Source organism: Dipteris shenzhenensis, chromosome 32 (assembly GCF_047967505.1).
Source record: "Dipteris shenzhenensis isolate YYH24624 ecotype China chromosome 32, Dip_SZ_1.0, whole genome shotgun sequence".
Lineage (NCBI taxonomy): Eukaryota > Viridiplantae > Streptophyta > Polypodiopsida > Gleicheniales > Dipteridaceae > Dipteris > Dipteris shenzhenensis.
Window position 1 is genome coordinate 27,096,317 of NC_141627.1, and position 72,089 is coordinate 27,168,405.

Consider the following 72,089-nt stretch of genomic DNA (forward strand, 5'->3'; position numbering starts at 1 on the left):
AGGAGCTTGTTAGAGTGCCTCAATAGATTTTATGTGGGGGACTGGGTACTACACAAGGGAGGCTCCACGAGCATATTAGTAGGTACCACCATGTCATATCATTCTCCGATTGTACTCTAGTTAGAGAAGCCCCACCTCAGAGGTGCAGTAGGTAATTCTTGGGATATGGAGGTAGCCAATGAGGATTAGGCATCTTGGATTGCGGATGCAATAAAGCGGAGCATCCAAAAGCCCTGTCCGATGCTCTTCATCGAAGACATGCTCTTCAATAGTGGAAGAGAGATTTGTGTGGTGGCTCCTAGCTTCCATTGAGAGACTTAGGGAGCAGGACTCTAGGCTCCCAGTGGCTTAGTGACAGGTACAAGAGTGCATGACTCGACTTGCAAGCTACATAGGCCCATGGGACCGAATTCTCATACTACTCTTCTAGAGCCAGATGGGTGCAACAAGGGGATAGGATGAGCATATAGTTTTTCCAAACCACAGGGCCACAGTCAACTGGAGCACGGCTTTGGAGCCTTCGGGACACGTAGGGGAAGATGCACACTGATCCTCAGAAGAACCTTGAGCTGAACATGGACTTCTTTCGACAATTATTTCTATTAGATGAGGAGTCATCGATGACGTTGGTAGCCTAAGAGGCGTTTTGGGCGAACGTTTTCTTCGGTAGTTCCACAGAGTTTGAGCAACCGCCTGGAGGCTACTTTTATGGATGACAAGCTCTAAGAGGCCCTCAAAGATCTCCATCAAAGTGCCCAAGGGAGGATGGCTTGACCCCGCATTTCTTTCATTGTTTTTGGGAGCACGTCTCCATGCCATTGTGCTTGCCCTACCAAGAGATTTTTGACTCAAGCTCCCTCCCACAGTCCTTGAACCAAGGCTGAATGTGCTTGATTCCAAAGGGAGGCGATAGATATGACATGAGACAGTGGAGATTGATCACTTTACTAGACTCGACGATCCTAGCCAAGATCTTGAGATTCCGATTGAGGCCCCACCTACCAGATATTATTTAGGCAATGCAGACAGGTTTTGTTCACAATCACAGTATCTTGAACAACATCTTCTCTTTTTGGGAGGCAAAGGATTGGGCCAGGGAGGAGTTAGAAACTTTAACCGTCCTCCTAGATTTCGAGAAGGCTTCGAGAAGGCAATTGATAGAGTGGAGTGGTCCTCCTTAGAGGGCACCATGTGTAGACTAGGCTTCTCGGAGAGATGGTCTCAGCCCTTTATGTAGGAATTCCAACCAAGTGATCATTGGGGGGCATATGAGCGATCCCTTCTCTCTCATGTGTTCGGTTCAATAGGGTTTCCCTCTCTCCTTTCCTCTCTCTTTTGTAGCAGAAGCGCTAATTATTCTTTGCAATCGCAAGCGATTGGCCTCACAAGGACAAGACTACCAAGGAGGAGGAGTTGTTGGACTCAAAGTTTGCAGATGACACAACCTTGTATGTGGAGGGGTCAGTTGTGATCCTAGAGGCTATTAGAGGGGCTTGTCTATTTAGTGCGAGGCCTCTTAGGCACGGATCAACTGGAGCAAATCTATTGGCTTTTTCACGAGCGCAGAGGATGTTCAAGAGGCCCATGACTCCAGATTCCTTCGGCTTTTGGTGGATGATACAACGAGGAAAGATAGCAAGATACCTTGGCTGCCAGGTGGGTATTGATATCTCAGCAAAGCAATAGATCGCCCATGTCTAGAGAGCATGCGGCACAAGCTTCAACATTGGAGCTCATTCAAACTCTCCCTAGCCAGTAGAGCACTGGTAGTCAACCAGGTCCTTCTTGCCACGACATGGTACATTGCCTCCTAATGGTGCTTCCATTGAGTGTGCATGGAGATGCTTGATGCAGAACTTCTTTTGGGTTGGATCAGAGGGCACACGAGATACCAGAGCCCGAATGGGCATGGTAGATAGTGACCAACCCAGAGGCACTAGGAGGTTTGGGTATCATTGATATAGGGATGCAAAGTTGAGCCCTCTTGGGCAAGCTATTGGTACGCGGTCTTACTCTAGGCATAGAGTTCTGGAACTCCTCCTCCCGCCAGTGGCACGAGCTTCTTAGGAACACTCTGCGCACAGGTGGACACTGGCAGCAGTCCCATAGGTGGATATTTTTAGAGGATCCTCTCACAAGAAAGGGCTCCCCCCTCATGAGGAGCCTTTTTAGGATCTGGCAGCATTTGGAGGGGCGCCTCATTTGAGCCATCCCTTCCTCACAGAAAGGATTTTGAGAGGCACCACTCATTTGGCACCCCGAGGTCGAGGATGTAGAGGGGCATATTCTAGGCTAGAGGATGCACATCTATTGGGCACAATGGGCTAGATCCTTCGGGGTTTAAAGGCAGCTCCCTAGGGATACAAAGACGAGAGTGCAAGCTCTTTCACATTTGAGGGGAGGCAAGCACACGGATGGCCAAGATAGATGTAGTGATCCGCACCTCCTGGTGGGAGGGTTTACACAGTACCTAGACCCCTCATAGCTGGTGGGTCATTCTCACGAAGGGTGCCCCTCAAGGCTCGTTTCTTTCGAGAGTCCCTTAGATACTATTGTCGCAAGTTTTATAGGGTGGGGTAAGAAGGCATGCTACAAGCAGAGTTACAGAAGGATGGTGAAGATAAGGCAACCTTGGAGATCCTATGGATCTGGATATTGGGCCGCTTGAGCAAGGGGTGGCATATTGATCTGGACACAATTCTTTCTACCACAGAGGGAGCGGTTTGGTACCTATCACTTTGGGACGAGCGACCTCTTCAAGACGTTCAATGGGACCTTGGAGAGTGGTTTTGGCTAGCTTGGGTAGGACACTAGGGTAGGGTAGAGGAGGTGCCCTTCTTCTCATACACAACTCGCATTGAGGAATGCCTTCCACTGGAGGGAGCAGCTTGGATTTCCTCGAGAGATCGCCATTGGGTTGAGCAAGAGGTCCCCCACAAGGTCATCTCTTGTTTCTGGCCTCGTCTTTGGACCAATCTGAGACCACATAAGATTTCTTATTTCTTCTCGATATTGGTGCATGGGGGATTGCTATTGGGCTCTAGTTAAAGAAGATGCAGATAGATTACAAGTGCTTCTGCTGCGCAAAGAGAGTTCTAGAGACGATCCCCCACTACCTGTGGGGTTGCCTTGTGGCTCAGAGGATATGGCTAGAGGCCTTCAAGTTTGTGGCACACACACAACGGATGCAACAGGACTTCACCTAGGGATGGTTGCATGGCTCACAAAGGGAGACACACCTTCTCGATTGGTCGAGTTTCACCAACATACAGAGATCATGGGCAACAGATCTCTCTGATAGCGATTTATGATGCTTTGCCCCCGCCTCTTGGTGTACGCCTGGCATCCCCACCAGAGGATTATTTGGGAGACAATGTCCAATATTTCGGCTCGGAACATGCGCGGTGCAACTAGGTGACATCACCTTGACTTTGTATGCCATTTGGGAGCACGGTACCCCAAGATCGAGAGCGACTACTGAAATGTCAAAGCAATTCTACAAGGCCTAGCCTATAGGAATCTTTTATACTTTTTTCGCGGGACATAACCGACTAAATGTATAGCTTCCACGTTGGTTGGTAGCCACTATTCTGAAGAATCCTTAGGTAGTGCGTTGTTTCTTCAAAACAGGTTGGATCTTCTCTAACAACCAAATTTTTTCTTTGTACTTAGCCTTAAGCTCAGCACAGCAAACTCAAGGGTTATCACTGCCTCACTGATCTTATATGCAATTTTATAAACCCATAAGGTAGCATTCAACTTGAGTCTCAAACTATTTGATTATCTTTCATAGTCGTAGTTTTCAGTGTTTCGTTATCTTTTGCAACCAAAGTCATAAGTTGTAACTACTTCTACATAATTATGAATTCCTTGAATCAAGAAAGAAAGACTATATTCATAAATTGGTAAATTGATGCAATACCTACTCATCAAGAATATGAGTTGTGCTTCAGGTCAAAGTATCCCAAAGGGCTCTGATCTCAACATATTGGTTAGCACAATATATTGCCATTATGATGTACTTATTCCAATGACTCATTTGAATGGACGCATTTAGAATACCAAGTGCCATCACCCAAACAAGATCCTTGCCATAGTTCAATTCAAAATCCTTAGGTCGTCCTAAAAGCCCTTAGTGAGTCTCTAAAGAAGTCCTTGGTGAGGCTCCTTTAGAAACAATCGTTGTTCATGTATTGAAGACTCGCTTATGTAGTAATCCATTAAACTTTTGATTGCATAGCCCAAATTACAATGCCAATTAACCTCCATGCTTAAAAGAATCAACTTAAAAAACCTATGCCCTGTCATTCAATGGGATGGATATGCTTCCCATGTGACACCTTTTTTCTAAGCGACGTTGCTTCTATCGACGGTGGAAGTCTTCTAGTGCTATCTCATCGATTCTTTGGCTAGCTTCTTACTCATGAGGAGGTGTGTATAACTTGCATGAGAAGATATTCACAAGCTAACCAATATGCCTCTTAACTTGGATAAGTGTTTGTGTACATTCAAGAAACTTGTTGGGGCATGCTTGGGTTAGGCAAGGTAGAATGATGGAGAAGTCCAAAATTGAAACCATTGAAAGATGTCTCAAACCACTACCCTTTGCTAAGTCTATTCTTGATAGGATTCAATGGAATTTATTGATGCTTCATTAAGAATTATAAGTTGATATGCAAGCAATCTATATTCGAGTTAAGGAAAAATCTTAAAGTTTTTTTTAAATCACTTACACTATGGTAACCGAGGTTGCATAATGTGTTTCATGTGCATGTAGATGCAGTAGCGGGCTCTAGATCTGATATTTGCTCAACCAAATGTAAAAGTACAGTATCCAATGTAGGAAGTCGATTGGATGCTCACACCTTCCAATAGCAATTAGAGCATAATCGAGTCGAGGCCCTCGAAATGGTCTATTAATGTGCTTGAATTCAACAACTGTCTTTTCAGTAAAGCCAATATTCATGTGGACTAGGGCACCTCATGTTACTTCATCCATAAGACCCATGGAAGACTTGTGCAACGGATGTCATTCCTTAATTTCAAGCTCATACACAAACCTAGCATGTGCCCCTGATGACCATTGAGCCGATATGTTGCCAAACGATGATCAGTTTAAGTAAAAGACTTGGAGCCTTAGTATGAGAAGCAAGTACAATATTTTGCATGTGCTACTTTTCCTGAAAAAATGACTTAAGATGAGCAAAGTTTAAAGCTTATACCGTTGTATTCAACCATGTAAGAAATCAATTTGTGATAGTCTACAACATCCAAAATGCTATCAATGAATGGTATAGGAAAGAATTTTGGGGCTATCTAGGAATTGAGCTTTGAGTAGTCCACACAGACATATTTTCCCGCATGTATTTTCCAATGCAACTTCCAATCCCATCTTCAGGACTTTATGTTGCTCCACTTTTTCCAGGGAAGGCATGATTTTAAGTGTAGAAAGTTCCAAAAAGACAACTACATGGAAACCCTCGTTTTTAAAAGAAAGGAGGAAGCCGTAGTATTAGTGCCTTTACTTTGTCAATTCCTTCATAGTGAAGTTCCAAATCTGGAGATAACTAGACCCAAATAATGTAGTACCAATGGCGTCTCAATAGTGGCTAAGCCATCCAGTGTGTTTTAAGACCTCTATAGCAATTCTTTGAAGGAACATGTGCACCACGAGGCCATTAATAGCAATTCTCCGAGTCTCCATCTGACGGCTGAAACCCTTGAACGCTGTACACCCGTGGTCCAAGTTGTTTGTATCTAAACGTCATTTTTCATTCCTCCGTGGTTTACCTCAATGGCCTCTCTTTGTTAGTGCTCAATGTTAATTAACCCCCTGTTAGAAAACAGAGGAGGTTGCTTGCTGTAGCCCACTCTCGCACAGCACAACAATGTAAAGAACATAGCCGAAGGAACACACAATGCTAAAATCAAATCTCACTCCTTTCATTTGTCAGCCAACCAATGACACTGACCCAGTCTGCTCCTCCTTTGATCAGTCGATGTGCACATATATCTATCTAAGGCCCTGCAAGAGCTTTCTAAGGACCCTGAGAAGCTAGACTAGGGGGCCGGCGAAACTCGTAAGCTCCTGCGAGCTTCCCCCTCCCCCTCCGTACCTCTACCTCCCCCTCCCTCGCCATCCCCGCTCACCTCCGCCTCACCCCCCCTCGCACCTCCGCTCACCCTCGCCACGCTCACCCCCCCCGCTCCGTCTCTCCCCCTTGTCCCTCCGCTCCACCCCTCCCCGCTTCCGCTCCACTCACACCCCCTCACCCCGCCTCACCCTCCCCGCCTCGCTCCGCCCCCCCTCGCCACGCACACCCCCCCCCCCGCTCTGTCTCTCCCCCTTGCCCCTCCGCTCCACCCCTCCCCGCTTTCGCTCCACTCACACCCCCCCGCCTCCCGCTCCGCCCACCCACCCCTCGCCCCCCGCCCTCGCCCCCTTTCGCCTCACCGCCCCCCCCCTCCATTTCACCCCCGTCTCCCCTTCCCGCTCTCCGCCCCCCGCCCCCCCCGCTCCACTTTTTTTTTTTTTTTTTAAACCCTTCCCCCCGTTCGCCTCTCGCCCCACTCCGCCTCTCCCCCGCCCCCGCTTCCGTTCCTGCCTCCTCTCCACCGCCCCCGATCCTCGCCCCCACTCCTCCACCCCGCGCCATCTCCGCTTCCTGCCCCCCCCATCCCGCTTCCTCCGCCCCTCGCCCTCCATCCTTCCCGCCACACCCAGGCTCCACCCTCCCGCATCTACTCCCCCCCCTTTTTTTGGGTGGCAGCCTTTTCCTCATCGGAATCCTCGCAGTTTGTCTTGGCGGTATGGCGGCCCCTTGCCCGGAACCGGAGGCCCAGACGGACCCTCCCTCTCCAGATGCCTACCGCGTCATCCTGACAGAGCAACAATCATCTCGGGTTCAGGAGGTTGCCAATGACTTTGCCCTTACCTCTGTTTATGGCAGAGTCATTGGACATTCCCCCTCCAGATCAGCCATCAGGGACTGGCTCCAGTCCACCCTCATGCTAGAGGACGGCCATATTGAGGAGGTGGCCCTTATGGGAAGGGGCATCTTCTGGCTCAAACTCTCCAATGCGAAAGCAGCGAGCAACCTGATTGCTGGCTCCCCCACGACTGTGGATGGAAAGATTGTCATGATAGTCCCGTGGTACCGCGGATTTAGCGCAGCGGATTTTGATGCTCGGTTCCGTATACCTCGTCATCCAGTGACGCTAGTTTTTCCAGGTCTTGCTGCTGAGCTACGGCCGATTGTCTGGGACCTGGGCTCCCACTTTGGCTGGGTTATGCACGATACTTTCGCCGATGCGGTGACTATGGCAGGAGCCCCCCGAGTCCGTGTGGCTGTGGCGGATCCTGCGACTCTCCCGACAGTGATCGAGATCGTGACAGATGCCGACAGCATCACCCAGAGCATGGTAGTCACCGGACAGCCAGGGCAGTGTTTGAGGTGTCACGGCTTCGGGCACCTGGCGGCTGTTTGTCCACGCTTCGCCAGCTCTTCTCGACCCCCCCCGCCCCCCCCCTCTCCGCCCCCTCCCCCCCCCTCCGGGCAGCCACGCCAGGAGAAGCAGAGGCAGCCGGAGCCCGGACCAGAGTTAGCTAGCAGCTGGACTGAGGTTAGAAGGAAAAGGGGAAAGAACAAGAAGATTTCTGATAAAGGCAAAGAGGCTGAGGTTACCCAACCTGCAGCTGCACCTCAGAGACCTGACAGGCAGCCGCCCCAGGGACCTGGGAGAGCATCTTCTTCAACGGTAGCCCGCCCTCCACAGACTCAGGTCCCCCTCTCCTCCTCTCCCCAGCCTCTTCCCATTCAGCCCCAGGCCATCCCCCATCTGCACCCCATTTCTCCAGACCCGCAGCTTCAGCCCCCTCCTCGTCCTCCTCAGTCTTCTCCCCCTCCTTCTCAGCCCCAGTTCCAGATGCATCCCCATCCCTCCCCCCCCCCCGCCTCTTTCAGCTCTCCCGCAGAGCTAGTTGCACCGACGGTTCCTCAGCCGAGGGCAGCCCCCGCTCCCCCTCCTCCTCCACTAGTCGCCCCTGAGGAGTCTGTGTTGCCTATTCCCCAGCCTCCTCCCCCTCCCCCTCTGCTGGCAGGACACCCTGAGTCTACACCTTCACCGGAGCAGGCTTCTCTGTCCGCTAGCCCCTCAGTAGCAGACTCCGACGGGCCTTAGCTTCAGGAGAGAGAGCTCCCCCGCGACTTTTACAGATCTGGCCCCTGGGACTACTTGGATGTAGCCGACCTCGGGACCTTCCCTGCTTGCCTCAACATCAGTATCTTCCTGCTCCGCAAAGGGGCGGATGGGAAGATAGCCGCCTTGGCCCCCAGGGATGGCCCTAGCTTTGCTTTCACGTTCCTTAGCGATGGCACCGAGACCTGGACAGACGACTCGGTATGGGAGGCTCTCAGGGAGCAGACACATGCTCAGGTTTGATCCTGGATAGGCCCGTCCGGTGGGCAGCTTCTCGAGACTCAGTGTTCCGAGGGTGACGTGCGCCTGCGGTGGCGTTGCGCCGCCAAACGCTTCAGAATGATTGTGATCCTCAAGCCCCCCCTGTCTTGGCCCCTCCCCCAAGATGTCAGAGCCTGGACCCCTCAGAAACTCCGCGCTTTCTACGGCATGACCACCTCAGAGATCTCGAGCTGGCTCGAGAAAGCTTTCGTTCATGGTACCAAAGGCCTCTCGCCTTTGCTGAAGGTGTTGAAGGACGGGCAGGATGACCCCGCCTCCCCCTCCAAACCTTCCCATAAGCGTCAGCGCCTCCACTCCGAGATGTCAGCTTCTTCTTCGACTTCGACCGCGAGCAGAACAGCTGTTCGCAGCCTCCCAGCCCTCACCATGAGCCTACACCTCGTTTACTGGAATGTGAACGGGTTTCACTCTTCTGGAACCCGTGGTCCTAGGAAGCTCATTTTGAGACAGGAACTTCAGCCAGCAGTGATAGGTCGTTTGGATGTACTTCTGCTTCAGGAGCACAAGCTTTCTGCGGCTCACTCCGCCCCCCCACCCAGCGGCCCAGCTGGTATGCACAGGGTATTTCCAGGTTCTTTTTGCAGGCATTCTGGAAGGCCTTGTGGGAGAGCTGGCGGCCGCGGAAGATCTCATACTTCCTGTGGCTTCTTGCCCACAAAGGTCTTCCAGTGGGGAGCTGGTTGCGGCAGATAGGCCAGGACGGATGCTGCCAGATTTGCCATGAGGATGAGGAGTCACCAAAACACTGCCTGTGGAGCTGCACTCGCGCCCAAGAAGTGTGGAGGTGGACTTTCGGGATTCTTACTCGCGCAGCACCAGAGCTAGGATTGATCACTTGGGGCGCGTTCTGTTGGTGCAGCACCGCACCTCGTCTTCATCACTTATTCGAGGCATGCCAGCAGGACCCCACTTTCCTTATCACACAGGGGACGTGGGGGCCGCTCGAGGGTATCCCGCAGCACCTAGCAGAGGCTGATACAGGAGTTCGGGAGAGACAGCCAGTCTGGGAGATTATTAGCAGGATTGCAGGGTGGCACATCTGGACCTCGCGCTGCGCGCAGATCCTCGGTGGCACCTCCTTATCGACTGCCCAGATCATGACGGAGATTTGGAGCGAGATTATTCATACCCTCAGAGGCCAGTGGGACCAGATTCAGGGAGATTCCCGGGCCGGTCAGGAGAAGCGGAGACGCTTCCTCCGGGCTTGGGACACACAGGGCCTCTTCTTCGAGCAGACTTCGCAGGGCCTTCGGTGGCACTACTCACCACCCAGATGGCTGTTCATTCACACTCGTCTTATCCCTCCGTGAGAGTATGATTTATTCTGTTACCTTTTAGGGCTGTGTCCAATTTGTGAACGCAGCCCGTCAGCTACAAGCTGACCTTTTGTATCTTGTTCTCGAAGTAATATAATTAGCACTGTTTTTTCGGCAAAAAAAAATCTAAGGCCCTGCAACAGGCGCCTATTGCTGGGACCAGCCCAGCCCATCTGCAGCCTTCTGGAAATGCAACAGCCCACATGGACCTTGATTCTGCTGCTGTACTTCCGACCAGTATAGTCACAGTACCCATTGCACCACATGATGCTGTAGCCCTGCTTCTTCTCCAGAGAAGTGTACCTGCCGCTGCTGACCAGGTATTGCCTCTTAATGGTCCAGTCAGTCCTATCTTTCAACCGTACAGGTTCTGTACCACTTTCTGTCCTCTGCACACCCTGCTCTAGCAGATCCACTTGCTGCCTACATGGCATCCTCTCTGATCTGCCCAACGTGACAGTCTTAGGTTCTGCCCATGTGACTTCTCTCAGACCCCAACCATGCTGGTGGTTCACCTCCCCCATGCCCTCATTTGAGAGCTCAAAGGTGGGGAGGTGACCACAATAATCCCAACACTACCAACACCTTTGGATTTCAAGTACCAAGTTATAGTTGCTTTGTATGCCTTATTTCTTAAAATTTCCTCTTATGCTTCCTTCTTATCTTTCCTAGTTACGCTCTTCTCGTGTCAAATCTTCCTCAATATCAAGGCATGACATCAGCAGACCACCAGATAGATAACTATCATAGTGGGCTCGATCCTCTTCATCAATACTAGTCTACAACCAACTTTGGGATCAATCTATCCTATTAATTGGCTGCTGCAAAGCACTCCAATTTGCTTGAGCTACAATATTGCATTTGAACTTGTATCTTCTTCCATGTGTCAAGAAAAAGCATTGTAATTTCCCTGTTTCCTTTGCTATAGGGAGACTTCCCATCTCCTTGGTCTTGCCTTCCATGCTTGAAGGTTCAAATTGACTTAGACTTCCTTCATAATCTTGTGATCTATGATTTGCGTCAACTATTTACTTGGAGATGCACCCAGAGGCATTTGAAGTTCTAAGGCACTTCTCCCAACAAAGAGCATGTGTGCAAACATGAATGCTTCACACACTGCAAACAATTTTGCAGCACTGCTTTCACAGCTTACAAATCGTACAGAATTCCTACATATCAGCCCCCATTGCAGCACAAATGCAGGGCACAGAGCAGATGAAAAGACCTTCAATAGCATGGGGGCTTGACCATCAACAGATCTAACGAGTGCCAGCAGATGCCGATGGTCACTAGAAATCATTTAGAAGTTTAACAACCATTAAAAATGTACTGCAATTGGAATATATCACACCAGGGTTCCACAAAAAAGACCATAAAGCATGAAAGACAGTTCAAACACAAAAATATATTCATAAACGTGGCCTCCACAAGAGGATACATAGTGGCAACTGGCCCTTTACTAGCACTTCTGCTACAGATCTTTGACATCCCTATTAGTATTGCAAAGGAAAGTTAAGAGTGGCACCTTTTACCACAAGAAAATGTGCAAAGAAAAGCAAAATCAATAGTCTATCACCAACAGCTTCAATCTTGAAAAGGATGTAATGACCACACAAAAATCACTCCCAACCAAGGAATACAATATGCATCTTCACCCCTGATGCTAGTCTGCAAAATCTAGACAGAGCATATGTAGATGCTCGTTAGACTGTCCATTTAAAATTCCACTAAGCGGACTTTACAAAGCAAGTGACAAAATCAATCATTTGACTTTGCCCAAACCCATGGTTTACAGGCATTGCAACTACAAGATAATTCTAAACAAGAAACACAGAGGTAAGAATTATAAATAACCTATTCAGACAAAGTATTAACAGTTGCATTGACGGGATGTGAATTCTCAATCTTAGGGATTTGGTTAAAAGATTCTGGCAAAGGTGTTGGAAGCAGTCTGGCAGGCTCATCAAGAGGAGCATCCCTCTTCTTCATCGATCGCTTGATATAAGGGTCCGCATCCACCCCCTCCTGAACTGATCCCATATTTCGGAACTTAGCTACACGTTGCTTCATAACAGTGTCTCCATCAAGATTTAATAGTTCCTGTATTTTCATCAATTTTTACATCTTAAAAAATCAACAGACTCCCAAGTTTGATAAAAATAAATGGATACCTTCCTCACTGCACCCTTTTGTACCTAAATACATTATAATAACTAAATAAGGAATACCACGCAGAAAACCACTCAGGATCAAATGAGCATGTGCCACTTGCCTGCATGTACTTCATAATAGCTGCCTTTACGTAACTTGAAGTTTCCAAAGGATCTGAATGAGCTCCACCAAGAGGTTCCTGATAGCATGTTCCATAAGATTAAATGTCTAGATATGCTGATTTAAAGACAATGCAGTAATTGATCAGACATTTGATGTTGAGTTTTATCACAACTAGTTTGGACCTTTCAATATACAAAGTTTCTAAATGGCACACTACAGACCATCTCTCAGAGAGCTAAACACCAGCTCAAAAGATTTAGCTTTCTAAGACTCAAAACATAATGAAATGTACTCTTTCTGATCACTTTATCAAATGTACACTTTCCAATCACATTATCAAATGTACTTTTTCTAGCCATTGGTCAGGTAGCAGCATCTATCAGTGTCATGTTGAAATGAGATTATACAGCAACGAACAAAGACTTTTACAAGCACCAGAAAATGGCTTCAGAAAAGCTAGAAGTTTTAAATACATCAAAGTATACCTTCATAAGACTAGAATATATCCAATCTTACAAATTGTAATAGAACAAGCTAATAAGGGAGTTTGTAAACAACTTTAGACAAAACTATGAGTAAATGAGAAAAAATAAACAAAAATAAAAATAAAAATAACTTAGCAAGCAAAGCTACGCTTATGTTCTCATCAGTACCCAAGCATAAGCTGCGATCTTTGATTTTAATACAGCAAAGTATTTTGTGTGTAAGGTAAGGATTTGTACTACGGGTCAATGACATCAACGGAGTGCTCATGAAGCTCAAGAAAAAGGCTTTAGAGGGATTCCCCTCAGAACGGCAGCTTAACAAGATTGTGTCGATCCACAAGGGAGGGGACAGCAACGTGGCAAAAACAACAGAAGAATCATCGTGAGTAGTCAGTCTAATGGTCCAAGTGTACGGCATCATTGAGCAAAAAAACAGCAAATGGACAGCAAATGGGCAGAGGCACAAGAAATTAGAGCACCATCCCATGCACAGTTCCATCCTAAGAACTCGACAATGGATCGTTTAGTGGCAATGGAGGGAGCCAAGAATAAGAAGAGGCTGTCTACAGCTGTTTTGAGGTTGAGAGCACCATCGGGGTGAAGCAGGGATGCCCTCTTTCACTGACCCTATTCGGGCTCTACATTGATGAGATCACATCCTTCAAGGAGGGGAGGGATCACTGCTGGCTGACTTGATGATACAGATATTGCTATACGAGGATGACATAGTGCTTATATCATCTTTAGCAGAGGGGCTGCAGAAGCATCTCGAGGTATTAGGGGTGTTTTGCAGGGGGAGAGACATGGCAGTCAACCTTGGGAAGACCAAGGTCATGACTCATGATCTTCAACACCTCCCGTGTTGTACTACACCAACATAGCTTCACTTACTGAGGTGAGCCAGTAAGATAGTGCAGTCCTACACATACTTGGAGGCAGTTTTCACAGGGCCAATTTACAGTATGATCCATGAGGCCAGCGCACGAGTCACACATGGACAGGGAGCTTTGGCCCAACGAGAGAGGCAATGCTTTCAGGTGCACTTTTAAGACCCACCGGCAGGGCTAGCTTTTCGACAGAATGGTGAGACCGACTCCCATGTACGCAGCAGCTTTCTAGGGGAGCGACCTTCCAGCAACAAAGTGGAAGAGATTTGAGCGGCTGCAGGTGATCACAGGTTCCAAGATGATTCGGCATAAGCCCTCAGTCCCACATCAGATTGTAGCAACCCGTAGACTCATCCAAGCCACACCCAAGCTAGAGGTCTAAACCACCTAGAGAGCCAGCCAACCTCAGGCTCCAGACTTGTGTCCCATACCGCAAGCCCTTCACCTAGCTGCTGCCCTCTGGCTAACAGGTCCTGGTCTCTGAGGAAGGCATCCTCAGGACACCATCAACTGAGCCATTGGCCTATACTTATAGGCTAGGCATCCTTTTTTATGTGGCTTTAGCCATCTATAGCCAGCAACTCCTACTTTAGGGCTACCTAGGCTATATTTGGCTCTGCCCTAGCTTGGGGATCACTCCACCCAAGTTTAGCCACAGCTGAAGCTAGCCCAGCTCTTCTAGACCTCTTCTACTAGCTAAGGTCTATCCTTAGGTTAAATTTAACCCCGGATTAGACCCCACGCTGACTCCAGATCTAATCCTAGATCCTTGCCAACTAGGCCTAGCGTTTAGTGAACCTTGTACCTACATTACGTCTAGTCGTGGACGTAGCATTCTCCTTCCCTTAAAATAAAACAAATTCTGGCTGCAACTAATTTACAGCCCTCAATTTTCAATCCGAAAGTTGTCAGTGACCCACTCGCTCACCAGCAAGTATAGGATCATCCGTTACCCAAGCTACCTCAGGGTAACAAACCGTAACACATTGGATAGGTTTGGCCACACCTTCTCATCAGTGGCTAAATGCCAAATACACCATGACATCTAGCGATCAGGAGTTTCCATCCAAAACTCCTCGGGTGATCATCACCACCAAAATATGAACCTTATGCCAACTATAGTCTTTGATGGCCCACTGGCAGTGGTTCTGAATTCCCCACCACTAAGGAGTTCTAATGCACCCAAAAGCATCTACTGCATCCCATGCTACGGCAGACCACCCATCCGGATGTTAATATCTGAGTCATTTAGAGTGCAGACCTTGGTAGGATCCAAGTTCAAGTTAAGTTCTATCAAATCCCCTAAGAGATTCCAGAAAATCATCTCCCAGATTTTCTTTTCTCTCCCTCACTTCTGAAAAGGGATCCCTGACGTGTCTTTCATAACCTTGGCCATGAGGGAGAGGTGTGGGTGGAATTCAGCCAAGTATCCAACAAGGCTGTCTGGTGTCGTTCCGACATCCCAAAAGTCTGTTCACAAGGATAACTCTGTCCCGAATTTCTCGAAATTACCAGGAGGATTCCTCCCTCCAAGGAATGTTTACGTATCAGGTAATTATGGCTTCTGATGAATTCCGGGGTTCAGCTCTCCCCGCGTTCCCATCCTCTACTTCATCCAAGCACGGGAGCCTTGATTTCTATGTGTTCATAGGAACATAGAGTCTGATTGTTATCTTGTGTTCCCATCTCGCGCTCAACCCAAGCACAAGATTAACTTATTGAGTATCTTTACCGGCTTGCCACTATCCAAGTGAATCGTCAATTTTGGATATCGAGCAATAAAAGGTTCTCATCCAGGATCCAAAGAAAGTCAAGTCATCAACTATATAGTATCCCTTCAGAACAGTAGGTTAACCAACCTTTTACTGTTCAAGAAATCTTGCCAAATCCGTGGCTTAGTTAGTCAAATCCATGACTATATGGATGGGTCCATGGACCAAAGAAAGATTTATGTCTGGGATACCAGTCGATAAGATAAGAGCATTAACTTGGAAGTTGGAACACAATATACAAAAGCAATGGAGATAGCCTATACGTTTCAGAGGAGCAAGGAGGCAGGGCGCAGTGGTTAGTTGAGCGAAAAAACAGAGAAGAGCAAGGGGCAGGACGCACAGAGTCGTTCGTGATGGTGGGAGGATAGACGACTGCAGCCTTGGTGCCATCGCTAATAGATAAACCCCTGCTTCCCTCAAAAGCAATTTGAAATCATGCCTTAAAAAGCATACGATTTCTGATTTAGCTGCCTATAAAAAGCAGTCAGACCCTCTTTAGACTCCAGGTCTAAATTTAGGTGAGCTAAATATAGCGCTTTAACCTTTAAGAAGCGCTTCAAATAAATTTAGGCGGCTGAAAAGCAAACGCCTGAAAGCTAATAAGCCTAATCTAATAGGCCTAAATAAAGCGGATAGTCGCTTATTCTAATTTGACAGGTATGTGCCTATTAATGGGTAATCCTGATTCGCAAGCCATGAAGGCTTGCCATGATTTGAAAGTTTGGCTCAGTCCCAATTAGGACTTTAGTTACATAGGGAATAGGCTGAATTATCCGAGAGGGCTGCAAATCTAGAATAGCAGTCTCTACTTCAGACCTCCTCCCCATTCGAAGTTCGAATCTAAGAGATATCAAACCGCCAAGAGCCTAATGTAGGGATTGATTCCCACTGATGTAGGGGCTGATTGCCACTATGTAGGGAAGGTATTACCTTCTCCCCCTTTCTATAAGAGAGAGTCCTCTCTCTCACAATAATAATTGAGATCTACCATCTTTCTTTCATTGTGCTCTCACACCTCTTGCAAGATGCATCTATTCTATCCTACGGGATCCTACAAGTGGTATCAGAGCTTTAGGTTCTAGATCTAGCCTAGCCTAGCATTAGATGCTTTCTCTAGCCTAAGCCCTAGTTAGGTGCCACATCATCTTCTTCCTCACCTCCATCTTCCACCTTCCCTTCCAAAATCGACTTTGGAAGTGAGAGTTCTCTTCAAGCTCGCATTCTCAGCTTCTCATCTTTCAGGAGATCTTCCCAAGGTCAGGGCGAATCTGCAGAACAAGCCATACGCGCTATCTCGCCATTTTCGGGGTGGCATTGTCTCAAGAAGCTGCGTCGACCTTCTTCCCGTTCTCACTGTGGAGAGCAACATTGTCAAATTCGTTCCAGAGGGAGCTGGGCGACATCACGACCTTGCTGCTCATCAAGTCTGAGCTCATTTGGAGCAAGATTCGGGTCGATTTCGTCAAAAAAACAGTCCACGGTTCTTCTACAATGCTGGCCAACGTGCTTATCTTTTGTGCGATTCCTCTCTGAGGGTGAAGCTCTACATGATTTCCTTCCTCTCCACTGCAAAACCCCTCTGAGTTTCGGCCTCTACATGACGAATTGGAGCAGATTTTCGAGCTGCCTCTTTGGCCATGAAAGCTTGACTATGCAAGTCTAAGTTTGACTTTGGGCAGTCAAAGTTTGACTGGTAGTTTGACCAAGATTTATTTTCAGTTTGCTATGCTCATTTTCTAGCATCTTCTTGGTCATCTTTTGCTTAGACATCTTGCATAAATGTTGTTCTGACTAATTGCCTCATGCTTTGACATTCACTTAAGTCACATAGAGAAATCCAAGTCAAAGTATTCAAGTTGTTACTCTTTGAAGGATTATTTTTATTGCTCATATTTCACTTGTAAGGCACTAGACACTGTCCTCGGGTAAGACCTTGCCATGGAAGCTAAGACCTTTTTTGAGAAGTTGGTTGGAACTAGTTTCCATACTTGGCAAACAAAAGCCAAGCTTATGCTTATGAAAAAGAAGATATGGAATGTTGTGAATGGAAAGAAGTCTACAAAAGAAAAAGCTAAAGACAAGAAGGACTACTTCAACAACAAAGCAATTATGCCTGAAGGAAGAACTCCATCAGCAAATAAAGAAAATGAAGACTATGCTTTTTAGGCACTTTGTCTTTTTTGTTTATCATCACTTGGTCAAATTTTGAGGTTCTCTGCCTGGAGTAGTACTCCAAAAAGAATATGTTATGTAAATCACCTCTGGTCACCATATGATGTAGTATGATGTAGGCCATGTGATATGTGTTTTGACTATCCCATTTCTATGAACCTCACACCCTTGGGAACCCTTGCTAGCATGAGATCCTAGCCATAGATAAATCCTTGACCACCATGAGATGGCATGAGAAACTATGAGACTAGATGTATCCTTGACACTGCAAGAGGCAACCCCTTGAGGGGGGGTTTGTTGGGGTAAGTATGATCAAGGGCTTGCTCTATGGTGCATGTGTGCATCTAGGGGAGTCACATGTGTGTTTGTGTGTGTTGTAAAGGCACATCGAGTGCTATGATGTGTCTAGTGTGTGACCTAAGTGATGATGTAAGACAAAGGCAATCCCACTGATGTAGGGATTGATTCCCACTAATGTAGGAGCTGATTGCCACTATGTAGGGAAGGTATTACCTTCTCCCCCTTTCTATAAGAGAGAGTTCTCTCTCACACAATAATAATTGAGATCTACCATCTTTCTTTGATTGTGCTCTCACACCTCTTGCAAGATGCATCTACTCTATCCTACGGGATCCTACAGCTTTAGCCATCATAGCGAGCAACTCCTACTTTAGGACTACCTAGGCTATATTTAGCTCTGCCCTAGCTTGGGGATCATTCCACCCAAGTTTAGCCACACCTTAGCTTGGGGATCACTCCACCCAAGTTTAGTTTAGCCATACCTGTCTCTGCCCTAGCTTGGGGAACACTCCACCCATGTTTAGCCACACCTGAAGCTAGGCCAGCTCTTCTAGACCTCTTCTGCTAGCTTAGGTCTATCCCTAGGTTAATCCTCACGCCGGATTAGAGCACACGCTGACTTCAGATCTAGGATTAGATCCTTGCCAACTAGGCCTAGGGCTTAGTGAACCCTATACCTGCGTTAAGTCTGGTCGTGGACGTAACACAAATAGTATAGGCAGAGTTCACCATGACACCTCTCTAGGTTGATGCCATCTTCTACACAGCAACTTTCCTCCACAAAGTATGGGCCTTACCTCACAGGAGACTACCGAGGCGGGCACTAGAGTCTTCCATACGACTAGCGAAGAGCGAGGCTGATATATGGTCACGTGTATCTACATAGTTTGCTAGTGACCGTAGCCAAATGGACCAACTACCCCCCTTCCAGTACAGCATGAACACACCACCCAAGTTGATCCGTCGAGATGAGATTAACCGTATCATATGGTTAGACCTCCTCCAGCTCTACACATCTCTGACTTTGTGGGAGGGAGACCAGGAGTTCCCCACCAAGATCCAGTTCTATCGCGATCATTTTCTGAATGTATCGGAGGATTGACTCATCATCTGACACCAATACCTTAAGGATAGAGGAGTCTCACATGCACTGCGGATTGCCACTGAACAGATGTGGGTCTCATCACATCAACTGAGGATAGAGGCAAGGAGCTACAGGCATACCTAGAGAGCAGTGGATCTGCAAGCTATGCACACTAGAGACAATTGAGAAAGTTGAGCACTTCTTATGTGTTTGCCCAACCTATTATGAGATACGGGGACGCTATCACTACCTCTTTCAAGAGGGGCAAGGCTTTGATTCACTCTCTCGACTGATCCACTTCCATGGTCAAGTTTGTATTGGGCTCTATTTGATTGAGATGCAACGACACAAAGAGACGCTACTACGATAGAACAGACAACAGCAAGCATTGAAAGCACCACAGGATGTTGAGACAGAGTGATCACAGCAACATGTCACGGACTTCTATGCATTCGAGTCGGCTCCAGGCCACATAGGGCTGGAGAAGGAGGAGTTAGCAGACATGTGGGCAGCATGAATCAGTGGAAAGAGATAGCACAGTACTATCGAGCAAGAGATGCAGAGTCCACGCACGACACGAAGAGCGGCCAGAGCACACGATCGAGGTCTGACCCATCTCCGCCCTCCTTCGAGGAGACCGCCTAAGATGAAGTGTCACTCTTGATATAGCTCTTCGGATACAAAAGTCGAGGAGACCACGCCCTCCACCACAGCAGGAGACAGCCTGACATGTGCAGATCTAGGATATCTTTGCAACCCATTGGAGAGCCACCATGGTGCCGGGCTTCGGCTACTGAGTCCCAGCTGTCTCAGCTTTTCAGCTCCAATTTTTGCTTGTATGACATTCTTTCCATTTGCTGTACTTTGGCCCACAGGCCCGTGGGGCCTCCCATGGACATTTGATACATCTCTCTCTCTCTCTCTCTCTCTCTCTCTCTCTCTCTCTCTCTCTCTCTAACCATACATACATGCATACGTGTGTGTGTGTGTGTGCGCGCGCACATGTGTGTGCGCGCGCGCGCGTGTGTGTGCGCACGCGCGCGTGTGTGCGTGTGTGTGTGTGTGCGTGTGTGTGTGTGTATACACACCTCTTCCCCTCTAGATTAGCCTCTTTATACGTTCATTTTAATGCATCCTAACCAAAGAAAGAGAAGACTTGCGAAGCAAAGCAATGCTTGATTAACAATTAAAGATCATGGGAGTCGATCTGCATGTGTTTGGTATGCAGCTTGCAGTTGATCTACCATGTAAAGATTGAATTTTGAAAAAGAAGACATGGTTGAGACAATTGACATAGCTTTGGAAACTTGAAAACAACAATCGGTACAGAGTACAACTCTAGGGAGTTTGGAAACTTGAAAACAACGGTCAGTACAGAGTACAACTCTAGGTGGGGAAATAGCCATTTAGTACGTGCAACATTCAACAGCAATCTGTATAATACAAATTCTTCTCAACAAATATATATCAGTATGCATTACCTTATCAGCACAACCAAACAGAAGAGATAAGAAACAAACCTGGATGACTTCATCTACAACTCCTAGCTTATGCAGCTCACTTGCCGTTATTTTCAATGCCTCGGTAGCCTGCATGTGTAGAAGAATCCGAGTCAGTCCACCAAAAGATGTCAGGTTCACCTATGCCCAAACATACATCGTTGTATGAAGGTCCATGTGTAAATTCCATTCCATTAAACAAAAAAGATCTATTCTTAGACAAAACATCACATTTGAGAACCTGAAATTCATGTTTTCTCTGGAAAGAGAAGACACTAACCTTTGGAGCTGCTTCAGCAGTCTTCCACAAAATAGCCGCACATGCTTCTGGACTGTACCAGCAAGAGCAGCAGGACCACACGAGTAAATATTTTCCTTTTATGTGCGCACACGTGCATGCATGTGTTTGTGTGTGTGTGTGTGCACACGCACGCACACACAATGACAATTGATAAAGACGACTGATGCCCTCATATTTCTTTAAAACATCTAATAGCAATATCAAATTTTAAGGACAAGCTATGAGTGGTTATGAAATCAGTATCAATACCTAGAGTAATTTCTCCAGGACGCAGATTTAATACATTTGCATCAACTCAGAAAGTATTCTCAATTTTTCATGGGCAATGTTGCCAGTCAAAATACTAATCCCCCCTGAAGAAAAAATTCAGTATTGTGCAATGAATAATGTCTACTGATGTGTCAGGAGTCTAAACAGGCAGCCAACCAATTTGAATTATGATCCAGCCAGAACACAGAAAGAATGCTAGCTACAGATCTCTCTCAGGCATCTCCTGTTAGTAAGACTAGCAACAACAAACTACTACTGAAATCTGCCAAGAGTCTCCTGTGAATAAGCGAGCCAACCATTTTTAATTATGATCCAACCAGGACAGAGAAAGGGTGCTAACAAGTTGATGGCAAATCCAAAACAATCAAGGAATACTTCCTCACAAATTTCTTGCAGAAAACAGATGTCTATTATTTCATTAAAGATTAGCCGATGCTACCAAATCAGAACAAACTCAACCCTAGACTTCTCCACAAAGGCCAGGGGAAGCAGTATAAAAGCTAGCAAAGAACTTATACCTAGGTGAATCTAGGAACATTCCCAAACTCATCCTCTAAAAACACAACATAGTGCAGTTTCAATCTCATGATAGTCACTCATAAGATTGAAAATCATAAGCTAGCAAAGAACTCTCCAATTTGCTAAGGAGGGCCAATGCTCCCTTTGCAGGCAGAAAGGAGACTCATGGATTAATTGTCCTCAAGCAAAGAATAATGCAAGGGAGTTAATTTGACTGAATTCAAAGGTAGTACTATCTCTTCAGTTCATACATTAGTTCTATAGACCAAAGTATTTGCAAAGAGGATTGTACCTTTAATATGCACCCTAATGACCTTATACAAATATATGGGTCAGTGTTAGGAAGACTGCACATACTTTTTGACTCAGGAAGTACTCGTAACTTCATCAATGCCAAACTTATGCAAAAGTTGAGAGTACAGACGCAGTCAAGTGACCATGTATATTGAGTTGATATGTTGACTGGAGATCAAATATGGAATTGGAGAGCAGCCTCAGTACCGATTACAATACAAAATTACACCAATAATCTAGATTTCATGTTGATGAATCTACTCAAATAGAGGCTTTTGGACTTCTAAATGCCCCAGCTAGATTTCAGCATATCTCTTCCAAGATTATTTGGAAAAATTTGTAGTGGTATTCTTAAACAATATCGTTGTTGTAATGAAGGGGGGGAAAGGGGTCAATTTAGAGAACCTTTAGAGGCCTCTTAGGTGGGAAATGTGGAGGGACTATATAAGTCCCCATCCACCCCTTATTGTACACCTTTTGATGTATCATGTGACATCTAGTCCTATCTACTCCCTTCTCCTTCCTCCTACATTCTGCCTACAAATTCTGCCTACAATCTCTCCCAATCTCTCTCTATCTCTCTTCCCCTCATCCTCCTCTCTCTCTCTTCCTCTCCCTCTTCCCCTTTCCTCACTTCACTCCTTCTCCCTCTTCCTCTCTGCTGGGCACACCTTTTGATGTGACATCTAGTACTATCTACTCCCTTCTCCTTCCTCCTACATTCTGCCTACAATCTCTCCCAATCTCTCTCTTCCCCTCATCCTCCTCTCTCTCTCTTCCTCTCCTTCTTCCCCTTTCCTCACTTCTCGCTCCTCCCTCTTCCTCTCTACTGGGCGGACCAAGTCTCTCCTATTTGATTCTTTGGTCCGCCCAGCAGGCATGTACGGTAGCCCGTGGTGGGGAGCCGACCTTTCAGTCACAGAGTGGGCTCGAGTCGAGCGCCTACAGATACTGATGTTTGCTCGGATGATCCGCAGCAAACCATCGGTACCACACCAGATCATTCTAGCAGAGTTCGGCGCCTCACCCCTCCAGCTCGATGTGGCTTTCCAGGCTATCACTTATCTACACAGAGTCAGGGATTTCAGCTCCTCCTCCGACGGTCGCCTCCGCCTACCTTGGCTAGCCCTATCCTCCTCTATGGCCTTATCCGTTGATGGGGACCAGCGATGCTGGTATAGTCGTCTTTCCAGTTGGTTCACCCGACTGGGCCTTGACTTAGACCGGTTGCCTCCTTTTCAGTACAGCCTCGACGCTCCACCATCTCCCCTCTCCCCCACTGACCAGGAGGTCAACCGGCTCATTCGAGCGGATCTGCTCCAGCTCCACACCTGGCGGACATGGTTTCTTCACCCCGAGCTTCCTGTGAAGCTCGACTTCTACCGCCGACACTGCCTCCAGATCTCACAGGAGGGCTTCATCACACCTCCGGGTTACACACAGCTTCATCTACCACATGCACTCCGGATCTCCCTCGGTCAGTTTAGGGTTTCGTCACACCGATTACGGATCGAGAGCGGACGCGCAGAGGGTATCCCACGAGAGGGCCGCCTTTGCCCACTTTGCGACTTGCAGGAGATCGAGTCAGAGGAGCACTTTGCTTTCAGATGTCCTATCTATTATGCCATTCGAGGCCGATACCACTGCCTCTTCCGCGACGGATTCGGCCCCCTCCCACACATGCTGCAGTTCCCGGATCAGCAATGCCTAGCCGCTTTCTTACATGAGATGACTCGCCACCGAGATACCTCTCTCCGAGCACGGCGACACGCGCAGCACACACAGCGTGAGGACAGTCACAGGATACCTCTCCTCAGTCTAGCCGACGACGCGGACGTGAGTGAGAGCCAGAGCCACGACGGCTGCACCGGCAGACACACTCACACATCCGGGTCCATGACATCTCGTCTCTGCTCTCTGCCCGCCCCACCGGGGTTACCGTTGCCCTCATCCACAGGGCCACCCGCCGCCCCCGACAATCGAGCTCAACTAGGCCGCGTGACGTCAGAGGCCAATCATCTATCGCAGGGTTTTTTCTGGCCTCCCATTTGACGGCCCCTCTATGATTGGTCTCTGACGATCATCACCTGCACATATATATTGTATCTCCCCCCTCTGCCCCATTTTTGGTGCCCCCCCCCTTCTTTTTTGTATCATCTGGAGGTAGACACATATTTTTTTGTATCAGGACTAGACACACAGTCCTTCATAACCTCTTTTTTTGTAGAAACGGTTGGCTGGCCCGTTTTGAGACCGCCACCGTTATGCTCATTGTATCAGTTATCTTTAGTCTCATAGACCTTCACGGTCTCCCGAAGACTTTAATAAACTTTCTTTCTTTCTTTCTTTCTTTCTGCCAATTCTATCCCCTTCTCCAATCTGCCCTGCATGCTTCATTGCATTGGTATCAGAGCTCCAACCCTGGCCTTTGCTTTCCCCACTTTCACCTTTCATCTGACCCATCATCCGGACCACGCCTATCTTGAGAAAGCATCTTGCCACAACGTGCTGCCATCCAAGCCCACACAATGTCACTTAGAGAAGCAACGAGCTATGCACAAAGTCCCAGCAAAAACAAGCAGCAAGCAACAGAGGACTCAAGCGACTGCAGCCATAATGGCCAACACAATGACCAACTTGGTGACAGATAGAGGAGCTAAAGCTACAAGTGATGGGTAACTATGCCAGAAATCGTTTCAATCCGTAAAAGGCCATGAAGTCTCAAACGCCTACATTCGGATGCTCATAAGCTAAATGAGACCTGCCTCTTTCGCTATTTAGTTACGAAAGGCAAGGGTGCCAAGCGACGACTTGCCAACAACACAACTATCTCGACGGATTGACTTGCCTACCCAGAGTGCATTAGAAAAAACCCACATGAGGCCTTCACTCGTGACTCTTGTGATTCCCATCATTCCCAGCTACTCGTCAGAGTCATCAGCCCCTACTTGCAACTGACCTCTCCCGCAACACCATGACTTGTGACTCCTGCGATGCCATGATGCCCGTGACTCCGTGAGCCACCCGCCATGCTTGTTTCGTCGACGCCACGCCTATGCGCCGCCGTCTACACCAAATACGCAACGCCCGTGTACCCTCATCCATCGCCGTCCGTTGTGCCGCCACCCCCATCCGTCCATCCGTCGCTATTATCATCACTTGGTCAATTTTTGAGGTTCTCTACCTGGAATAGTACTCCAAAAAGAATGTGATGTGTTTGGTGTTTGGTGTTTTGTCTTTTGTAAATCACCTCTGGTCACCATATGATGTAGGCCATGTGATATGTGTTTGCCTCCATGGTACCTCTTGAAGACATGAGAAACTAGGTCCACACAAAGGCCTAAGATTAATTCTTGTACTTGCAAGGGAGATAACCATTTGGGGGGTCTATCCCATTTTGTAAACCCTGACCCTTGGGCACCTCTGCTAACATGAGATCCTAGCCATAGATTTATCCTTGACCACCATGAGATGGCTTGTGAAACTATGGAACTAGATGTATCCTTGACATAGCAAGAGGCAAACCTTTGGGGATCATCGCCTTCCTGCATGCAAACCTTAGACTTAGGTCTTGATTAATTCCTAGGTTAGTTTTACCTTGGGTTTGTTAGAAATGGGGAGGGAATGAATCACTCAATCCTCCACCCAAGATCTCTCCAACTCTTACACACTCAACTCAGATAGATGATCACAGATGCAACAAACACACACTCAGAAATAACAGCAAGTATAGATGGAGAGAGAGAGAGTATATTCATCCACCGGATGGTGGGCAGAATATGGCTCCAAGGGAGCAATACAAATCACAACAGGGTGCTGGAGAAAACTAATGAACTCTCTCACAAAACTGTCCCAGATCTGAGTGCTGAACACTGCCTTGGAGAAGGGCTTTCTGTAATGCACTGGATGCTGGGATGAATGCAAAAGTGGGCCTTTTATAGGCTATGCCCAACAAGCCCCTTCAAACTGACCAAGGTTGGCCCTGGTCGGTGGCCCTGGTTGGGCCGACTTGGCCAGCCACAAGCCCCTATATCAGGGTGCCCTGGGTGGCCAGTCTGTGCTGCTGCTGATGCCTCCATGTGAGGCCTAGAGCCCCCTCATACCTGCTGTTGCACGCTGCAACCAACCCTCTGATGCCTGCCTAGGTCTCTCCCCGGCCCCACTACCTCTCATTGCCCCTTGTCCCCTCAAATCGGGGGCTCACAGGTGGGCACAGTGAGATTCTAACACCCCCCCTCAATGTCACAACTGTGGGCCAATCCCCATACGTCTGATGAGGTGCTCCATCTGTTCTCGAGGAAGTGCCTTCGTGAAGAGGTCGGACAAGTTGTCAGCGGTCGGGCAGTACATGAGCTCGATCACGTCGTCGATGATGAGCTCTCGAACAAAGTGGTAATGAGCTTCAATGTGCTTGGTCCGCGCATGGAACACTGGATTCTTGGCAATGGCTATGCAACTCGGATTGTCGCACGTCAGCACTGTTGCGTCGTCTTGACTCACGTCCATGTCCTCCAGAATCCACCTGAACCACAATGTCTCACAAGCTGCTGTACATGCGGCTCTGTACTCTGCCAACTGGATATGAGGGATCACAGCATCTGCTGTCGTGCCGATTAGCATTGCTAAGGCTTGAGCATCCCTCTCCTCCCATAAACTGAGTTCATCCGCATCTACTTCAAATAGAACATCACCTCTTTTGTCCACAATGTCCTCCGGCTTCACCTCGGTCCCAATCACTATCTTCCACAGCTTCCATGCCACCAGATGGCTTCGGATCTTGACTTTCCAGATTGGATAGTTCGTCCCATCGAGCTTTCCAGCTTCACCAAAATTGGGAATGAATGAAGAAGGAATTTTGGAGGAGGAGGAAGGAGGAGCAGTGGGTGTAGAGGCTTCTGAACGCTGATCCATCTCGGTGAATATCAAACTGAAAAACTGAAGCAAAAAAGATGTACTGACCTCCCATTGCTAGCCTGAGCTGAAAACGGAATCGCCTTTCTGCCAAGGGACTCCTTCCTTCAGAGAGTGCTTTGATGAAGAAGAGTTGAGAGCCTAGTGCTCTGATACCATGTTAGAAATGAGGAGGGAATGAATCACTCAATCCTCCACCCAAGATCTCTCCAACTCTTACACACTCAACTCAGATAGATGATCACAGATGCAACAAACACACACTCAAAAATAACAGCAAGTATAGACGGAGAGAGAGAGTATATTCATCCACCGGATGGTGGGCAGAAAATGGCTCCAAGGGAGCAATACAAATCACAGCAGGGTGCTGGAGACAACTGATGAACTCTCTCTCACAAAACTGTCCCAGATCTGAGTGCTGAACACTGCCTTGGAGAAGGGTTTTCTGTAATGCACTGGATGCTGGGCTGAATGCAGAAGTGGGCCTTTTATAGGCTCTGCCCAGGCCCCTTCAAATGACCGACCAGCAGGGTCGGTTACCCTGTCTGGTGGCCGACCATAGGGGCCCTATAAACCGACCAGGGTTGGCCCTGGTTGGGCCGACTTGGCCAGCCACAGGCCCCTATATAAGGGTGCCCTGGGCGGCCAGTCTGTGCTGCTGCTGGTGCCTCCATGTGAGGCCTAGAGCCCCCTCATACCTGCTGTTGCAGGCTGCGACCAGCCCTCTGATGCCTGCCTAGGTCTCTCTCCCGGCCCCACTACCTCTCACTGCCCCTTGTCCCCTCAAATCGGGGGCTCACAGGTGGGCACAGTGAGATTCTAACAAGGTTAGTAGGTTGGGTTAGGTTTGGCTAGCTTAGGTTAGGTTAGCTCATGTTAGTTTCAGAGGGTTAGTTAGTAGGTTGGGTCAAGTTAGTTGGTTGAGGTAACCATGGTTAGGCTGAGTCATAGGTTGGATTGAGTCACACTAGCCAGAGGTGACTTAATAGACCCAACTGTCTTAGCTGTCCTAGGTTAGGAGTCCTAAGTGTCTTAGGTGACTTAGGACCCCACCCCCATAGTTACCATGGAATGGGAATGTTCCAAAAAAATTCAGGTGTCGGAACGGGAACGTTCCGAGAAGGGGGAACGCGGAAACGGGAATCAAAATGCCACATCATAAACAACAAGTCATCATATGACATAAAACTATGCTGGAAAAGGAAAGAAACTAACATTTACAGCTTTAAACTTTCTATATAAGCTCTAAAATACCCATTTAAAACTTTCAAAGAGCAAAAAAAAGGGGGGGGGGGGGGGGAACGTTCCAGGGCTGTTCTGATTCCTGGAACAGCGTTCCAAACGTTCCAGATGTCGGAATGCCATTCCCTAGTAACTATGCCCCTCCTTCCAATATATATCCAAACTCTTTTTAGGGGCCTTTCACAACCCCGTTTGGAGCCATTTCGACTCCATTTTGAAGCCTCTTCATCAATTGTCCTCTCGAGCTTCACCATCGGCCTTTTAGTGGTTCTACACACTCTATCAGATACTCATTACAGCAGGGTTTTGATGTCTACTTCTCTCAGTCCGCTTCATTCCCTTGCTTGCACTCGAGCTTCTCTCTCCCGTGGTAGTCACCATGGCACCCAAGTGTGCCCCTCAGGATACATTGCATGATAGTGATGAGGCTGCTCAGCATGAGCAATTGCCTTCCACAGTGGGTGCATCCACTGGTGATATAGAGATCCCTACAACTCAACCTATACCTAGATGAATCTAGGAACATTCAACTCATGCCTCTCGAGAAGCGCAGGCAGCGCAAAGACAGTTTTTGGATGCCCTTGCTTCTATGCTCCATGGTGCTTTCCACCAAATGGGACACGAGTTCGCCAGTAGCTTGCCACGGCCATGGCTATGCAAGATACGGCTCTTGCCTAGATGAGACAACAGCTCGAGCATCGGCCAGGCTATGCAGGACATGGGCAAGCAGCCCGCACCCCAGCAAGGAGACTACTCAGACAATCAGGATGTTTTTCCTACTCCACGCAGGGGTTTTATAACAAATGCCCGCCGTGCCTATGAGCATGAGTCTTCTAGACCGTTGCATGTACCCCAGCATGGGGATTATTTGGACTTGGATGATGCATTCTTTGTTCCGCATAGCACCTTCTTATAAGATGTCAGGCATCTTTTGGCTTACAACTTTCTGTGTCTATGCAGGCCGAGCCGTCTCTTTTGCATTGCCCCGTGGGTATGCATCCAATTAGTGCTCCTTTCACAGCACCAGCAAGTATGCCTAGAGCTGGTTTTGGTTTAAATCGCAGCCCACACCCCTGAGAGAGAGGTTAGTCCTCTTCTCAGCCCTTTGGCATGCCATCGTTTCAAAGAGATGGATTTGGCATCAGTGCTTTGATTGTATACCATATACCTAGATGAATCCAAGAACATTCCCAAACTCATCCTCTAAAAACACAACATAGTGCAGTTTCAATCTCACGAGAGTCACTCATAAGATTGAAAACCATAAACTCCATCACGCATAGCAAGGACTAGCTACTACGACATCCCCACTGACGTCATCAGCGCCCAACAGTGGGTGTAGACCATAGTATAAAACTATGCTCTCACACATACAAATCCACACACCCACACATACTTGCGCATCCATTTATACAAAGTCTTCGTACTGAGTTTTTGTCGGCACTCCGGAGGTGAAGGGCAAACGCAGCCATGACAAAGACTAGCACTAAAGGAGAAGGCTAATCAAAAATTAGTCCAAATCTCTTCATTCAAGCTACAACTGCTTGTGAAGTCTAAACGATTTCATTTTAGTCTCTCCCAAACGAGCATCTAAATCTAAATCTAGCTGATAAGGCAACGCACCATTTAAGATGGAAAGAATTATCGCAATACCAGCAGGCCGCAACTTGGACGAAAATTCACAAGGTGAAATTTGCATGTCCGCTAGGAACATTCCCAAACTCATCCTCTAAAAACACAACATAGTGCAGTTTCAATCTCACAAGAGTCACTCATAAGATTGAAAACCATAAACTCCATCACGCATAGCAAGGACTAGCTACTATGACATCCCCACTGACGTCATCAGCGCCCAACAGTGGGTGTAGACCATAGTATAAAAGTATGCTCTCACACATACAAATCCACACACCCACACATACTTGAGCATCCATTTATACAAAGTCTTTGTACTGAGTTTCTGTCGACACTCCGGAGGTGAAGGGCAAACTCAGCCATGATGAAGGCTAGCACTAAAGGAGAAGGCTAATCAAAAAGTAGTCCAAATCTCTTCATTCAAGCTACAACTGCTTGTGAAGTCTAAATGAATGATTTCATTTTAGTCTCTCAAACGAGCATCTAAATCTAAATCTAAATCTAGCTGATAGGGCAACGCACCATTTAAGATAGAAAGAATTATCGCAATACCAACAGGCCGTAACTTTGATCGTATGCCATGCATATTATGTTCAATAGCACCACCGGGATTAAAAGGTAAATTAACCCCCTTCGTGGCTCCAGTATCTGAAGCTTCTTCCACGTCATGTGCACCCTCTGAATCATCATGAGTGGCAGCCAAGGTCTCGGAAGCATCCATTAAATCCTCATCATCCGATATCTCAATAATCATGCTGAGTTTTGCAGTACCATTGTTACGCATTTTGCAAACTTCCTGATGCTCAAGAGTCCACTTCTTACCACACTTAAAGCAAAAGTTTGCTCGCTTTCAGTTGTCCATAATAGCCCTGGTATGTTGTTTATATTCTGATTGCTCCTGGCTTAGCATCAGATGACCTGTATGGCTTAGCATATGGTATCTTGCTGCCTAAAACGGTGGGAAACCTCGGAAATGGTGTTCTTGCTGATATCCTATCATGCCAATCAGTCACCTTAGGCTTCTTTTCAGCCTCATTTGCAGTCCCTTATACGCTGCTCACTGCCATTTTATACTTGCTAGCATATTTGGGCTCAAACACTTCTGCAAGTTGATAATCAAAACCATGTACCTATGCAAATCCTTTTGCCATGAGCCGAGCCTTGTACTTATCCAACGTGCCGTAGTCTAAGGGTTATGTGCCTTCACATCTGCAGCCAAGGAAGGACTGAATCCCTGATGAAACGCCGCAACTTCCCCTTTCCCAGATACGTCCTGTACAAACAAGGAAAGTCTCCAAAAGCGCTGCAAATACTCTTGGACTGTACCAGTCTGCGATGATGCATAGAATACTCTTAGACTATGCCAGTTTGCAACAATGCATAGAATTCAGCCAAGCACTGATCCAAGATACGAAGGTAGTAATCATCATCTCTTTAAAACCCCTCCATGTGGTTGGCCTTTGAGGTGAATCCCTCATATACCACCACTAAGTATGTGCATACCCGCAAAGATTGTGCAGTCCTCATCTTGCTTTGGTTAGAAGCGGAAATAAACTTCCAGCTTCATAAGCCACTCCTCCAGCTCATTAGGTGTGCAAATGTCTCCTTTGAGCTTATGCACTGTGAGTTTGTCCTTCACATCCTTGGTTGCATAATTCCTGTGTGCGTAACCTGTGTGTGTAACCTCTAGAAGTGTGGGCATCATCACGCTTGAGTTTCACATAATAGGAGAAAGACATCTCAAGTTTGATGGCCTTAGGTAGGACCTTATATGAATGCAAGGAATCTGACATCTCATCAAAAGTGGCCTGCTGCTCACCACTGACCCCCTGCTGCATACTAGCTGCTGCCATCTGATGCACTGGCTGCATCTAGCTGTATGTGCTCACTAGCAGAGCGATAGGTGCATGAGCCCCTGGCTAGGTCTCTCTGCAATATTGCAACCACGTCTTTTTAGATGCATGCTAATTTTCTTTGATGATATCCTCATTTACAGCAAGGATAGGCAGAAGCACGTTGAGCATGTGAAGCAAGTGCTGGAAATTTTAAGGATGCATCAGCTTTATGCAAAAGCCAGCAAATGCGCTTTTATGGTAGAGGAATTGAGTTGTATGGGTGCAAGGTCGGATCTTCAATTGCTGACATGGCTGTGAAAATCAGCAAACACAGAATGACTTGGAGAGGATGGATGCCCTTCTGCAGTTGGCTAAAAGAATATGCAAGATGCCCAAGCCAAATAGAAGAAATTTGCGGACAAACGCAGGAGATATTTGTCTTTCAAAGAGGGAGATCATGTGCATTTGCATCCCCATAAGAATCGTTATGCCTTGTTGAAAGGTAATACCAACACAAAGCTTGCTCATAGGTATTACAGACCTTACACAATCATCCGCAAGGTTGGAGAGGTAGCATATCACTTGGAGCCATGATGCTTTCCACGTGTCCTTGCTTTGGAAGAATAATCTCTGAACTGAGTGTTTTACTCCTCAAGCATTTAGTGTAGCATAAAAAACTCCAAAAAATACACTAGAAATGCTTGCAGATTACATGTAAACTTTGGAGGCTTGGTACCTCACTCCAAGCATCACCAAGATGGGGGCTTTTGCTGCGCAATCATAGATACATATGCAAGGAAGGTTCAAAACAAACCATAGCCAAAATGGTGCACTATAACTCCAAGGGCAGCAGCATCTCCTTTGCTTGAGGAAACTGTCTTCACAAAACAAGTCGACTGGTTTTTTGTCTAGTTCTCCTTCATTGCCAGACCAAGTCGCCCCAAAATTCTTCAGAGGGTAGCTCTAGGTGTAGAGTAAGCTTGGCTCAGAGGAATTGCAAGATTATTGACTGAGGTGAGCAGCATTGCAGAAGTGGCGCGGAATACACAGAGGCAGTGTGACTTCATGGCAACATATTTCAGAGATCCCACCGATCAAGAGGGTCACCCAAAAGTGTGGAAGGTCTGGCTGGAAGGGCTCCTCAAGATATTGCGTGGATGGAGAGAACAAAGCTGTCAAAGCTCAAGGTAGAAGAAGGAGAGATAGGAGGCATTTGAGAAGGAGGAATCTAGTTGGAATCTTCTAGGAATCTCATTCTTGGCACTCAGATTCAAATCAAGCTCTGATACCAAGTGTAAATCCATATGGAAACACTGAGACACAAAATGTCGTAGTTTATTCAAAGAGTGGTTACATATATAGGCAACTGCCTCCATGTAGGTAGATCCCAGATCCACAATCATCTCCCTGATTATCTCAATCAATCACCTCCTATGATCACTCACTCATCACACCAACCTGACACACCTAACTAGAACCTTCTAGCACACCTACACTCACACACTTCTTGCATAGGACTCCAAGCCCATAGGCACACACACACACACATCAATTTTCCCCTTCAAGCCTACATAACCGTGACAATGAAGCAGACCTGATGGGTGAAAAGATAGATGAGGCGCCAAGCAATGATGAGCAAATCTGTGATATTGATGAAGATGCACAGCAAGATAAGGATGTGGATGCACTTACACTCAATCCTTCTAGGCATGCAAACTTTGAGGACAAAGTTTTTGAGGAGGTGAGTATCCAGCATTGTATGGTCTCCATTAAGGATGAAAATATAGAAGACCACACAGATGATAGCAAGGGATGCCAAAGTAAACTTACCCACAGTGACAAGGAGCAGCTTGTGCAGCATGAAAAAGATATGCAAGGCAGTTTTAGTCCTGAAGCTGTGTCACAACACATTCAGGAGCATGACAGTGGGGAATATGGCCACAACTTCAACATAACTGATGCCCTTCACTGCTGCTCACTAGGTGAGTATAGTTGGGAGTTTTTGCTTGCTACACTTAGCACCCATTAGGAGAACAATGGCATCTCATAGGATTGCTGTAAATGCGAGGGCAGAACTTTGCAAGGGTGTCCTCGTGCTTGGTACAACATGTGATAAATGCTGCCATGTATTGGCACTCGCAAAAGCAAATCCGTGTGCACATGATGAGGCCAAACAGACCCATGAGGGTGATGTCAGGACTATTACTTATTGTTCATCGAAGTTGCCTACCAGTAACTTACAGATACCACTAGCCTATGAGCTAGAAATTCTTTGTCCAGCAAGTTGCCGACATAAGCCAGCAAGACAAGCCCCAAGATACAGCTGTCATGATTGCTGTCCTAATGCAGTGTGATGTTGATGTTTTTGGGCCACACATTTTGGCGTATTTGTCATCAGGGCATTATGCTTCTTTATGCTGCATGCATTTATTACAGCTTACCAACAAGGAAGGTCCATGGGTGTTGATATCACAGGGAGATCACCCATATGTTTGCCAGTTCCTTCATTGCCACATGCAAAATGTAATCATAGAAGGGAATCATGATGTTGAAATGAATGGCTGCTCAATAGACATGCTTTCGAGCCTGGACGAAAATGAAGCCAATGGACTTCCAGATTTGAGCATTGTGGCAATGGATCTGAAAATTTTGATGCAATTCTTTTCATGGGGTAATGCATTACAGAGCCTTATGTGCATGCCACTATTTCAGTCCATTCACAACAAGGATATATGGAACCTCATTTATCAGCTGATTGGAAACCCTACAATGATATCAATCTTGGAAATCGTCCCCTGTATGGAGAGCTTAAGCAGAGGCAGCTTTGCAAAAGATCTAGCTGAGCTTGAAGGAGCCAGATGGAGCAGAATGATTGCACGAGAATGTATGGCTAGGCCTTGTCTTTCCAAGTTTAATGTTCATGCTACATGCAACCTGCTGATGCTGTGTGGGAAAAGGGGCAGAAACATCCAGCCAGCCAATGGTAATTTGGTTACAGATTTGGTTGCAGCATATCTTGAATATCAATGTATGCAAGCTCATGCCTCTCCTTCAACAAAGAAGGCGTACTCTTCAGAAGGCTTGACTGGATCTTGGTTAGTTGTACTTGAGGACTATAGCAGAGACGACTTGCTCAATGATGCTCAGATGCAGTCGATCAGGCATGCATACGCAAGACTATGGGTCAGCACATGCACTTTGGGTTGCACATGGCTGATAGCCTTTGTTCCCCGGGCATGTTTGTGTTGTCTTCTTACTACCCCAGCAACATGGACAGCTAACCCTTTTCAGCCCGAAGCAAATTGTTTGTCAAACAGGACCTAGCATTTTGTTGCTTCATCCAATGCCCCCTCCTTGGTCTACCGAAATAGGTTCAAACAATGTGTTTGATTATTGTGTTGTCTGGGGGTTGGACTTTGGTGTCTCCAGTGACAAGGAAAGTTAATGGGACCATGCCTACATGACTCCTAACAGGCCTAATTCGTCTCTGTCAGATTATTTGTCTGTTCGCAGGCTAGATGCACCTGGAAGCCGTCTGAAAGACATGTATGCTACTAGCATCCAAATATTGGAGCCCTGTGTTGTCAGAATTCTAGATCCATGGCATGTTGGGGTTTTCAAGAAGCTTATGGAGCTGTTTGAGTCCAAATACAGCAGCTATAATGAAGATGATTTTCAATTCTTGACATTTGGGAAGGACAGCATAACCAGAGATGCAATGCAAAGACAGCTCATTGAAGCGCTCATGGAAGCTACCATTGAGGGTATATGGCAAAGCAATCAATGCTTTACATGTGGAGAAAGTGGACAGCAAAGCCCAATGTGGTGTGCAAACAAAAAAACATGGGGACATTCAGGACTTATGTGATTATGGAGTTTCATGATGATGATCGTGGCAGGAGGGATTACCACCCACATGACCCTAGAGGTGCCAAAACACCCACAGAACAGGAATATATTACATTTCCTTTTGACCCTGGTCGTAGGCATGACGGCGTATGTCCTCTTTACAGCAGGGGGCCCATCACCTGCAATTTTCAGGACAAATTTGTTTTTTAAAGGAGGGATGGTTGTAATGAAGGCCAAAAGTGGGTCAAGTTAGTGGGGGTTAGGATAATTAGTATTTGGGGTGTTTACAAGATAGAGGGGTCTAAAGGGCTAAGGAGGTACTATATAAGTACCATCCTCTCATGTACAAGGACACCTTTTTAATCTGACATCTAATCCTATCTACTACCTCCTCCTTCCTCCTACGTGTTGCCTACTAGGGTCCCCAGATAGTCTAATAAGACACGTGTCGCAATGTATGGGAGTCACTTTGCATGGATACTTAGATAGTGTGATTTGAGTAATGCTCCTTGTAAAAGATGCCTTCGGTCTGGCTCTCCTTTGATTTCGGCATCATCTCCTCATCGTGAATCTCTCCAGTGGAGATCTCCAATATCTTCATATATGGCTCACTGTCATTCGGCTGAATATAGCTTCTATCCAAGATGTTGTCTAAAGCAATACATGCAGTTGGTTCTATACGTGTCAAAGTTCTTAGTTTCTTCTTTTGTTGTTTATCTTCATTTGGTGTTCATTTCCAATAAGAGCTCCCTCTTGTGCATCTTCTTATGCTCTCCTACAACCTGCAGGTATGCACCTAGCTGTGCTCTGGACTGCTGGGAGTACTGCTTCAATAAGAACTGGTTCAGTGTTATGAATTGCCCCACAATGGGGCTATTTATAAGGCTGTATGTGACCAGGACTGGCTGACTGGCCAGTCTGTAGATTGCACAGACCAGGGTCAGCCAACCCAGTCTGTGGGCAGCCAGCGAGCAGCCAGGTCAGCCAACCTGCTGCTCGAGCTCCTTGGCCTATATAAGGTCCTTCATGCAGGCTTTCTGCTGGCTGTTTGCCGAGCCCATCTGCCCTCTTCTGGCCCTTATAATAGACATCATCCCTGCCGTACGTCCAAGAGGTACCTGCTGAATCTGCTGACCATTACCTGCTGCCTGCCGACTGCTACCTTCTGTACCACTGTCAACCTGCCTCTGCGTAGTGCCGTGCAGCTCTGATCTGCTGCTGTACCTTCTGTACAGCCCTTCTGATGCAGCACAAGTCTAATCCATGTCCAGGTGCTGCACACTGATGCAGCCCATGTAACCTTTGCCTGGGTTCCTGGCTGGGCTCTTTCCAGCCCCACAGCCAGCCTACGTATGTACTGTGTGGTGGCCCTATGGTCTGCTGCCCATGTGGCAGCCTATGCATGCTGAGCTCTCCTCGTCGTCTGGTCCTTCCAACACCATGCAATTGCGCCTGTCTGGAGAAGCCTCTTGATCACCTCTGTTGATCCGCAACTTGAACTTATCGAAGTCTTTTTCGCTAATCTCTTTTACAGCCATCAAAAGCTTTCACAATGAGAGAGATTCCCCTATATCTATATGGAAGGCTTTCACCCTCCATTCAATTGAGAGCACCAGTACAAATACTGATCCCAAAGCAATCTCCTGAAATCTCCAGAAAAACACAATGAAAACGCATACCCTGGATATTCAGTCTAGTGCTGCTTGCCCCAGGTACCTCCCAAAAGCACCATTTTCATCCCTGGCTTTGTGTAAACCTGTGCACATGCTCCCTTCGATGATTTCAACCTCCATCCTTGAGTGAGCCACTTCATCTCAGTCAGTCGTACTGGACTGGTTCAGATCTCATGGCTGAGCAGCACTTTCCATCCTCCACTATAAAGTCTAGCTTTCCACTCCTCCATGTCTCTGAACACTCTCACTCCTGAGTTTGCAAACTCTATCTCAGTGGGACATGGTGTTGTCCATAAGAACAGCTCTTCTCTTACCACATTGGCATCAGACGGGTCCTTCCTCTTCACTTGGTCCGCCTTCTTCTTCTTGCAATCCTTAGCAAAGTGTCCAGGCATGTCACAGTAGAAGCACTTCTTTTGATTCCCTCTCTTCTTCTTGCTCTCACTGTCAAGAGCATCCACATCGTCACTCTTGACATCCTTCTTTTCCTGTGGCTTCCATTTGACCTTTGCTCTTCATTATGAGAGCCTTCTCGTCGCCATCACCTTCATCCTTCCCACCTTCATCCTTCCCATTGTACAACTTAAATTTAGCTTCTGATTGAAGCAACAAGCGACCAGACGCCTCCAACGTGAGTGGCCTCAATCATTCTCAAGAGGTAAGGGTTGTCACCAACCATCGGTAAGCCTTAAATCTCCAGGGGTTCGTGTTACGAGCAAGGTTATCCCTGGATGATAACCTTCGGCTCTGATACCATTTTAGCAAAATAGAGGTTGGTTGCTTGCTTAAGGCCAACACTACTCCACAGCAGAAGATACACCCCAAGACTCAAGTTACTAATGCGAACACAACTAATATGCATGTGTTTTACTTAAATATAAGATGGCAATCCACATCTGAAAGAGTACTCAGATGTATAGCCAAACACAGAAAGATATATAGATGAACCTTAAGTACAAAAAATTGCCCACACATGTACCAACACCTCTGGAAACAACCCCTGAGGTAAGGTGCCAAAACAGGCTCTGTTTTGCTGCACACTCTGTAGGAAACTCTTTCTCTCTCCCACACACCTCTTCAGTAGCTGCTCAAAGCTGAGCAATCCTGCAAAGTGCTGCTCCTGAGTTCACTGCTGACAGAGCTCCCTCCTGTGCACCTTTTTACAGCGTGCAGGTATGCACCTAGGTGTTCTCTAGACCGCTGGGCCTACTGCTACTGGCCGACTGGCCAGTCTGTAGATCTCACAGACCAGGGTCAGCCGACGCAGTCAGTAGGCAGCCAACGAGCAGCCAGGTCAGCTGACCTGCAGCAGCTCCTTGGTCTATCTAAGGCCCTTCATGCAGGGTTTCTGCTGGCTATTTGCCAAGCCCATCTGCCCTCTTCTGGCCCTTGTGACAGACCTTCCGACCAGTACCTGCTGTACCTACCATTACCTGCTGTTCTGCCAAGTGGTGGTACCTTCTGTCCTGCTGTCAGCCGGTCTCTGGCTACTGCTGCACACCTCTGATCTGCTGCACCTTCGGTACAGCCCTTCTGATGCAGCGCCTGTGTGATCAATGGCCTCTTTCTCTTGCTGCAGGTGCTGCGCACTGTGTAATCCATGCAGCGCCTGTTGCCCCCATATGGCAGGCTCACCATATGCATGCTGAGGGTATCGACCTATTTCTCCAACAGTATCATGTCCCCACACTCTCCTCATTCAAGGGCTAACTGGGACAATGAACCCTCTACTCTAAGAGCCCTCTTATCCTTTTAAGATCACCTCACACTGTGTGGCCTTTTACACTTGCACCCATAGTATCACTCGATTCACTCACTCAAAAAGTTACAATAGGTAATGTTTTGCTGTTTTGCAACAATATATAGACAGCATCCAACAGCCAGCATAACAAAACCTCCCTTCATTCTGACATCAAGGCTGAGCTATTGTTTCCAGCTCTGAGATTATTCATGCATACTGAACAACTGCAGAATACAAATGATGAAGCTTTTATGTTGCAGTTTATTTTGGCTCACGATATATTTTTTGGCAAAGAAGCTACATGTCTCTCCTTAAAAGTGTGAGGCGCTTTAATCATGATCCTTACTAAACAATTTTTCAAAGAAATCAAGGCCAATCATGCTCACAAGGAAGAGAATCTATAAGCATTAGGCTTGCACTTGACTCCACCCACTCATGTAGCATCTCTATATTCTGATGGGAAAAAGTACATTCTCACAAATGAAATAGAAGCCCTTTCAAACTATTGTACATGACGCTTAATTCCATTGGAAATCATTGTTAAGCAAAAGCTGCATACAATAAGAAAAGCGGAGGAACACCTGGCCACATAGTAGACAGCATTTTCGAGCATGAGCATCTTATTGCAGCATCCTATAGCCAAGGCACCACCAGAGCCACCTTCTCCAATAACAACGGTTATAATCGGTACTCTTAAGCCAAACATCTCCCTCAAATTGCGAGCAATGGCCTCCCCCTGTATGTAATAGGATTCTTATGAGGAACTCTCTTTAAGATCCTTATTGGTAGTCAGATATTCTTTAACTATGCCTTGCAAGGATATTCTGTGCGGAAAGATATCCACTAACAGATACATATTTCCTAAATCATGAGGATAGGTTCTAAACCAATAACTAAAATACGAATGAGAAAAGATAAACCTACCTGACCAAGCTCCTCTGCTTGAATACCAGCATATGCACCAGGAGTGTCGATAAAAGTTAGAATAGGGAACCCATGGTGGTCAGCATGTTTCATCATTCTCAAAGCCTTACGATATCTGTGAACAGTAATGAAACTCGTTGGAAACTACACTACACACAACTAGTTTTCTTGCATCAGTGAGCTATATAATTTAGCAATGTTTCCTGACCGACCCATTGGGCGTTGGCATGGCAAAATTTCGGTAGATATTTTCCTTTGTGTTCCGTCCCTTCTGATGCCCCAAGAACATGAAGCTCATACCGTCAATTTTACCGATGCCAGTGACCAGTGCTGGATCATCGTAGCCAGCTCTGTCTCCGTGTAGCTCGACCCACTGGAAGGACGAGAAAGGCCAGTGCGAGACAAGAATGATGTCACGATGCGCTGTCAATACAAAACTGCAAATTGAAACATCGATAATAGGTAAACCTTATCAGTCATATTAAGCACGTGGTCCAAGAACGTGGGACGATTAGGATGGCGCGCTACACTCAGCCGTTGCACGGGTGTTAAGTGCATGTATAAATCTCTGCGCACCTGGCAAAACAACAGGAACGGTGTTGAGGAAAATGCAACAAAATTGGGTTCACGAGCGATAAAGTAGAGACATCTCCGATCAATACCCGTCTGTGCACCTATAAGCATACCTGGTCGTATTTGTCCTCCAGCTCTTGAATTTGCACACTAAAGTCCATCCCGGTTTTCTCTGCCAATTCCCGCACCTACAAGGATCCATCCGAGCTTACCGAGAATGCACAAGGAGGACTAGAATCCGAGGCGATCTGATTGCGGAGAAGCGCATTCAGAGGCCCAACAAGCGACGCTCTTGCAGATGAGAGAGATGGGAGGATACCTCATCGATCTTAGTGGCGAGGTCGAGGAGAGGGCGTTCAAAAGGGAGGGTGACGGGCTTAGGCTTGGAGGGCAAGGGCTTGAAACGGGACAAGAAGGTGAGGTAATGGTCCTGGGGATCACCTGGGATTTTGTCAGGCCAGGGGTAATCAGATTCGGGGCCTTTTTTGCTCTTAGCGAAGACGGAGAGGGAGCAATGGCGGGGAGGAGGGGGGGGGGAGAGGGTGCGAAGATGTGGGAGGTCGGAATGATGGAGGGGAGGGGGATGGAAGGCCAGAAAGGCCCGCATTGTGGAGAGGGCAGCCAGGGCTGATGGATTGATTGGTGGATGCAAGAGGAAGAAGACAATTTTTGCCGGATTTTGAGCAGCAAAAACCAGAGCAACAGCAGGTCCGGCGATGGAGTCGGAGTCGGAGTCGGAGTCGGAGTCGGAGTCGGAGGTTTTTCGCTTTGTTGTCTTGCACAAGACAGTAGCCTTCAACTCTCCACGCTTTGAGGTCGCCTTGCCAGCTTCAAATTTGGTACTTCACTTCTCCTTTTTATAGGAGGCTGTCTTGGATATACAAGAGAGAGAAGATGATGATGATGATTATGGAGAGAGAGAAGATCATCTAAAGATGATAATGATGAAGGAATGAGAGAGAGAGAGAGAGAGAGAAGAAGATGAGAAAGGAATGAGAGAGAGAGAGAGAGAGAGAGAGAGAAGAAGATGAAAAAAATGAGAGAGAGAGAGAGAGAAGAAGATGAAAGGAATGAGAGAGAGAGAAAGAGCACCACACTAGATCTCTGAGAGAGAGAAGGAGATGAAAGGAATGAGAGAGAGAGAGAGAGAGAGAGAGAGAGAACAAAGCTCCACACTCATGTCTCAGAGAGGATTCCCACACATGTTAAGACCCTTCAGAGAGCTTTCCCACACATGTTAAATATGCCACGTCCTCCCGACCTGCTTTCCTTGCCCTTGTCACAGCGATTCAAATGGTGTTTTTGTTAGCGATTCAAATAATGTTTTGGATGTAGCAGCAGTCATGCTTGGGTGAAGTGACTGGAGATGGAAATTTTGCCTCTCCACTCGCTACATCCTTTTTGAGCAAATGTCAAGGTGCACACAAGAGCATATGCAATGCCACGCACATTTAGAGGCTCGACAGGGGAACAGAGTAAGCTATAGAATATTTTGGCATATTTTGGCATACTTGCCGTCGTGGGAACGCCCTGTGAGCATATAAAATTCCCAGTTGCAATCAAAAAATCTCAGTTGTAGTTGAAGGTTGAAGTGGCTGGAGATGAAAATTTTGTTTCTCCACTCGCTACGTCCTTTTTTAGCAAACATCAAGGTGCACACGAGAGCACTTGCAATGCCAAGCACGTTTAGGGGCTAGACGAGGGAACGGAGCAGGCTATAGCATATTTCAACATATTTTGGCATACTTGCCGTCATGGGAACACCCTGTGAGCATATAAAATTCCCGGTTGCAATCAAAAAATCCTGGTTGGAGTTGAAGGTTTCCTTTAATTTTAAGGGATAGGATTTACATATTTAGTTATAAATCCCACTAACACTATAAATTTTTTATAGACTCTCATAATTCCATGATGGTACCTTTAATTTTCAAGGCTCATAAAAACATTTTTGTCACTCTAGAGCAAATTTTTGGCAGCGCAATTGATATGGAACTTATGATCTAGAATACGCTTGAGTAAGGGCTCATTCATTTTTATCTAGTGACATTTTTAGGGAAGCAGCAACTTATTTTATGAGTCCGTGCCGAGAGAGAGAGAGAGAAGATGAACAAATGCATGTGTGTGTGCGTGCGTGCACGTGCGTGTGTGTGTGTGAGAGAGAGAGAGATGTACTTTTGAGCTCCCCATTCAGGAGAAGCTACTTTGTAATATAAGGCGTCACACTTTTCACCCCCCCAAAAAAGTGTGTGTGTGTGTGTGTGTGTTGGGAGCCGTCTGGGGGTGTGAAGGTGACGATGGAGAGCTCTAGAGCCCCCGCAGCCCTAGTTGACCCTTCGTCCCCCTATGTTCCCTCCCTCGTTTTGCCCGTACAGCCCTTGTCTTCCACCTTGTAGCCTTCATCGCCATCCGTACATCTCATGTTAGCTGTACGGAATTCCGTATAGTCCGTACAGCCCCCCGATACCTGCAGTTATCTACACAGCCTTCGGTTCAGCCCTTCGTACAACCCTCCATCTAGGCAGACGTGGTGCAAATGCCAGTACCTGCTTCATCCATACCTGTAAAATCCGTACAGATTTCCCTGCCCGTATAGCCCGTACAGGCTCCCGAAACATCTTTTGTTTTTTTTGCTTCCTCTGTTCCTCCTGCTCGAGTCTTCATTCGACGGAAACGCGGTGCTTTGCCTTCTTCATCCTCTTTCAAATCGGCAAAGCTTGATCTCGTAGATGGCCCTTCTTCTTCCCTGCAGCTGGATCTTCTACGACGTCAGTTATGCTCAGCCTCTGTCACAGATGTTCCTTCATCAGGTTCCCCGTTTGTTTGCTCTTTGGATCCTGCCCTTCTGGTTTCAGGTCTTCGATAGGCTCAGCAATTTGGAGTCTGTCTCTACTTTATGGGCAGGGTTCTTTCTGCCGCTCAACTTCGTCGTTGGGCTGAAGCTGCAATGGGTTCGGATTGTATTTCATCCTTTGTCTTTCTGGGCAAAGGATTTTATTATGCCCATGTTTCTTCCACTGATGTGGTGGAGCGGCTAGTCAGTCATGCTGGTGTTCCTGGGGCTGGTTTCTTTGCTTATGTCATGCCCTGGGATCCACTTTTCGATCCTTCTACTACCCTTCTGACTCACTATCCGGTTTGGATTACTGTCAAAGCGCTGCCTGTGCCTCTTCTTCAACATCTTCCAACTCTTCCAGCTTTTTTGGCAAAAGCTAAAATGCTAACATGATCAGCTAGTGAGCAAAATACTAGAGTAGCAAAGTAACTGAAGCATGTCAAGTGCTCAAGGCTAGCACTCCTAGTACATGCTCAGGTATCCAGGTAACTTAGTGGCACTCTGATAAGATGTGAGAAGCTCTTGTATTTGTGTTTGTCGAGCTGTCTCACGACGTGGGGGAGGGCGTGGTCTCCTCGATCTCTAGATCTGGTGGGCTACATCAAGGGTGATGCCTCATCTATGGCGGTCGCCTCTCAAAAGGGACGAAATAGACTGGACCTCGATCATGCATAGTCTGGGCTCTCTTTGCAACATTTTTGCTGAGTAAGCATACCATGGGAAATGCCTGCATGCATAGTCTATTATCTCCACCTCACAATTTTCATCACTTGCATCTAGATTCTTTCAAAATGCCATGTAGCCTAGTCCTACAACTAGTTTCTTCAAGGTACCACAAGTAGCTTGATCTAGTGTCTATGATCCGTGTAGCACATTACACGCCAAATTGGTGGATGCTACTAGATGCTACAACTATGGTCACTCCCTTCTAGCACTACAAGGTGCCTCTCCATCTCCCCAACATGATGTCTATGTGTGTACAAAGCATTTTGTGTGGTAGCTCCTATTTGTAGTTATTGTTAAACCACGACTAACCCATCTCTCACTTGTGCACAGTGGTTCATATGATGCACTAATGCTTTGCTCCAAGCCACGACCATATTGCCACCATATTTATTTGAGTCTACCAAATATTGCACACAATATAGATGCAGTATTTATATCCAAATTGAAGTGATGTTACCCTCATGTTACTATGTGGAGCTACCCCCATGTTATGATATTCATAATTGAATTGAGGTTGATGGAGAGGAGGTCTTATTGGAGAGCAACAAAGAAAGAGAGAACACCGAAAATTGTGGGTGCTAACTCACCTAGATCAAGGTAAGCTCTTATTATGTATGTATGGTACAAAGGGGTATATACTAGGCCATTGGCCTTTACCCCAACAATCTCCCACTTAAAGGCCAATGCGTCTTTAAGGGAGAAGATGGGCATCCTAATGTCATCCGACACCCATCAATACTGTGCAATGTGCAAACCGCTTTGAGGAAAGACTCTTTGTAAGAAGATCTGCAGGGTTCTCGTCTGTGTGAACCTTGACAAGCTGGATGCGCTTGTCCTCAATCACCTCTCTGGTGAAGTGATACTTCACATCGGAAGATAGGATTCTGTGCCAATTGGATGGCACTCTGACTATCACAGTGCAAAACTGGAACCTCTCCTACAATGCTCAAATCTCCCACTAGACGAGTAAGCCATATAGCTTCCTTGCATGCCTCAGTGGCTGCAACATACTTTGCCTTAGTGGTAGACAAAGCCATACATGGATGCAAACAAGAGACATGCTCAGGATCATGATACGTTGTCACCATCTGCTCTACATTCGCTCGCCCCCCTCTAGTTATCTGAAAAAAGTGATTGCCTTACCATCTAGATGAACAAAGGGCTTATGGGATGACCGGTCTATACAAAAGAGCACAATGTTAGAAGTTTGGAGTTAGCATTTTGGCATTAACATTTGGCAATCATGTTGGGGAGTACAAGCTAAGTACATTGGAGAAGCCAGGGGAGAGCAAGCAAAGTGAGTATGGTGAATTATGGAGTTGTATAATGAAGGAATAAGAAGTTAAAGAGTCCCTTAGCGGAGGAATGTGGGAAATTTGACCAGTTCACTACCATCAGTGATACCAAATGCTGAGAGGCTCAAAGGAGTGACCAAGAGAGTTAAGAAACCCTGGGTCCAGCAATTTCGAGCAAGTGCTGGCAAGATAAGGGAGCAGAAAGCTAGCAGAAGAACTTGAGCTTAGAAGAAGCCAAAAACCAAAGAGAAGAATGGAGAGATGACAAAAGAGAAGACCAATGAGACAAAATACGAGAGGAAAGATGCATAGATGTTGGAAAGGAAGATGGCTAAATTGGCCACCACGACACAGAGTTTGAAGAGAAAGGTGAAGGAGGTGACACATGTGGCCCATAAAAGAGGAAATGTTGATTCATAACCCCACTCAAACCTCATAAAGGGCTTGACGAAGCAAGAGGACCAATGATAAGGGTGAAGTTTCAAAAATTCAAAGAGAGCAAGGGAGATAATCCCTATTCTCATGTTCATAATTTTCTAAGAATAGCTGCAATCCTGCAAGTCAATCGAAGGAGGAGTACTTACTTATTTCCCCACCACCTTCACCAGCAAAGGCCATGAAATGGTACGACTAGTACCGCGATGGACACTACACCTCGTGTGATGAGATGAAGGTAGCATTCCTGAAGAGATTCTAGCATGTATTCAGTGAGAAAAATGTATTGTTGAAGCTCAACAATCTCAAACAAGCGAAGGGAAAAACAGTGTTTGACTTTGCAGCCAAGATGAGGATGCTAACAAACTAGCTCACCAATGCGCAAGACAAGATGGTGCTAAGGTTGTGGTGGATGAGTGGCCTTACCTTGGGTACGAAGCTACACAAAATTAGAATAATGTACCCAACAAGGATATATGATGAATTGATCCAAGGAGCATATGTTTTAGAAAGGGGGAACACAGAGTCCCAAAGAAAAGGAAGCCGCCCATCGAATAAGTGGAGAGCAAAGATGAAGATATAAGAAGAAGAAGAAGAAGAGGAGGAGGAGGAGCTACCAAAGAAGGAAACTAAAAAGGAGGAGCTTAGCAATCTCCTAAAGGAAATGGAATTCGAGGGAGACTAGGGAAGGGCGAGACCTGGTGCCACAAATGCAAGACCCAGGGTCATATGGAGGAACGGTGTTGATCGAGTAAGTGATACAAAATCTATAGTTACTCGACCCACGACATCGAAGAATGCTAATACAACAAACAAAAGAGGATGATGGACATCCACAAAGCAGAACATGAGCCGAGAAGGGCCTACTAAGGCAAAAGGCTAAAGAGCCCTAGTATGGTGTGTTTCTTATGTGGGAAGGAGGGGCAGTGCCCCGGCAGTGCTGATTGTGGAAGAAGGAGCCAAAGCTACTGCAAAAAGCATGTGACCAATTGTGCACCCCAAGTAGGTGTAGTAATGACCAAAGTGGGAGCAGCAACAACAGTCACCTAGTCCCAAGGACCAGCCAATGCAGAATTGAAGAAGCTAAAAGCGCATCAATTCCATCCGTAGGAGGAGAAGAAGATGGCAATAAAGATCAGCCCATGAGATGAAGCAAAAGTCAAAGTGGGTGAGAGGTTGGATTGACACCCTGAATGGTGATCGATGGAGAAAAATAACTATTCAAGCTGGGGCCACAAAGCCGTAGTTGAAGAAGAGGCCTCTTCTTTAACAAAAAAAGCAATGCTGATTGTAGAAGAAGGAGCTAGAGCTATTGAAAAAAGCATGAGACAAAGAAGATCTTGCACCCCAAGTAGGTGTGGTAACGACCAAAATGAGAGCAACAACAGTCACCTGGTCTCAAGGACCAGCCAAGGTAGAAGTGAAGAAGCCAAAAGAGCATCAATTCCACCAGAAGGAAGAGAAGAAGATGGCAACAAAGATCAACCCACGAGCTGAAGCATAATGAACCACTCATCAAATTGGGTGAAAGGTTGGATTGACACCCCGAACGGCTATCAAAGGAGCAAAATAAACGGTCAAGTGGGAGCCACAAAGCCCCACTTGAAGAAGAGGCCAAAAGGCTAATGGAGCAGGTGCAGGTCAACACAGCATGTGAGAAGGTTCATGAGCTAACTTGACAATTTGGATCAGGTGACTGATGAAACTCACTCTGCATGCAGAAAAAATTACCAAAGTCTAATGATGGAGCAATGAACCATAGCCACCCCTTGGCATTAAGCATCAAAGTGACCGAAATGATGGCTTGGGACGAAGAAGTACCCATGATCGATATCAAAATACAAAACCATACGGTGAAGGGACTGATAGAAAACATGGACTCAAGCATGAACATCATCTCAAGCAAAGTCCAAAAGAAGCTTAAGTTATTTTCAAAGAGCTTGAAGCCCTCAGTTTAGAATCTGGATGGCATACCAGGCTAGTCATGCTCACGAGCATGCTAAAAGACATTTGCATAAAGGTCGACGGAGCCTACATCATAACATTTATTGTCACAAAGATGGAGAACAAAGGAGGGTACCCCATGCTATTAGGATGATCGAGGCTCAAGGGTACCAAAGTACTACATGATTGGGAAGGGGAGACCTCACAATAATGTAAGAGGGTGAAGATACGTATATTCAGATGGCCAAATGCATGATCCAGAGGGAGTGCAAGTCTGAATGCCTAGAGGTTGAGGAGGGTTATGATGACTCTCACCCTAAAGATAAGCTAGTAGTAAGGAACATAGTGTTTGATAGATAATCAGAGCACTACAAATAGTAGACCAAAGGACAAAGGGCCGATCAAAATGAAGCAATCCATTTCTCCTCTCCTATAGAGGCAAACTCCATACCCCAAAAAGGATGTGAGCGAGAAGCTATGCAACCCTAAGACATTGCAAAACACTAGGTACAAGGGTGCCAAGGAAGGTTGGTGCAGAAGGCGCTCAAGGCAAACAAAGGGCACATGATCGACTACTCGTGATGCAACTAAAAATTCATCCGACAAAGGTGCACGATGAGGATAGAAGTTGGCACGATTTGAGGCACATTTGAGTCTGCTAGCATGAAGCAGCAATGATTTTGAAACAAACTTGCCCCCACCAAAGCTTTTAAGGCTCTTAGATGACTTGTTTGGGGAGTCGCCATCTGACAAAGGTGCATAATGAGGACAAAAGTTGGCATGATTTGAGGCACATTTGAATCCCCTAGCATGAAGCAACAATGATTTTGAAACAAACTTGCCCCCACCAAAGCTTTTAAGGCTCTTACATGACTTCTTTGGGGAGTCCATCCCAAAGGAAGTTGCTTCGCACCTGTCCCATAGTGCCCAACTAATTTGTGACCACTATCCACCATTCTAAATTTTACATCTCTAGGTGCAAGTGATTGGTTTATGCACAAACAGGTGGGATTCGCCCAAATAAGTCTCCCAAACAAGCACCTTTAGACTCTGAACACACTCCTCTATTAGGGGGGATCCCTTCCCTACCCCTGAGAAAATCCATCTATGTTGTAACTGCCACTATCCATGCACAAGGGGTATCCTTGAGAAGCCCTCACTGAAGCAAGAGCTTCCACTGCTTAAGGTTGGAGTGAGATCACAAATGACTAGCTTTCCCAAGAGGGCTCTGACTATGCATCTCTAGGTCAATGATACCAAAGCATCCCTGGGCCTATGGTGAAATCACTCTCTACCACATCACCCTAGCTCTAGTGTTATGAGTGTCATCTGAACCTACCAAAAGGAAGGTTGGCATCAAACACCTAAGCCTGTCCATGCATCCCTTGTGAAAAAATCAGTCCGAGGCTATGCATCAGGCTATAGAAAGGAGAACCTAGTTGGTCACCAAGGTCGTGCCTACTAGGGAGAGTCAAAAGTTGGCCTTGCACACTCTTCATTATCGAGACAATCTACTACTTTTCTAAAATGTCCATGCCCACCTAGCATCCAAGGTATCTCACTATCTGCCACCTTGGGGTCCACCAAGGGCAAAACCCTAGTATCAAACGTCTTGGATCTTCCCAATCATTGTGTAAGGAAGCCAATTGATTCAATCCGATTGATCCTAGCCCCAAAGGCCTCATAGTAAGTGGCTAGACCTCTTTAACCACATTCAAACTCTCTATTAAGCCCTCCATGTAAAGTGTTGTGTCATTGGGAAAATTCAAATCCAATAGCTCCTCCTGCCAGTAGATAGAGAGTCTCATCCCCATAAGGCCTGCCACCTAAGAGCACAAAAATACCCTAGCACTTTCGCTACAAAAAAGAGAGAAATGGGGCAAGGGGACAGCCCTAATGAGCTGAGCAAAAGAGGGAGAAAGCCTCCCCCATAAGCCTCCCCCATATGACCAGCAATGAGCATTTGACTAGAGCTCCCTGTATACAAGGCCAAGACCCCCATGATCCATCTATCTAAAACCTAATCTCTGTATGGTGCCCTCTAAGAAAGACCACTCCACCTTGTTGTAAACCTTCTGGAAATCCAAGTTAAAGACAACAAGTGGCTGAGACTCCTCTCGAGACAATCTAGTGCCTCCCAAAAAGTGAATATTTTGTGCAGGATGCCATGTTGGGGTAAAGGGCAGTGTGCCACCCACTTGTATAGTGCCCATGTATACTCATATATATATGATAGAGGAATAAGCTGGAGTAGCTTTTGCTCCACCACTTTTGGTGTTTCCTTATCCCTTTGTGTGTGCTCTCCTCTCCCACAATTGGTATCAAAGCACCATGGCTTTGGGCTTGTGGTATGTGCGGGCATAGGCGGCGCTTCAAACTTCGAGTCGATGCACTTCTTGCGATGTGCGGAGCTTCCATAGCCATCGGCAGAGAGGGAGCTTCATCGGAGAGAAGGAGAAGCTCAAGGGAGCTTCTACAGTGTGGGAAAGGGCTCTTCTCTTGATGAAAGGGTAAAATCTGGTCACGTTACCAGTTTTGGAGGAAGAAGCTCATCCGGTGAGCTTACAGATGGAGAGAAGCAAGTCGCTCAGCTATGGCAATTTGACAACAGTTCAATATTTTGCTCATAACTTGAGCTAGAAAACTCCGATTGCAAAACTTTTTTTATTGAAATGGAGCTGACTTCAAGCTCTACGGATTGGTAGAACAAGTTGTCAACTGATTTAGAGTGTAGGTGCATCAAAAATCAAAAACACAGAGACTATTTTTTTAGGACAGTTTTGTGCACACTTGCGTGGAGAGTGAGAGAGAACATGAGAGAAAGAGATACACACTCTGGGAGTGTGTGGGTTTCTCGAGAAGCTTTTTCTCAGTGTTTTTCTTCTCCTCATAGCTTCCTATAAGTGTGTGGGTTGACATGCTGAGGCTCGTTGACAACAAATTGTACTGCACTTTGCGACATCGGTTTTGATAGGTGTGTTTGTAGGTTGCGGCTTGAGCTTTGTGTAGGTGGATTGCAGTCGCCAATTCGTCTTGGCATATGTAGGTGTTGGATAGTAGAGAGTATGAGGTGCGCCAACACATGATGTTGGTGCATGTGGCAAGAGTGGAGTGTAGCAGACACTCTTTGACATAGTCTTAGCATGTATGTTACATGTGGATTGTTGCGAGCAATTCCAGATTTTGGTTTTCTCGCATGATGTCAGTTTTGCTATTGTCATGTATGCTCTTTGTGGTTATAATCTAGCACAGATTTTGGCATAGTAGTGTTGAGCATTGCACGGTTTTGCCAGTTATTTTCATGCTCCATGTAAACTCGATTGCAAAGTGTGATGCCTTGACAGGACTTGGTTGTTGATATTCAGGCATCGCTCGGTTTTGAGCAAGTGAGTGATGCCATTGGCCATTGTGTCTGATTGCTTGTCTTGAGCGCTGACTCACCAGATTTTTTGGTAGCTTTTATGTCTATGTACGACATTGTGGGAGCTTATACGCTCATGGTTTTCTCGGATGCTTGATTCTCGGATGTGCATTGCAGTGTCGATACTTTTGGTTCATGCTGTGATTCCGGTCGAGTGCTCTCTCGAATTGGCCATTGCGAAAGTTGTGATTCCCTCTTGTAATACTATGGAGAATGCTCCAGTTACAGGGGAGACTCTGTTGGTTTTTTTGCCAGGTTTGATATGCATGTAGATGACGTATTGGAGAGCTGTTTGAGCTAGGTCTTGCTCTATTAGTGCATAGCTTGTTTGCACTCTATAGCGGATTGTTCATTCGCGCTTCTTACTCTCACTTACGGTCATTGGTTCACCATTCGAGGTGATACGCTACATGTGCTTGGCAGGTTTGTGATCTTGGGATAGAGCTTGTGACAAAGCATTGACACAGTTGACAGTTGACATACGAGGTGATCTGTTGGATGTATTTTGACCATTGTTTGGGGCTCTTTTGCTAGAGCAGATGAGTGCTGTAAAGGGCAGCAAGCATATAAGGAAGCTGTTGTTGCTGTTTTTATGACAAAACAGTCATTTTCAGGACTAAATATCTCTTTTTTGGTGTAGAATTGCACTTTTGTGCCTAACTAGAAAGTTGTAGTTCATAGAACAAACTACAACTTTGCTTTTGGAAGCAAATTGATCCAATATACGCTGTAGGAGTTATAGTCTCTACAAGACCACAAAAAGTTGCAGTCTACTGTCTATTTGTGACCAATGTGCAGGAAGCTATTTTCAGGTGAGAATATCTTAGAATCCATAAGGATTTGGCTCTTGAGGTCAACTGACAAGTTGTAGATCTTTCTACAAGCTACAACTTTAACGTTTACAGCTTTGGCATCCGGTCTTTCGGTGAAAAGATATCGCTATTCAAATACAGGGATAGCGTGTTATCTTGCCCAAAGTGGCTGTGAGGTATTATTGTAGGAATTTCTCTTGCACAATAGTGAATTGGAAATTCACTTCAGTCCAAGGGCATTATTGGCATTTTGACAAGTTACTTTGGCACATTTGGCAAGTGGTGAATGCTTGATTTTGATGCCAAAGGGTTGCACACTTGAGGTGATGCATTGGTGATGCAATAAATGCCATTTCGATGCATTATGGATTTGCATTGGTGGATGCCGCACTAATGTTTATGGATAGTTGAGCTGGGCTCCTACTGCCATTGGTTGAGCAGGCATTGCTCATTTGGTTCAATGCATTGCTTACTTGGATTGCCAGGCATTGGCACGTTACTGGGCTGTGTATATTCATGTTTATGCCTCTTAATGGCTAAGTGCTTTTGAGCATTGGATCAGCTAGTTTATTTGGAGACCTGATTGGTCTGGACAGCACTATATTTTTTTGTCATTTGGGTTGCCTATTGCACTATACTGCTCTTTGGTTGTGAGCTATTGTGCCATAGATATGGCATCTATAGCTGGTAGTGCCCTCTTTGATATTGAGAGGTTGGATGGATCAAACTTTCAGTATTGGAAAGAGCAGATTTATGATGTCTTAGTGCAGAAGAGGCAGCATAAGCCCATTCAATGCAAAGGTGTCAAGCCTAATAGCATTAAACATAGTGATTGAGATGACATGGATGAGCAAGCACGCTCTATCATTTAGTCATCACTCTCAAAGTCAGTCTACTTGCAGGTACAGGATGGTGTACAGGGTGTAGACTGCCATGCATATGAGTTCTATACTTGTATATGCCGGATGTATGACCATGATAGTGTTATGTTACAGCATGATGGGTTGAAATGCCCTGATGGGCTGAAATACAGCCTTGATATGCACTCCAGCAATTGGTAGAAACAGGTCATGTTCAAGGGGGAATTCCAAGACCAAGTCTAGCTCTCGGACTTGTGTTAGGTGTTTCTATTGTGGAAAGTATGGCCACATGAAAAAGTACTACTAGAAATGGCTAAGAAAATGCAAGAAGAAGAGCAAGGTTAAGAATGACAGGAAGAAGGAGAAGAAGCATGTTGAGCTTCAAGGCATGGATGCCAAGGTTTCCACTGACAGTAGCAGTGATGAAGGCATTCTTTTGTCTATGTCTAACACCTCCTTCTTGGCCATTAATGTACCCACTCTCACTGATTGGATGTTAGATCCATGTGCTTCATGTCATATGACCCCTCATAGGTCATGGTTCAGTGCACATCAGGAATGCATTGTGGAGAGTAGTCTAATGGGCAGTGATCATTCTATGAATGTCTATGGTTACGAGGATATCCACCTTGTTATGCCTAGTGGCTCTATTCTTGTTCTGCAGAGGGTTAGACATATACCAGGACTTGCTCTGAGTAAGATCAGTACTAGACAGTTGGTTGAGGCAAGTTATCGTGTCTCTTTGGGTGATCATGCATGGAAGATTGCTAGAGGCAATCTGGTTATGGCTAGGGGATCACGGGTTGGATTCTCTTATGCATTGCATGTATCAGGTGTCCAGGATCAGAAGCTTATGATTAGTAAGCAGCCATCAATTAGTTTATGGTATGCCAGACTTGGACATATGTCTGCTGCAGGTATGGAAGCCCTTACAACATTGAGATACATTCTTGTTATGGATGTCTCTCAGATTTTATGTCATGATTGTCATGATGGTTAGCAGTCAGGATCCTCTTTTGCGAGGAAGACAGTTAGTGAGAGGTATGTTGAGCCATTGCAGTTGGTTCATAGTGCAGTTTGTGGGCCTATGCCTACCGTTTCACTAGGTGGCGCCTCTTACTTTGTGACATTTATTGATGCTACTACAAAGTACATATGGGTATATCCGATTCGTCAGAAGCATGATGTATATGATACATTTTAGCGCTTCTTGGGTAATGCTGAAAATCAGTCTGGAAAGAAGCTATTGAGCTTGATGACTGATGGTGATGCAGAGTTTACCTCTCCTAGATTTCAGCATCTATGTGATACACTTGGTATCAAGAGGGTGTTGAGCACTCCTCATCTTTCTACTCATGATGCCTTGGTAGAAGGCATAAATTGGATTCTATTGGACAGGATTGGTAGCATGCTACGATATGCAAGTCTTACCAAATGCTATGGGGCTGAGGCATGTACGACAGCTGCATACTTGCTTAATAGGTCACCCAGGAGATCTTTGGATGGTAGAGTGCCATTTGACTTCTTGACAAGTTGGGCACCATGTTATGAGAATTTACATGTGTTTGGCTGTGAGGCTTATGCTCATGGTTCTCGATCGAGGAGGTGTATCTTCCTTGGATACAATGAGTCCAGTAGGGACTACAGGTTATGGGATTCTTCAGCTAGAGAGCTAATACGCAGCCATAATGTCTATTTCAGAGAGGATGCTATGTTTAGACAGCAGCCCAGGACTGTGGATAGCAAGAGAGTGGTGTTCCAAGAGGGTGTAAGTGCATTGATACCTCCGAATTCTTTGTAGGGGCAGCCCATATCCCTTGGAGTGGAAGGTTTTTCCCACGGTGAGTAGGTTATAAAGTTGGGATAGCTATGATTACTTCCTGATTTTGAGACGGTCAGATGTCTCGAGTATTCCACAGGTTTATACTCCTATGGAGATTGTTGATACATCTTCTATGGATAGTTATTGTTTGCTCCCAGGATGCAGAGTGCCTCTTGCAAATGAGGATGAGGCTATGCATGGAGAGCAGGATACTTGGGCTAGTGATGCCCGGTATGATCCATTGGCTGGTTATGCCAAGACAGATGTGGTTTTTGCAGTTATTGACTCAGGTCATATTGTGCATGGGCAGGAATCATTAATATGTTTGCTTTGTAAGTGCCTCCATAGCCAGAAGCAATCCCCTTGAGCTTGGCTTCATAGGTTTGATACCATTATGAGAGCTCGGGATGTGATGTGCAGTGATACAAGTTATGGTCTCAATAATCAGGAGGTTGCTATCCTTCTAAGGTTACTTGCCATATGGTCCTTTATGGACAGGGATGCTTTGCATTGGGAGTTGCATGGTCTTGATGATGTTTGTCTTTCGATACTTGGTTGTTTCAATATGGAGAGGGGGAAGTTACTGAGTACTCCATTGCGTGTATTGGCTCCATACTTGAAACACAGCAAGTTTGACGATCACAGATCAGTTGAGCAGTAGGTTATGGTTGATATGGTAGCCATAGTACTTCATGCATCCATGACTGTGTTGAGACTTGGTTCTCACATGTTTGCCATTGGGGTTACACTTCCGGTTCTTGCTTCCGTTGCAATGGGAGTTGGTAGCATGATTATGGTAGATTTTGGCAGTAGTAAAGCGGTTGTGGACATTAGGTCCTTATGCTTCCAGGAGCAGCATGCAGGTGATGTAGGTTGGGTGGACCAATAGAGGTCTATTGTAGGGCATGTGCTTATGGTCACAAGTGGTACAGAGACATTTTCTTTGCACAGTGATAGTTCGGGTGCTATGGACTTAGCACAGGAGCACGTGGTGGTGAGAGTTCACTCTCCCAGTGAGATCTCGCATGAGATCTTGGTTGATAGGCATCTACAGCTTGTCATTTTCTATCCTGCAAACCTGATGTCTGATAGCAGCTTATCCTTTATGCACTTTGCACATTGTAAAGTGCCGATGGGCATAGGATGATGGTCTGGTCATCTTGTTTTTCAGCCGATGGCTGATTGTATTATATGTGTACTATACTCCCTTAAAGGCACACTATCTTTAAGTGGGAGGTTGTTGGGGTAAAGTGCAATGTGCCCGCCCACTTGTACAGTGCCCATGTATACTCATATATATATGATAGAGGAATAAGCTGGAGCAACTTTTGCTCCACCACTTTTGGTGTCTCCTTATTCCTTTGTGTGTGCTCTCCTCTCCCACATGCTGTGCTCCTAAACAAACCCTATCCATGTGTCATGGATGATGTATATTAGATGGGCCCATAGCTGCAAACTCATGCGGTGTCCCCAATAGAGTGATCAGTCTCCATTGCTACAGATCCATTCTATCTTTCCCATCAAAATCAAACAAATCCATTTGTGGCTCAAGGACCCCGAGCTAGAGTTGAAAATCTCTTAAAAAGATAGGTAAAGGGGGTTGTGGATGTGCTCCCAAAACATCTAAAGAAAAATGGGTTGATCTATCCTTGCCAAGGCACTTATGTGGGGGAGGGCCTTGAGGACACCCAAAAGCTCCTCATGCATGAAAGGCATCTCTAACTGCTCATGCTCAGAGAAACCACTGTTAGAATGTGGGTCCAGTTCGACTCTCTAGCTGTTTAAGCAAATTGGGAAACTTATCCTCGGTGTGAAGCAAACTCCTATAGAAATTTGGGGCCATCTCTAGGATCTCTTGGGGTTTCAGTGCATCTAACCACTCACATCTTTCAATCTTTGTAGCTGCATCCTCATATACCTAGGTCCCATAGTCTAAAAGTATGGCCTGGTCATCCTATCGCCTTGCTATATCCGCCAAGCCCTGGCTAGGTATACCTAGGTCCCATAGTCTAAAAGTATGGCCTAGTCATCCTATCGCCTTGCTATATCCACCAAGCCCTGGCTATGGCATGAAAACTCTACTCGATGTATCTCCATGTTCTAAAGATTGAGCCATGAGCACTCATGTTGATTTTCCAACCATTGCAAACTTGGGTCATGCTCCTTGAGGCACTCAATGGAAGCTAGGTCCCACCTCAATAGGCGCTCTTGTGCTTGAAGGAAGTGATGGCAATAAAGAGCCTGGTACTAAAGCTCCTTGCTACTCTTGTATATTGCATCTGCTATCCACAAGGGCCAACCTCCTTATGGAGCTATTATGGGCTACCTCCAGAGCTCTATGACCACCTCCTTTACCTTGTACTCGAGTTTAAAGCAAGTCATCTAAGATGTGGATCCCAATCCGTGGGAGCCCTTGTAGTAGGGACTACTCCAAGTGCAAGATGGAATGGTTGAACACCATGGTGCTTTCAAAATGCTAGTGATTCCCCCCTTAGGCATCGCCTAATCTCCCACATAGAATCTTTTTAGCCTCTCTAAGAGTCCATCATGCCGATGCTAATCTAAGTGCAGGATGATCGAGGAATGGTGAGATGTTGCCAAATTCTAGTTATTACCTTGAAGTGCATTACCCAATCTCACACATAGAATTGGACTAGCCTCTCTAGGAGTCCATCATGCCGATGTTGGTAGAATGAGAAACGAGGCTTCCATTATGGAGAAGTTTGCCTCTTGCCAAGGTTCCCTACCATAGGTTGTGAAAATAAACGACTACCATGTGCTCCCCCTCAAGTGTTGACATCTCTGAGAAAGAAGCTCTACTCCACTTGTCCTCCTCAAACTCTATGTTGTTGAAATTACCTCCAACAATCCAAGAGTCTACATCTAGAAGGCTCTCCATGAGCTACCTCTCCAGAATGTTAGGTATTGTTGTTTGCAAGTAGAGGTGTAGACATTCAAGATACCTATCTGTGTGAGTTGCCTGCTCAAATGCCCATTCATATGCCTATCTTGTGATCAGCTCTCCCTGGTCATATACATATGCGGCCATCACTTATGAAGCTAAAATGCACCCCCTCCACTTGTGCCAACTATGGGGGACCACACCTCTGAGCCTCTGCATGGAAGGACATGTGCTAGCATGTGACATCTACTGCTACAAACATATGCTCTTGAATAAGAAGCAAATCCATTGCCCTTCCTACCACAACCCTCTGGAACTCTTGGCAAATGTCAAATACTATGGTTTCTATGGTGTGCCCAGTCATGGAGTTCATGCACATGCCATCTTACTATGGTCTAGCTCATGGGGAGGAGACTTGGGTGAAGTGGGATCACTTATGAGAAGGAGCCTAAACAACCACCTCGGACTTTTGTGCCTTCGATGGGGGTTTGGATGGGGAGTAATCTACATTTAGTGTGGGGGTTAAAGGTCACTGTGCCTTTACCCCAGTTATGTACAATACTCAAACACATATATAAATGAATGAAAAAGAAGATTAGGGTGGTTTTGCACCCACCAAACTTGTGTGGCTCTCTATCTCTCTCTCTCCTTCTTCCGTTCTTGCTTCCGTTGAGAGCACTCTCAACTGGTATCAGAGCCCGAGTGATCTAGCTGAGCGTGCGTGAATGCTTGAAGCTCAGCAGCTCTGTGAGAGGAAGGAGAAGCTCTATGGGAAGCTCTGTGGGTGACTTTACTTGCATCTGAGTGTGCAGGGACCTTGGAGGAACCTTTGGAAAAGTCACTTTGTCTTTGCGAAGTGGTTTTGAGAGCCTGTTAAGAGCTTTCAAAGAAAAAGTCGTTTTTTGAGCTTTTCCCTGTTCCGTTCGATGACAGAGACTCCATATTGACTTGTAGAGGCAACTATTGCTTGCTTTTGGTGTCCACATTACTTCAGGAGCTTGGAAACACCTTCATTCTTGAATCTGGGATCATTTCAGTGGATTTCTGACTCACTGTGTCAGTTCCTGCGTTTTTTGCCCGGGTGTTGGAACTCAAGTTTGGAGCAACCATTTGCAGAATTGTCAGTTCCGGTGGACTCAGGAGGTCCTAAAACTTCTATGTTGCTCATCATTCGCACTCCGGTGGAGTTTACAAACAGCTCTGTTTCAAAAAACTTTTTCAGTCCGTGTGTTGGACCCAGTGATTGAGACCACGGTTTCCAAAACCGTCTGTCTTATTGCGTTCCGGACGCCCAAAAACCCCTACCTGTCAGTTCTTGCGCAATTCGGTGGAGGATTTTCAGAGTTATAAATCTCTGTGTATTCGATTTTGTCTCTCTGTTATGCATTTTTCATACTAAGGTTTTGAAACCTTAGATTTATGCCACATGGCAGTGGATTAGTGTTGACTCCCATTTCTCACTCATCGGTTGGGATTTTGGAGTTCTGGCAGAAGAGAGATATTTGCAGATTTTCTTGCTTAGTCCGATTATGCAATGGCGCCCATGTTTTGAAGCATCTCAGGTTCTATTTTCAGTAGCGCTCATTACCGTGGGACTATGATTTCTTGAGCATATCTTATGCAGATCACTCTGGTTGCAGTTTGAGCAGTGTGCGCTCATTCGTGGTATGCATTGGGTTGCAATGGATGATTTATAGGCCATTTGGATGCATTGCGGTCCTTGTTGGATGCGCTGATAGGCCCAAATTGCCTTGTGGGATGCTATTTTTATGGACGCTTTGCACATGGATGCTATTTTATGCTGAGGGACAGCTTTGACACATTGTTGGTGATGCACTGATAGTGCTATGCTCTCTTGGATGAGATATAATTGATGCATATGCCAGTGGAAGGTGTTTATGCTTGAGTCATTTGGCACTTATTGGCATTAGTATATGCACATGAGTTAGATGCTTTGAGCTTTGAGTTTTGGTGATATTTCACTCTATTGTGGCATACACATTTGGGTGCACCTGGTATTTGGTGTGATTCTCTCTTGAGGCACTAGCATTTGGGATTTTGCTTTATTTGCATCATGGCATCCTCTTCCATGTCTGAAAAGAGTTTTTCAACATTAAAAAGTTTGATGGGACAAACTTTTCTTTGTGGAAAGAACAAATAAGGGATGTGCTTATTCAAAAGAAGCAGATTAAACCCTTGGCAGGGATTGAAGCTAAGCCTGCAAATATGTCTGAGGATGATTGGAATGAGTTGGATGCATTAGCAAAGTCTACTATTAGACTTCATCTTGCAGAGTCAGTTTATTTCACAGTAGTGAATGAGCAGACTACAGAAGATTTGTGGAAGAAACTATGTGCCACTTATGAGAAGGAAACTGCCTCTAATAAAGTTTACCTCATGAAGAGGTTGTTTGAGCTACAGATGAAGGAAGGGGTCTCCATTGCTTCTCACTTGAATGAATTCAATATTATTTTCAGCCAGCTTTAGGCTCAGAAAATGAATTTTGATGCGGAGACTAAGGCAATATTTCTCTTATGTTCATTGCCATCCTCATGGGATAGCTTCCGTACAGTTGTTAGTAACTCTGCACCTGGTGGAGTTCTGAAATTTGATGATGTTGTGGGTAGCTTGTTGGCCGAGGAGATTAGACGAAAGTCTATGGATGGAAACAAGCAGGATGTAGCCTTAAATGTGCAAAGGGGCAGATCAGAGTTCAGGGGGAAGTCCCAAGAAAGAGGGAAGTCACGTAGCAAATCCAGGGCACGGAACATTGAGTGTTACCACTGTGGCAAGAAGGGCCATATGAAAAAGGATTGCTACAAGCTGAAAAGAGAGCAAAAGGATAAGAAAAAGAATGCAAATTGGGGTGCAAATCAAAAGGAAGAGAGTCCAAGGGAGGACAAAGGAAAAGTGAAGATCGAGGAGATCAATGCAGTCACACATGATAGTGACAATGACGTTCTCTTCATGTCTAGTTTATCTGCAGAGTTGCTTGCCACTTCAGATGATGCATATTCCCAGGATTGGATTTTGGATTCTAGTGCTTCATTCCATGTTACTCCCCATAGGGAATGGTTCTCCACTTATGATAGTGGAAAGACAGGTTGTGTGCATCTTGGAAATGACTATGCATGTGACATAGTGGGAGCAGGTGACATAAAGTTTTCTTTTGCAAATGGGTCTGCATTTGTTTTGAAACATGTGAGACATGTGCCTAAGCTGACCAAGAGTCTTATTTCAGTGGGTTAGCTAGATGATGCTGGTTTTCACACCACTTTTGGCTTTCAGAGTTGGAAAATTCAAAAGGGCTCTATGCTTTTGGCTAGGGGTGCCAAGTGTGGGACTTTGTATCCCTTACATGTATCAGGGGTATTTGATCATGTTGTTGCAATAACCGAGCAGCCAAGCACTTCTTTGTGGCATTGCAGGTTGGGGCACATGAGCCAGAATGGAATGAAACTCTTATGTCGTTTGGGTTATGTACCGCATTTGAGTTTCTCTAATTTTGAATTTTGTGAGCATTGTCTCTATGGGAAGCAGACTAAATCAGCCCATAAAAGAAGGGGAAAGAAAGAGTTTAAAATGCTTGATTTGGTGCATTCAGATGTATGTGGTCCCATGCCTACACGGTCATTAGGCGGGGCTGAATACTATGTGACATTCATTGATGATGCAACTAGGAAAGTGTGGGCTTATGCTATAGCTCGGAAGAGTGATGTGTTCCAGGTATTTCAGAAATGGCTGGCCTTGGTTGAGAATCAGTCAAGTAGAATGCTTAAATGCCTACGGACTGACAATGGTGGAGAGTATCTCTCTCATGACTTTCAGCATTTCTATGATACACGTGGGATTAAGAGGGAGCTCACATCCCCTCGTACTCCAAAGCAAAATCCAGTTGCAGAAAAGATGAACCGTACCATTCAAGAAAGGTTGCAATGCATGCTTTCCAATGCAAGTCTTTCTGGTGGTTTTTGGGCTGAGGCAATGAAGACTACAGTGCATGTGATCAATAGATCACCTAGTAAAAGTTTGGATGGTGGTATTCCTGAAGAGGCATGGAGTGGCAAGAAGCCCTCTTACTCTCATTTGCGTATATTTGGGTGTGAGGCATATGCACATGTGCCTAAAGAGCTTCGAAAGAAGCTAGATCCTAAGTCTAGGAAATGCATCTTTCTGGGTTATGGTGAAAGTGGAGAGATGGGCTATCGTCTCTGGGATCCAGAAGCAAAGAAGATCATACGCAGCCATGATGTGGTCTTCAATGAGAAGAAGATGCATAAGGCACCCATGAGGGATGTGGAAATGAGGAGAATCACTTTCCAGGATGTGAATCCACCTGCATATGTTGATAGACAGCAAGCTGTCCATGCACCAAATGTGCAAGAAATGGTACCACCAAGTACTCCCATAGGTATACAATCAAGGGTAGATGATGGATCATCTATTGGTGGAAATGATGAGCGAAATGTGGCTGATATGCAAGTGGGATAGCAAGCTGAAATGCCCTTGAGAAGATCTTCTAGAGTGTCTAGACCACCTGATAAGTTTGTTCCAGGGGTAGACTATGTGATGCTTATTGATTGCGGGGAGCCTTCTTGCTACAGAGAAGCTATGATGCGTGAGGATCAATGCAAGTGGGAGTATGTTATGCAATCAGAGATGAGTTCACTTATGAAGAATAAGACTTGGGACTTGGTTTCTTTGCCACATGGAAAGAAAGCATTGCCATGTAAATGGGTCTACAAAATGAAGGTCACAGGTGATGATGTGCCTAGGTACAAGGCCCGTTTGGTTGCTAAAGGGTTCAAACAAGAGAAGGGTGTGGACTTTGATGACATATTCTCTCCAGTTGTGAAGATGACCACACTTAGATGCATGCTTGGACTAGTGGCATCAGAGAATATGAAGCTTATGCAAATGGATGTCAAGACAGCTTTCTTGCATGGGGATTTGCATGAGGAAATTTACATGGTGCAGCCGGAAGGCTTTGAAGAAAAGGGCAAAGAGCATTTAGTTTACAAGCTGAAGAAGAGTCTCTATGGTCTTAAGCAAGCGCCTAGAGAATGGTATCAGAAGTTTGATGCTTTCATTCGGTCCCAGGGTTTCAGAAGGAGTGAAATTGATCACTGCCTCTACACTAAAAGGGCTAAGGATAATAGCCTGATAATCTTGGCACTATATGTGGATGATATGCTATTGGCTAGCAAGAATACTTATGAGCTAGATGCATTAAAGGCCAAGTTGCATGAGGCCTTTGATATGAAGGATTTGGGACTTGCAAGTCATATTCTTGGTATGCGCATCACGCGTGATCGGAGTAGGAAACTCCTTTGGCTTTCACAAAAAGAGTATGTTACAAAAGTATCACAGCGTTTCAATATGGAGGGGGGGAAGGCAGTGAGTACTCCATTGCCTCCATATGTGAAACTGAGTCATACAGATAGTCCCAAATCAGATGAGGAGAGGGCCATGATGGCCAAGGTTCCTTATGCATCAGCAGTTGGGAGTCTTATGTATGCTATGATAGCTACTAGACCACACATTGCATTTGCAGTGGGAGTTGTTAGCCGGTATATGGCTAATCCAGGAAAGAGGCATTGGGAGGCAGTTAAGTGCATCATGAGGTACATGAAGGGTACCAAGGAGATGTGCATTTGCTTTGGTAAAGGAGACATGCGTGTACTTGGGTACACAGATTCAGACTATGCAGGGCATGTGGATAGTAGGAGATCCACTTCTGGTTATGTGTTCACCTTTGCAGGTGGTGCAGTGTCGTGGATGTCTCGTGCACAAAAGTGCATTGCTTTGTCTACCACAGAGGCTGAGTATGTTGCAGCCACAGAGGGTTGCAAGGAGGCTATATGGCTTGATCGGCTAGTGGGAGATTTGGGGATTCATACAGGTGTACCGACATTGCATAGTGATTCCATGAGTGCTATTCAGCTAGCACAGAATCCGGTCTTTCATGCAAAGACCAAACACATTGAGGTCAGGTACCATTTCATCAGGGAGGTACTTGAGGACAAGCGCATAGAGCTTGTCAAGGTTCATACAGATGATAACCCTGCAGATATGCTGACGAAGAGTCTACCTAGTCAGCGGTTTAAGTATTGTCGTGTATTGATGGGCATTGGATAGTATGCTCACTGGTTGTTCTCCCTTAAAGGCACATTATCCTTTAAGTGGGAGGTTGTGGGGGTTAAAGGTCACTGTGCCTTTACCCCAGTTATGTACAATACTCAAACACATATATAAATGAATGAAAAAGAAGATTAGGGTGGTTCTGCACCCACCAAACTTGTGTGGCTCTCTATCTCTCTCTCTCCTTCTTCCGTTCTTGCTTCCATTGAGAGCACTCTCATTTAGTGTGGTGTCATCCAAGAGGCATGAATGGTTCCATGCCTACCTTGAGAGCCCACTCCAATATGAAGGAAACCTTTATCCACAACTTCACTACATTGGTGGAGCGACTAGTGTGTAACCAACGTGAATGGCACCTCTTGACCCAAATGGATTATCCCCATAGCCAAGCCTATGCCCAGTCTTTCCATGGAGAGACCAAGCTGAAAAGTTGCTAAGTTGCCATGTCATGGTTAAGTCAATATCAATCCCTTGGGAAGCCATCCACTCTGCCATCATGCATAACATTTGCTCTTTTATCATATAATCAAATAAAGTCGGAGTCCAATTCTCCTCTCCCATGCAAGAAAAGTTGAAGCCCTAGAAATAGTGGGTTTGAGAGCTAACCACTCCTATGGAACTTTTTTATAGGGCTGCAAAATCATGACTATCATCTCCAAGGTGAGGGGACACTCATCCAAGATCTTTAGATAGTCCTACAAACCGAGCCTCCAAAACTCTTGCGGCAAGAGTTGCCTAGGATGGGGCCTCAGGCCTAGAAGCTGGGAGAAGAAGCCACCTGAATCCGGCTTCTTTGAGGAGGTTGAGTTTTGAAGGTGAGAGGGAGCGGATGGCTACTGAAGAGGGAGGTTGTTGCCAGGGAGGGGCGAGACTCAATCACACCCTCACCCATGTGCTTTGGGGAAAGACCCACGTCCTAGTCGACCACCTCTCAAGGATTCCCAATGGGGAATCTCCAACGAGAGTCAAGGATGACCTCCCAGATGCTCTCCTATTCCTCATTGACATAATTCCAAAATGGGCAGCCGAAATAGGCCACTACCTGGCAAATCGGTTGCCTCTATACAAAGCCCTCAAGAGGGATAGAACCCGCAAACTCATTAAGGATGCAGCACCATATCAGCTAATTACAGGCCAACTATACCACATGGGCAAGGATAGCATCATGCGTAGGTGCATGTTTGAGCACAAATATATCAACGTGCTCGAAGCAACCCATTCAGGGATAGCAAGACCTCTGGTGGCCAACTCTCTTCGGAGATACGGCCGAGTTTATCAAGCGATGCTATCCGTGCCAAAGAGGTCAAATCCAACATAAAACAGACATGATGCCTTTAGTGAACCAAGATGTTCCAACCTCGATTGGAGAGACTTGGTTATACTTAAGGAGCCTTGACTCTTTGTAAGCTATGCGTGGTTGTGTTTGATCTCACGCATGCGCATGTCTGTTGCTAGTATTGTGTTTAGCCCCACGAGCAAGATTTCATTGATGAGTAGTAGTTCTACATTTTTGTATTGTAGTGATAAGATTTGGAGCTTGTCTACTACTACTGAGAGGCTTGTGTAAGTCGACAGTACCAATGGCAAGTGAAGTGCTGCGTGGAGTGTGTTGCCGTTGATCACCCTTATTGCTTTCCCTGTGTACGCTCGTAGTAGTGTTGGTGGTAGTTTGACATCTGTCGTATTGTTGTGTGAGTAAAAGCACCTGAGGGCCTCTGCAATCAGTAGTGCCATGACCGTTTTTCCTATGCCTGCATTTTTAGACATGAATAGGTGGATTGGTTTTTGTGGCTGTAGCCTTTTTTTTAGTAGAATGTCATCCAGTATAAGCCGTTGCTCGTTATTCATTTTTTTAATCATGGCGTAGTATGTTTTGTTTGTTAAATTTTGTTGTTGGAGTTGTAGGTGTAGGTTGGGCTTTGTTGCTTGTTGCATGCTTGGTTCGTTTTCGAGGTCAAATTTCTCAAATGAAGCTTATTCTTGTGCCCACGTTTGGATTACCACCATCATGTAGTTTTGCCCATGCTACTTGTTGCACTAGAAATGCTAAGGTGTCACAATTCACTAATAAAGGGGAATAATTCTCATACATTGCGAGTGTCAATTGGAAGTGATATTTGTAGTAGTTCACTACAATGCTCAAGGGAAGGTGTCACAATCCTCGTAATAATATTGGGGGAGGTGTCACAATCCTTGTAATAATAGGGGGCAATATTCTTACACATTGCTAGTGCCATATTGTATGTTAGAATAGGCTTTAAGCATTGATTTGTAGCAGTTTACTTGTTATGGTCACAACTTAAGACTCATTGTGCATTGCCTTAACTTGCTATGATCACAACTCAAGACTCATTGTGCATTGCCTTACCATATAACTTCTACCAAGGCCATGGGTGATGAGGAGATGCTTTTAATAAGGTGGACAATCTATACCACCCATCTTGCTAGTGTATCCATCCTTTATGTTCCTGCCTCAAGATACATTAAAGGAGTCCCCCCCTTTCCCTTCATATAACAAAACTCCCCTACCTTGGTGTGCGGCTAGTTAGGTGAGGATTTTCCATTGTGCTAGTATGCTTTTGGGCCCTTGTGCATCATGTGAGTAAGATGAACACCGAAGTGAATGAGTGCATGGTTGGCAACATCAATGGAGGGAATGAACCATCAAGTGAAAGTAAAAAAATAAGGGAACTTTAGTTGTGTGCCTAGGGCATATGGTACAATGGGTCCATATTGAGCTAAAATGTGTGTGTGATGTGACGAGCACATAGAGCACAAAAAATCAACTGATTTTTCTTTTTGAAGCACCCTCAAGTTCTTCCTGGATTAAGAGATACGACTTGATCTAGGTGGAGGGACAAAAGGAGTGCAAATGTGCTCAATGATGATGTAGCAGTTAGGGGATCACATGCAATGACTGCCTAGCAGAGATTGTGCCTGTGGGGCCCTGTGGTACAGTGGCAAGAGTGGTCACACTATGTGTGCTTGCAGAGGGTCAGTGCCATGTCGCACTGATGAGGTGGTAGTTGATTAGACTTTGACTTTGACTTTGACTGCCAGGGTGGAATGCTAATGTGGACCTGCTAACATGGCAGTTGACATGGCAGCTGAGCTGGCAGGATGACTAGGTTGGTCGATGGATCTCGTTGGAAAGAATGACTTGAGCTTATATGTAGCTAAAGAGCTAACGCTTCATGCAATGAACGTCTAGCTTGCGGAGCATTGTCTGGGGAGCTGTGAAGGCTGTGCACTCTTGTGATGGGTGCTACTACAATCTTTTATTGAATGGATTTGCTTGCAATCCATTATGTAGCTAGCCGTAATGATGCACAATCCATTGTGTAGCCACTCGTAGTGAGGCACCTTGTTGCAGCTCTAGGTTTACTTTGCATGAGAGCCGAGTCTTGAGGCGATTGAAGGGCCAAAGTAGAGTAGATAGGCTCACAAATCTCTCTCTTCCAAGTTCTCATTGAATAAAAGTGTGTCTTTGTAGACTCAAGATGCTCTCTCTCTCTCAAGCATTAAAAAAAAACTCATACAAATGGAACCTTTCTCTCTCCGTAAGGGAAGACGGAAATCCTACAAACTGATATCTTTCAAACTCTCTCAAGGACGGAATTAAAATTTTCAAATGAATGGAATTTTCTCTTTCGTCAATGGAATTAAAGGATTCTTACTCAATCAATCTTGGTCTACCACTCTCTCTCACATGGATCGCAATGCCTCAACGGAAGGCAAGAGAGCTCTGTTACCATGACAAAATATGAAGAGGGGAGAGGACAAGAGTGGAGATAAGGAGAGAGGGCACAGCTAGAGAGCACACCATAAATGACTCACTGTACATTAGATTTAGTTGAAAATGTAGAATATATACAACTCCATTTATGCTTATGGTTAGGATATCTAACCCTTTCCTTTATAGCACTCTATTGGGCTAGTGCTATGCACATATGATCACATCATGGTGCTATGCACACATGATCACATGATGTTGAGTGTGAACTCTGAACAAGGCAGATATAATTGCACAAGAAAGTCCCTACCATGAATGAAATGGTTGGAAGTTGAGCTGCATTCATTCAGACGATTATCACCGTTGAGTAGTTATAATCGGTGTGGAGGGTCTATGAACATAGCCATGGAAGATGGTCCATAAAACACTTCCCACACCAAGATATTCATGAGAATGGAAATTTTCTTTATGATATGGTGTACTTAGAATATATATTCCACAATATTTTGTGAAGATGTTGTATGCGATAGGAGCAGTTCTCCTCCAAGAGGGAAGGCCAGTAGCCTTTGAAAGCAAGAAGCTTTCTCCCTCTCAACGAAATTGGCCAACTCATGAATTAGAGTTGTATGTTGTTGTCCATGCTTTGAAAACATGGAGACATTATTTGAATGGATCAGAGTTTTATGTGGATGTTGATCATGATACTCTGAAACATTTTTGTAAACAACCTGACTTGAGAGGCCGCCAAGCTAGGTCGGCAGAACTCATGCAGGAGTTTAATTTGATGATCCGGTATTGAAGAGGGAAGGATAATAAAGTTTTTGATGCATTGTCACACATTATGCATAACATGAGTTTCACAGTGTTAGAGAGTGCTCTAATGGCCAAGATTAGAGAAACTCAAAAGGTGGACGAGTTCTTGTCCAGAGCCTATGGCCTATAGGCTCTAAGGCTCATATGTTAAAACCCCAGGAAAAGGATGACCTGGCATCTAGAAAAGGCCAAACTTATGCAAGATATGCCATAAGGGATGGTATGCTGAAAAGAAATGGCAAGGTAGTAGTACCTAATCAGAATGATCTCAGGCAGAGAGTCATTCAACAATGCCATGATAGTCCATGTGCGGGACATCCAGGAGTCGAGAAGACATATGATCTCGTGAAGCGAGATTTCTTTTGGCCAAAGATGAAAGCATATTCATGAATACGTGACATGTTGTTTTTCATGTCAGGTAAGTAAGGTAGAGCAGGTGAAGCCACCCGGACTTTTATAGCCCTTGGAGATACCACTAAGTGGGAGAGCATTTCCATGGACTTTATTGTAGGTTTGCCTATGACACAAGGTGGATATGATTCTATTCTTGTGGTGGTTGATCGTCTTACCAAGATGGCTCACTTCATTCAAACTAAAGAATCTATTAGTGCCCTGCAAGTGGTGGATTTGTTTATTAGACATATATTTCATCTGCATGGATTACCCAAATCCATAGTGTCAGACAGAGATGTCAAATTTACCGGTCATTTTTGGACTGCGGAATTTGAGACACTAAGGACTGAGTTGGGAATGAGTAGTGGGGATCATCCAGAAATGGATGGTCAGACAGAAAGAATCAACCAAATTTTAGAGGATATGCTTAGAGCATATGTGTCATTGAGGCAACATACATGGGACAAGTGGTTGCCATTGTTAGAGTTTGCCTACAATGTTAGAAAACATTCCTCTACAGGGTTCAGTCCATTTGAAGTGAACTATGGTTATAGGCCAGCGAATCCAACTATAGTTGGAATACCTCAGAAAGTGCCTAGTGCCGCGAACGTTGTGGTTCAGATGCGGGAGATGCTAGCACTTGCGAGAGCTAACATCCACCAAGCTATGGATAGAGCTAAGGCGTATGCGGATGAAAACCGACTCGCTAGAGAATTTAAAAAAGGAGAAAAAATTTTTCTCAGAGTTCCTTCGCACTCTAAGTCTTTGACTACAGGAGAATGTGCTAAGTTATCACCTCGATATTGTGGGCCATGGTTAATTCTAAAAAGAATAGGCAAGGTAGCCTATAAATTAGAGTTGCCAAAGGGTTGTAAGGTGCACCCAGTGTTTCATGTTTCTCGTTTAAAGAAATTTTTGCATACAGGTGACTCACTAATCGAAGGTGTTGTTTTGTTTCAGGAGATAGAGGATAATGCAAGACGCAAACCAATAGGCTTTGTCTTTTGAATTTTATTTATCATCATGTAGTCAATTTTGAGGCTCTCTGCCTGGATTAGTACTCCAGAAAGAATGTTATGGTTTTGCTTTAGTCCATATAGTCTTTGTAAATCACCTCTGCACCATATGATGTAGGCCATGTGATGTGTGTTTGCTCCCATGGTACCTCTTGCAGACATGAGAAACTAGGTCCACACAAGGGCCTATGATTAATCCTTGTGCATGCAAGAGAGAGAACCATTTGGGGGGTCTATCCCATTTTTGTAAACCTTGACCCTTGGGCACCTTTACTAGCATGAGATCCTAGCCATAGATTTATCCTTGACCACCATGAGATGACATGAGAAACTATGAGACTAGATGTATCCTTGACATAGCATGAGGCAAACCCTTGAGGGGGGGTATGTTGGGATATGTGTGAAGATGTATTTGCATTGATATTGTTTCTGTCAAAGCATGTGGTTTGCGGCAACAGTTTATGAAACATGCTACAGTTGTTTTCGATTATGTGTTTGTTGTCTTCGTAAATGTCTTTCCAAGTTTTGTACTCCTCAGTTTTTGAGTGCTCGTGCCCATCGAATGGGAGGTACAGCAAGCACTGTTCTATAGTGGTTTTCTGGGTCTTTCGAAACATTGTAGTTGTTGAATCTTATTATTTTCTTTGGTAATGGCTTGCAAATGTAGTGAGGCAGGTGTCACCGAGTCCTTCTTGATCTTTGTCCTTGGTGATTATGTTGTCAAAAGTGGAGCTGCTCAAGTTGTGTGCATCGTTTTAGTAGCATAGTAATTTGTTCGGGGCTACTAGTGTTTATATACAAGAACTCTCTTGTTGTAGTTGAGAGTGGTAGTGAAAGGCAAAGATAGGCTGCTTGTTGGGCACTGATGTGTTGGGTGTTTAATATTGCATTCCCTATTCTTCGAATGCACTCGTTCGCAAGGACACTACACTCAAAGATCTTTGGTATTGATTTCTTGACTGTGTTGTTTGTTTCTTTGTCAACCTTGGTAATGTATGATGTACAGTATGATGCTGCTCCATGAGGATTTAGGACAAGCTGTACATCTGTGTTTGCATCCCAAATCTTTGAAAGAGCAGGGTTGAAGTTGTTTGTATTTACATCCTTTGGCTATCTTTTCAAGAAAATGGTGGGTTGTGAGATTTTGTTGCATATTGCTTCGATGTATTTGAGCTTGGACATTGAAATTTCTTCCAAGAACTCTCCAAGAACTGGTCGTAGTCTAGGGCTTGTTTTTGTCATCTTGCATTGCTGAACATATCTTCTTGTAGTTTTGTTGCGCATTTTGAATGTTCTGTTGCTCTGGCAAGGGGGTCAGCATAGTTGTTTTGCGCATTGTGGCCTTGGAAAGCAGAACCTACATTTAATCTTTTTCTTTTGGCATGTTTTTCGATGCTTGTGAGTCTGCAAGTCGTACTGCGTAATGTCAAGCAAGGCACTATCTGTTGAAATGTACTTGTCCACAAAATGCACTAGTTCTTCATCACTGCAACTTTCGTAGGTTGGATCATTCTTAACCCATAGCAGTCCATGGTCATGTTGGCTACCTCTATTTTAGAACTCAGTGACAAAGAAGAAGTCTTGGACTTAGCCTAGTATGCTGTCATCTTGGCACAGCAATGTTTTCATAGCTTTGAATTTATGCACATAATATTGAGCTATGGTGATTGGGTCAAACCTGGTGAGCTCATTTGCATCTTGGGTAGATTGGTTGTTTGGGCTTTGTTGCTCTTATCCACGCAAGTACTGTAGGTAGGCTTGAAGTGGGCACCAACATTTTTCTGCTGCCGATAGTGTAACGAAGAATGTTGGTGCGCCTAGTTGCCTAACCATTGCGAAAACATTTCTCTTCAAACGTTGCTTGTAGTCCGCCGATGTTCGCAAGCAAGTGAAGTCTCAGTAGCCTATTTGATTGTAGTAGTTTCTCGATGTTTGTGTCTTGCACAGTAGTGCTCGCATGTAGTTCCTTTCCTTGCAGTTGTCCTCTTCTCATCTGGACTCAGGACGATGAAAGTATTTAGAGGATGAGTACTTTCATAGTTTTGAAGAAAAGATTCTCCACTGACAATGCGAACCTTCTGTCTTTATTACGTAGCTTCCACTTTGCTATGTCTTGGTAGGCTGTTCGGGTTGGAATGTTGTATGAATGAGGGTGGCCATAAAATAGTGTTGGAAATGCTAGCTCTTCACATTGCGGATCTTTGAAAATGCCCAAAGGCGAGAATCCTTCAGATGGTACAACTACTATTGCGGACCCCTCATAATCGATAACTTGTTGGCTCGAGTAAATCTCATGGACCAAAGTGTTGGTTTCTAGGTCGGTCTCAGGATTTGCTTCCTCTAAGTGTGTCACTGCTGAACCTATTACTGCTTTGGCAACTTGGACTTCTTGAATATGTTGTAGCCATGCCTTGTTAATTTGGACATTGTTTTCCTTGTACATTGGTGTTTTCAACAGCCTTATTTGTGCAAACGGTATCCTTGTGGAATTAGGCACTCCTCTCAAGCTGGCCTTCGTAAGATAGCTGCCTCATTTGTGCAAACGGTATCCTTATGGAAATTAGGCGCTCCTCTATCTTATTAAGAGTGCTTGTGTGTTTTGTTTTAGGGGCCATTTGTGCATTCTTTCTTGAGAAAATTTGTGTTTGTTTGTCTTGGATCTATTTATGGCACAAGGAGCACACACAATGCCTCTCTAGGAGGATGTCCACTGTAACAATGTTCTCTGCAGTAGCAAATTCTTATGTGGCAAGGTTTAAGCGCTTTAGTTTCTTTTCAAAGGTCAGTCGTCCACAGCATTTGCATGCATGCTTGGGTGTATCCTATATTTTGGCAAGGTATGCCTTGATTGCTTTGCCCAAGCCCCTTTTCCTTTCCTATTGACTATGGGTTGTTTTTGCCCAAGC

At 45.6% G+C, this 72,089-nt stretch overlaps 1 protein-coding gene across 1 annotated transcript; it reads right to left on the bottom strand.

Moving 5' to 3' along the window:
• Positions 1-11,349: 11,349 nt before the first annotated feature.
• Positions 11,350-40,844, bottom strand: LOC147880532 (uncharacterized). The gene is made up of 10 exons (XM_087371177.1): positions 40,357-40,844; positions 40,151-40,225; positions 39,933-40,040; positions 39,677-39,837; positions 39,465-39,579; positions 39,122-39,276; positions 20,551-20,602; positions 20,292-20,360; positions 12,070-12,147; positions 11,350-11,897 (listed from the first exon to the last, which is right to left on the bottom strand). Exons 1-10 carry the CDS (start codon positions 40,642-40,644, stop codon positions 11,652-11,654), a joined length of 1,347 nt encoding a protein of 448 aa, XP_087227303.1. The 5' UTR covers positions 40,645-40,844; the 3' UTR covers positions 11,350-11,651.
• Between the last annotated feature and the right edge of the window lie 31,245 nt (positions 40,845-72,089).

What these genes read in the sequence shown, in the direction of transcription:
- LOC147880532 (XM_087371177.1), bottom strand. Translation starts at nt 40,644, where the DNA reads ATGCGGGCCTTTCTGGCCTTCCATCCCCCTCCCCTCCATCATTCCGAC. An exon ending in CTGCTGAAGCAGCTCCAAAG is followed by an intron (nt 20,361 to 20,550) that starts GTTAGTGTCTTC and finishes CTACACATGCAG; the next exon opens with GCTACCGAGGCATTGAAAAT. An exon ending in TTGTAGATGAAGTCATCCAG is followed by an intron (nt 12,148 to 20,291) that starts GTTTGTTTCTTA and finishes ACATGCTATCAG; the next exon opens with GAACCTCTTGGTGGAGCTCA.